General features: G+C 40.2%; 2 protein-coding genes across 3 annotated transcripts in view; both read right to left on the reverse strand.

Moving 5' to 3' along the window:
* Positions 1-10716: 10716 nt before the first annotated feature.
* Positions 10717-57600, reverse strand: trak1b (trafficking protein, kinesin binding 1b). Of its 2 annotated transcripts, XM_084423331.1 has the most exons (16): positions 57435-57600; positions 57156-57350; positions 29148-29224; positions 28662-28778; positions 28315-28412; positions 27931-28039; positions 24541-24619; positions 24324-24454; positions 24138-24212; positions 23900-24037; positions 22113-22189; positions 21781-21990; positions 20919-21172; positions 19728-20015; positions 12899-13001; positions 10717-12824 (listed from the first exon to the last, which is right to left on the reverse strand). In XM_084423331.1, the coding sequence occupies exons 3-16, from the start codon at positions 29196-29198 to the stop codon at positions 12047-12049; spliced, it is 2508 nt and encodes an 835-aa protein (XP_084279457.1). In that variant the 5' UTR covers positions 29199-29224; positions 57156-57350; positions 57435-57600; the 3' UTR covers positions 10717-12046. The 2 variants fall into 2 exon arrangements, with proteins under 2 accessions (XP_084279457.1, XP_084279456.1); XM_084423330.1 differs by lacking the exons at positions 57156-57350; positions 57435-57600 and adding an exon at positions 30422-30619.
* A 2541-nt stretch (positions 57601-60141) lies between these two features.
* The window catches only part of cfap44 (cilia and flagella associated protein 44), a 26943-nt gene continuing 14995 nt past the window's right edge, over positions 60142-72089 (reverse strand). The window contains exons 18-33 of the mRNA XM_084422715.1: positions 71978-72033; positions 71177-71339; positions 70952-71082; positions 70115-70320; positions 69864-70026; positions 69614-69791; positions 66022-66489; positions 65738-65941; positions 65453-65648; positions 64794-64922; positions 62494-62624; positions 62081-62197; positions 61744-61945; positions 61398-61558; positions 60736-60870; positions 60142-60519 (exon numbers count right to left, since the gene is read on the reverse strand). Of these exons, the coding sequence (XP_084278841.1) occupies positions 60271-60519; positions 60736-60870; positions 61398-61558; positions 61744-61945; positions 62081-62197; positions 62494-62624; positions 64794-64922; positions 65453-65648; positions 65738-65941; positions 66022-66489; positions 69614-69791; positions 69864-70026; positions 70115-70320; positions 70952-71082; positions 71177-71339; positions 71978-72033 (2889 nt within the window). The 3' untranslated portion in view covers positions 60142-60270. The remainder of the gene's footprint in view (positions 60520-60735; positions 60871-61397; positions 61559-61743; positions 61946-62080; positions 62198-62493; positions 62625-64793; positions 64923-65452; positions 65649-65737; positions 65942-66021; positions 66490-69613; positions 69792-69863; positions 70027-70114; positions 70321-70951; positions 71083-71176; positions 71340-71977; positions 72034-72089) is intronic.

A 72089-nucleotide genomic window follows, 5' to 3' on the forward strand; every position in this document is an offset into this window, starting at 1 on the left:
GTGTACACTTAGAAGAGTAAAAATGACAGAAGGTTACGTTAATTCAACTTTATTAAAACTGCATATGGCAATCAATTTGCACTTCCAAAAGTCATACATTTGTGGGGAAAAAAACGAAATAAAATGAACGAATATACAAATTTATTTTAAGAATAATAAAATAAAACATAAAAAGCAAAGGCAGATCAGAACATTTAATGAACAAAACCGGGTTCTGTACATGGCAGACAGGGGAGCGTAGCCGGGCGATAAAGGTCGGTAAACGGAATCAGTCAGGATACATCCACAAATCCAGAGGAGCAAAGACACTAAATAGCAGACAAATCAAAGGAAAAACTAAACAGGTGTGCAAGCGGTTACCAAACATTTTTTTCTCTGTGAGTTTCCAAAAAAGGAAAAAAACATTAACATGCAACAAGTCTATGCGCTTAAGTCGTTGTCTGTTTGGTTTCCATGGTGACGCGTCATTGCTTGTTACGTGACACACCGCAGCCACAACAGCGCTGAATGAATGATGATCTGCTTTTATGTCATTTTTCCTTTTTTACATTTGTTAGCTATGGCATGAAATATCTGATATTCCGATTGTCAAATATATGCAGCGCAATATATATATATATAAAACGCAAAGTATTGCAAGAAAAAGGCAAAATGAAATCGATCTTAAGACAATTTTTGAAATACTCGACGGCCAGATTAAACAGCCTAACATACCCTAACATACCGCGGGTATGTGGCCCGCGGGCCGTAGTTTACCCACCCCTGGTGTAATTGCTCGTTACAAATGTAAGTAAAGTGTACTTATTCAAATAGTCAAGAAAGTAAAAGTTGCTAATATTTTTGATACTCATTAAAACTACAAAGAAGCCAAAAACATAAGTAGCCTAGGCCTACAGTAACAAATTACATTTACTCAAATACTTTTCACCTCTGCGATTGCATTAAGTTCAGTTCATTTTTTACGTGTTTTGTTCATAACTGTATTTTGCAGGCACAAAGTTCACGTTTGAGTGGCCTCAAACATTAATCTGCTTTAAGTGGTGCTGAACATGAAAAGTGATGCACAGTCTCTGTTCATCTGTTCTCTTCATAATAAATATATTTATTATGCATAAATGCATAATCTTTAATCTAGCCTATGCTCCTCCTCCTGCAAGTTCATGATTACAAAAAATAAATGTGAATGAAAACAAAAGCTATTAATAATTAAATGTCATATCATTAAAATGTGAACATTTAAATAATAATAATTATAATAATAATAGATAATAGATAATGACGTAATTGTTACTAGCCTAAGAACACAACCACTGCTGGGGACATTAAGGTATAAACTGGACCCATCGGTCACATTCTTCTTATTGTGTTAGCTCAACTTTAAAAGATGTGTTAGGCTACCTCATTTTAAAAGATGAGCAATTGCTTGTTATTTCTTGCCTGACTGGATGACGCAAATGGATGAACCAAAACATGGCTACTTATTTGTGACCAGAGATTAACATTCTCTGATGGATAACTTATAGTTGAGTGTTTTTAGATTTCTAAAACATCTTAGTGATATGTCAGACATTAATGGATTTGCCTCCAAGACAACAGAAAAGTCATTGTAATGAATGAAATAGTCATATGTTTGTAGGTCTGCCCTATGAAACATCTTCAAATGATGTCCCACCTGCATCAGGGTCACATTAAATGCTGTTTGTGCTCATTGCTGGACATCTTTGTGACTCATAAGAAATACTTGAGTGCAGATAGTTCCCGTCCTGTTCCCATGGCAATTACTATACCACTGCCTTTTCTTTTTTCAATCTGAATAAGGTAGTTTGAGCATGGAGGCTTAATTTGGTGAGCATGTCTGAAGTAGGCAAGAACTGAAATTAGGTTAGTCACCATCCTGTCTGGGATAACAAATTGCTTCCTATCACTTCTGTCTTTTACTCCTTCAAACACATAATAGGCTACATAAAAAAGCTGTGTTATAGGAGAAATGCAAACCATGCACAGTCGAAATGACGAGTAAAACATTCTGACTGACCAAAACGGTTTGTATACCTTTAGATCATTTTTCTCATTTTTGTCTTCAAAATGGGTAAATGAAGAAACCGGTCATTTACCACAAATTGGACCCTTCTTCATATTTTTATTTTCGTTTTCATCACACTTTGTTCTAATTCACCAAATGAAAACAAAAACCAATATGGATAAACAGCTTGAATATTCGATCTCTACATGGGCGGCAATTAAATGCCCCTTTCCACTGATTGGTCAACCAAACATCAAACTGTGCTGTCATCAGCTGTTACAATTGTACTGATTCTTAAATCGTTTATTGCAACTACATTTTATCTCTTTATCATTAAGCAACCAGACTAACTAATGACTTGACACAAACTATAACAGGGCAGAGCCTAGACAGGGCTTTCTACTCTGTAGACATAACTTCACCTATACGGGTGTCGTGAATTATTAGTTTATCTCATAATTATTCATTTACTTCGCATCTGCCCACAACTACCCCTAGCCTACATATTTGGTACACTGACTGTTTTATTTAACTGACCAACTATAACAATCTGTGTGATGCACTACGAAAATTAACCATATGGTTTTACTACAAATAATTAAAAAAACATGGTTAATATTTAAACCATGGTAACCACAAATTAATCATGGTTTTTCTACATTAAACATAGTTTAATTATGGTATTTGTAGTAAAACTGTGGTTGTACAGATGGTAATCAATCCGCCAAAAAAAAACATCATTACACTTTTACTATAAGAAAGCTACATGGTTAATTTTCATATGGGCTTGACAGCACGGAGTGAATGCATTTAGGCTATATTGATGTGTAGGCTACATTGACTGCTGCTTTGGTTCGTCGGGAGGTCTGGGCCAGGACCTTCTCAGCCCTCTTTCAGGTGCAACGACAGCACTGAACGAAAGCTAAGGAAGACAGGACCGCAGCATCGGGTTCCTGTGAAGGAAACAGGAGGTTGGTAACCAACAGAACATTGAAATGGTGTCAAACCTATAGATGCTACTGGCAGGGAATTTTGGGCATATTCCACCGAGGTCAACTGTTGACACCAAGAACTAGGATTCTGTGAGGCCAAGCAGCGGAGGGCTCTTTCGAGATCCTGGTTGTTTCACTCACACTGCCCATTGGTCTGGAGATGGAACCCTGAGGACAGACTCATAAAGGCTCCGATCTGTCAACAGAACTCCTTCCAAAACTGTGAAACAAACCGGGGTCCCTTGTCGGAGACCACATCAACCGGAAGGTCATGAACGCGGAAGACGTAGTAGACCACCACCTGAGCTGTTTCCTTGGCTGAGGGAAGCTTTGGCAAAAGAATGAAATGGGCCGCCTTAGAAAAACCTTGGGAGAACCCAGGCTCAGTCAGGGGCCAGTTTTCCTCTGGCCAACGAGCGAACAGTGTATGATTATGATTCAGGCAGCATTACAGGTCAGAAGTCAGATTGGATCAGAACATTCAGAATATTTATCCAGTTCCATCAGGTTGGAAGTCAGAGTCATCACGCCGGTATGGAGACGAGTTTGTTGAGGATCAGTGCTGATGGCTGTCGTGTCGATGAGGCTGGCACTTCGGGGATGCGTCATGGATGGGTCCAGGCGCAGGTCCACCATTTGATCTGGATACGGCCCGGATCTGGCTGACTTCAGTAAACCTCGGAATAAACAGAAAGACTAACATTAGCGTAGATGCCATTCTTCTTATGATGTAACGAGTACATCAGGTGTTATAGGAAGTGTCCCCGGTTCCGGATGATCTGGGGAGGATAGTCTCGGTCTGTGTTTCCCCTCCGGGGGCCCCGAACAGCAGAGAGGGCGTCAGGTTTGACATTCTTAGATCCTGGCCGGTACGAAAGTGTGAAGCTAAACCAGCCAAAAAAGAGTGCCCAGTGGGCCTGACGAGAATTTAACTTCTTGGCCGAGCAAATATATTCAAGGTTTTCATGGTCAGTCCAAACCAAAAAGGGTTGTGCCGACCCCTCCAACCAGTGGTGCCTCTCCTCCAAAGCTAACCTGACTGCCAACAGCTCCCTGTTACCAATGTCGTAGTTGCGCTTTGCTGGGCTCAGTCGATGGGAGTAGTAATAATTTGTTACACTTATATAGATCCTTATATATACACATTTTCTCTGCACTCAAAGCGCTTTACATAGAAGGGAGAATCTCCTCAACTACCACCAGTAGTAGGCACAGGGATGTACCCTCCCATCCTTAGGAGACTGCTGAGACAGGACCGCACATACCCCGACAGCAGAAGCATCCACCTTGACAATAAACTGCTGTTCAGGGTCTGAAATAGAGAGAACAGGAACAGAGATGAAACAGGACTTTAATTCATCAAAGGCCCTCTGAGCCTGATGATCCCAGCTGAACGGTACCTTGGTGGAGGTGAGAGCTGATAAAGTAGCAGAAATCTGATTAAAGTTCCTGATAAATCTCATCAGCTGTGACGACATCCCCAGGAACGTGACCGACTTGGAGTGGAACTCCACTTCTCAACCTTAACAAAGAGCTGATTCTCCAGCTGTTGTAGGACCTGGCGGACATGCTGAGTGTGTACCTGTAATGATGGAGAGAACATAAGTATATCATCCAGGTACACAAAGACAAACCTATTATTCATGTCTCTCAACACACCGTTAGCCAGAGCCTGGAAGACAGCTGGTGCATTGGTCAGAACGAAAGGTAGGACCAAGTACTCATAGTGTCCTGTAGGTGTGTTGAACGTTGTCTTCCACTCATCCCCCTCACAAATCCGTACCAAGTGATACGCGTTGCGGAGGTCTAGCTTAGTGAAGCCATCCTTATTCTTGACAAAGAAGAACCCCGCACCAGCAGGCGATGAAGAGGGACGGATGAGACCAGGCATTGAGAAACTCAAACTCCCTGGAGGTGGTAGCCAGTTAAGTGGCATGCTGACCCAAGAGGGCCCCCTGCTGGGCGATTGCTGTTCTTACTTGCTCTGTGCCTGCTGAATTCATCCTCGCCAGATCGTTCTATAAGGCATCAAGACGGGATTCAGTTGCAGGCTCAAACAACAGTTTATTGACTGAATAACAGCCCCAAAATGTGCAGTGAAGATAAAGCAAACAGACGAACAGATCCAGCAGAAAGCAACAGGCAAACTGATCTAAAAAACGGTGGAAGCCCGTTTCCTTATATGGCTAAGTGGAGCACAAAGCTCAGGCAGAGGGAGAACAGCAGGGTGCCAGGCAGAGGTGGAGGGGCGGTGGTGAGATTGCACGCTAATGAGAGGCGAGAGACTGGTGCGGAAATACGGGACCAGTGAGTCAAATACCAGCCGTCAGAAGAGAGAAAGCCTGGCTAGATCGACAAAGAAGATGCACAAAAGAAAACAAACAGGGAAAACAAATGGCACTGGAGCCTCAAAACAGGACTGAACAAGACACAACTAGAGTTAAATATTAACTGGCTGGGTTGAAGCATAGTGGGTAGCAACCACAACGATCTGGCAAAAGACAGAAGACACAAGGAGAATAAATAGGGAAATGGAAGGTAAGGTAATTGATAACAGGTGCAGGGAATGAGCAGTAATGATGAACGCGAGGGTGGGGAAAATCATGCCACAATGACAGCGGCTCACATGGCTAACTGTCAAAACACAGCCATGTGCTCCAAGACAACAAACCACGCAGACAACGAACACAAGGACAAGAAAACAGGCAAATCAGACTGGAGACATGACACTGTGAGAGCGGTACGCCAAATGAATTTCTGCGTCTCGGCAGAAGATGGTGGACGCAGCTGAATCGCTGATCCAGTAGCTACAGTGTAATATCATACAGGTATATAATATAATGGTATAAATTCCTTTTTAATTTATTATTCGATTGTTTAATTAAGGGTTATACATGATAGCTTCCATGACAGAGATCAAGTTAAATATTTTCATTTCTACTGGAGCTGGTAGTTTGCTAAGTTCCAAATGATTATTAAACAGCAAGCACAAACTACAGTATAAGGCAGCGGCAGCCCTTCTGGCACACTCAGTGTCCGAATTCACTCACTCGTTTTCATTCACTCACTCAAGTGGACTATATTAGTGGAGAAATGTAGGGAATAATGAATGAGGGTACGAACGTGCTAATCCACAAGAAACTGTGTGTAACATAAACTGTAACCGACTGTCATAAAACTATGAATGCTGGCCACTGACGTCACTGCCATTATATGATAGGATGATGTGCCTCAATTTGTTCCAAGTTAGCTGTTATGCTTTTTCCAATGGTAAGAGCCACAAACTATCTCATCTCCCAATTATTTTGACCAATCACGAATGGGGTGGAGGAGGAGCTAGATGTAAGCTCCACCCATTTGCTCTGCAGTGAGCAGCCTCTCAAAAATGAATGAGAGGCTGCTGAAATGAGGAGTATTTCAAGTTCTTTAAGTACTTTCCACTGTTGTCAGGTGTAGCAAATTAACTTGTGATTAATTATTAATATTTGGATCAGTCAATCTGATTAACTTGATGTAGCTAGATTGATATTAAAATCAATTAATCAGTTCGTCCAGCAAACACTTTTGATTATTCATTAATTCTAAGAAAATTCAATTTTTCAGGGCCACTGAAAAATAATTATTTCTTAGCATTTACTGTGATTAGAGCGTGTAACAAGACCAGAAATCACTAAATTGACTTTGCTGCAAGCAGAGAATCAGAACCAAATGTGTATTGTGCACAAGTTTTATTAACTAAATCACGAAAACAAACACATACACACAATCACACATACATGGGTAAAATAGTAAGTGACAGAATGAAACCGGTAACGGAAACAGGGAATGAAGCAATGGAAAAGATTCATTTAACTATGAAAAGAACCATCTGGTTATTATTTTCAAAGCCTTGTAGAAGGGTTCACAGCTTATTACTAAACCTCCTGTATGGTCAGTTAATGGTAAGATACTTGCATTGCCGTTGCAGTTGAAGCAGTTTCGTAAAATTCCTGATTTGATGGTTCCGTGAGTCGATGGCGTTGAAGTTGAAAGTTATTTCTTCTGCGTTGAATGAATATATGATGAATTTTCACAGTTAGTTTGACTCTGTCATGGTCGAGGAAGTTGCACATGGCTTGATGTGTTGGGACTGCCGGCCCGTGATCACGTAGTCGGACCGGGTTTCCAGTCCCACACACCCACAGCAACCAGCAGAAACGAGGGTGGAACGAAGAGAGGGAGGAACTTGTGTGGATGCACTAGAATGCCTGGGAAAATCACACCTCTCAGAGTTGACTTGACCAATGAGAAAGGTGAAATTTCCAAGTGGGAAAATTCCTCTGTTGGGAGGTTTTATGGCCATTATGGAGCATGGTTAGAATGGGTCTAGCAGTTTGTGTCCATTTATACTTAATATAACAAACACACACTGCATTCTATGGGGTTATGTCCACTAAAGTGTGAGTCGCTAAATAAGCATTAATTGAATAGCAGACACGATATGAGTGGGGTTACATTAACTGTTGGTTCTATCATAAAACATGCATAAAACAAGATACCATACAAGAGACACTACACAAGACAGTAATAATCATACACACAATGTCCTGGGATGCATGTTAATTTATAGATCAGTTCGTCTATAAATCAATGCAGGAAAGTCTGTTTTAGGGGCTAAGGGTCTTCCCTATGGCCTGATTTAAACAACTTTACTCTGCATTCTTTTATGTCATAAAACCATGGCAACCAGAGGCCTGTTCTATTACATTGGGGGTTGTCATGGACACCCTGTTTTGTGGTTGGTGAGGGTTTTTAAAGACTATTTGTTAAACACAAATACTTGTATCTGATTTGTCTCAGTCGTTACACAGAAAACAATGTAAGGGATCGCGCAAGGGATGCAGGGGATGTTCTTCCGCCGACCCGTCGTTGTCCTCTAAACAAAATGTATATTGACTGCAGAGCAAATGGGTGGAGCTTACATCTAGATCCCCCTCACTAGACGTCCAGCGAGGAGGAGCGAATGTAATCTGGGCCTAATGGCTGAAGCTAGAATATCCAACCACACCCTACACACAACTCTATCCCTCCACCCCATTAGAAGTCCAGAGAGGTGGAGCTGGACATCATTTGACTCTGCAGTAAACACCACATATTGACAGGAAATATATGCAACGGCCAAACAGTATGAAGAAACATTATTGTAACTAATTTGCAGAGCATCAGATGAGCTTTTATTCTGCTTGATGGGACAGACAGTATACAGAAGACAGGATGAGTTAAAAAGGGGCATTGCAGGGCTACCCACGCATGTGAAACAAATATTAAGGCATAATCTCCTTTTTTACCCCTGAACAACAAATACGAAAAATTCTAGCTTAATTCAAATTTTTCCGTTTCTTAAACAAAACGAAAAACACAAAGGTCAACCCGTTTCTCATTTCTCTTTAAGTAGAAAATCTAATTACCAGAAGGTACATGGACCCACAACCATGAAACCAAGTCCAAATCATCCAAAATATGAAATGACACAAATTGGATAATAAACAAAAGCTCGGGGAGGCGTGTTAGTTTTTTTAATTTAATATCGAAAGTAGAAAAAGAAAAAAATTGCTCCTTTTTCATTTTGTTTAAAAATAAAAAATAAAAACAAGAATTTAGCTAGATTTTTCGCTTTTCGTTCAGGGGTATAAAAATGAATAAACTGTTTGAATATTCGATCTCTGCATGTGGGTGGGAATGAAATGCCCCTGTCCTCTGATTGGTCAGCCGAAGATCAAATCTAGTCATCATCAGTTGTTCCTCAGTTCCGCACAGCAGAATAGCTTCTTAACACGGTTATTGCAACTACAATTCATCTTTTTCTCAGGGGAATAACGCAGTTACCAAAATGTTAAACAAATCAAAACTATTTTAAAGTGCCCCTCTAATGGATTTTTGAAAATTACCTTTCATGTAGTGTGTAACATAGCTCTAAGTGAAGGAAAACATCCTGCAAAGCTTTACATCTGAAAGTGCACCGTATATAAAGTTTTATAAAATTGTCTTTTAAAATTAAGAGTCGACTCTGAGTCAATGAAATGAATCGGTTTTCAAACGAGTCATATGCTGTTTCGTTGTGACGTCAAGACGAAACATTAGCATATTGCCCGCCCTCTTATTGCGTGCGCAGACACCAGGGAAAACTTGAACCTCAAACACTGCAGCAGGTTCCTGTGGATACTGGATAGCATCATGTCGAGAAGACGCTGTGCTCTACAATGTGAAGGTAAAGCCAGTTTTGTTTTTTTTACTGCCCAAGGACGAGCATGTGAATAATCAGTGGCTAATATTCATCTTTACCACGATACCACAGCAGTATAATCCTAAACTTTTGCTGTGTTCCCTTTATTTTACTGACGACTGCTTCTTAAATATCGGAGTTCAATCACAAACCGCTTGCTTTTGAAAGATGGTGTTCAAAATACTTCGTTTTGATTTTATTTTGTGTAGGTATCCAGCTTCTGGCTAACTCACATTTTTACTGTCTTACTGAAATACTTCTGCTAATCAGTTGTGGGCCACTATTAGATACAACTGTGTCTATTAATGCAGATTGTCTGTCGTTCTCACTTCTTTGAGGAAAGATTAAGGATGGAGCAATATTTGTTTTACCAACATTTGTTACATGAGTCATTCACGCTAGAGCTCGGCTAATGCACTGTGATTGATACAGTTTCCACATGTTCACCGCAATAAATTAGAAAAATACTCGTTAAATAAATAAGTAAAATAATTGGTTTGTTGATGGACATGCACTTGTTAATGCTGATGTTGAGGAATTACAGTTGCAACATCTCATAATGTACCTCAAACTGAGTAGTGTATCACTGAGAAACGTCCTGCTTGAGTCGTCCTTGCGATGGAGGTTCGGGTTGACTAGTTCTTCCAATGTTTCATTATTGGCTCGCGCAAGGATTGATATGGTGAAATCGACGTCATCGTTCGTTACTGTTTTTAGTTTATGGTGTAGAAAACCTCAGGACAGCTGACGTTGTTATGGCAATGGCCGTTTTTGTTTTCGACACATGCTGTACGCGGTAGACCAATCACAACAGACTGAGCTGTCTGGCCAATCAGAGCAGAGCAGCTCGCGGAAAGGAGGGATTTAGAGAGATTAATTCATCTGATGAGTTGTTTGAGAATCACTGAAAAATGTGGTGATGTGCAAATGTATGTTATGAGAAAATGAAACCGTTTTTGATGCATTTGATGCATGTAAACCTGTTGTAGGAGACTCCAAAACAACATTAGGAAACTATAAATAGCATAATAGGGGCACTTTAATGTAAGCTTTTTCAAAGTAATACATTTATATGTAGTCATAATTTATATTTGTACTGAATAATAAAAACTCATTTCAAACAATTATGTATGAGCTTTTAGATTTTTTTATCATGAGAAAAACATACAACTGGTAGGCTACGTCACTTGTAATGGCTTTCAGTTGGAGGACAAGGAAAGGAATACAAATGTGTGAGGACACAGTGCCCTCTAGGTGACAGTTATGGACATCGACGACCAGAAGCGTAATTTTTTCCCCTCTGCATTTATTTTAATTAGAAAATAAAATAATAGTAAAAAAACATTAAAGCTTATTCACTAATCTAAAAGCTTTTGCCCTTGTAAGACCATAAGCTAAGAGCAACTAAATCTCAAAAACTTTAGGAAACAGGTGGTGTTAAACAGCACATTAGAACGTCAAAGTGCACATTTTAATAACATGAAAAAACAAGGTAAATGAATAAAGACAATAAAATTGCAATTAAACACAAGTGCTCAGTGCTCATTCTAGTTTACAGTGCTCTCCAGCTTTTCAAATGTTTCCTAATCGTTCAGTAAAGACATGACAGATGACTAAAATACAGGCACTCGCTTTTTTATCATAGAAACCGTCTCGGTTACTCGGTTAAGGGAGCGGGAGACGTAACATTGACGTAATTGGGATCACTAATTACGCCGTCACGTCGAATGTGAGCGACTGAAAGGGAACCATATGTAGAATTTCATATGTATACAGCAGCACTTCCTGAAATCAGTCTATCCAAGTAGACAACCCTCAATTTATTCTTCCACTTATCGAATCAAAAGCTACAATGTTCACTACTTTATTAAATATTTATCTTCTAAAAAATATATAAACTGAGAAATGGAAGAAAAGAGAGTTGGTCAGGTGAGTAGTTAAACCTGTCCTACACATTCTCTCTGCCAGCATCAATACATCAGCCTCAAATGCCACCTTTCAAAACCAGCAGGCATCCAGGGAGAACACATCTCTATAGTTGCCCAAAGCAGGGGCAGAACACCATTGATCCCGAATCAATACATTTTATTATATCCTGGAAATACCCTCAGCTCCAAAAACTACACGTCAAATGTGATAACTTAGTTCTAATTCATAGTGATCGAATCATACATGTGACTGTAGATTTTCTGGTTCAATTGCTTTTTTGATGGTTTATTCCTTCCTGCATGTGCACTGGGAAGTGAAAGTGAGGTCAAAGGTTATGTACAATCAGCACCATCGGTACAGGAACATATCGCATTCGATTTTACAGAGCAATTCAGGGAGTTAAGTGTGGAGAAACTTCAAACTTATGTGTGTATGCCTGTTTTTAAAGGGATAGTTCACCTAAAAATGAAAATTATGTCTTTATTTTTTCACCCTCATGTCCTTCCAAATGTTGGAAATGATGTGACTGTGACAGAGCAAATGACTGTGTAATGATGTTTATGAAAAATGTCTTGGCTTTTGTCCATACAATAAAAGTCAATGAAGTCCAATAGTTTTGGATCCCACTGACTTTCAGTGTATGAACAGCTAAAATATTCTTCAAAATAATATATCTTGTGAAGTTATACATGTTTGGAATGAGGGTGAGCAAATGAAGACAGATTAAAAAATAAATTGGATGAATTATTTAAGTTAGTGTGTCTTTGTACAAGTTATGACTTCTGTGTTAGTAATTTAGTGTCCTGTCTATTGATTGTGTGATTCATTATTATGCATAACTTATTTGAGACTTGTTTGCTTAGGTAGTTTAGGAGTCAGTAACATTTCATCCCCTTGAGGGCCGGGCCCCTTCATTGCCATACTGGCCCCAACCATAGCAGGATAGCTCCGATTCCTCCTCATCCCTTCGTTTAGTGGACTAAAGGGGGACCCTGCCCTTCGTAGCGCACCAAGATGACTTATAAGTGGCCCTGGCCTTGGAATCCCACCCCCTGTTGCCCCAGAAGCCCCGGGGCTTGCCAAACCCAACCTTTTCAGCTTATCAACCAAATTGAGATTATACATACTGACATCAGTTTGGCTCTCACAGTCTTTAGCCTGAGCTCCGGACACCCCTGCTACCTCTTTCAAAATGGACCGTGCCGGTTTGGAAGCCAAAAAGTTTTCATAGGATGGGCTTTTGAAAGAGAAAGGCATAGAGGTGTCTGAATCAGAAACCACCGATCCCGGGCTAGGAGTGAGGCGGGTGGGGGAATTGGGTGGGGTATTGGGGCGGTGGGGGTCGTGAGGTGGCGGAGGAAGAACTGAGGTGGAAAAGAGGACTCCTCCACTTCCTCTGTCCCAGCTCTGAGGCTGGTACACGGCGGCAGAGATGCCCCTCTCCTGCAGGAGGCGCACCAGCCCCAAAGACGTGCTGAAGGTTTTTGTGGGGTCCCGCAAGTTGGTGAAGGATTGTGACTGGGACAGGCTCATTCGGCGAGGAGTACAGGGCGTGACAGCAGGCGTCGACCGCAGACTGCTTGAAATCACGCAGGACGAGGTTGGGACGGGGTTTAAACTGGACAGAGAAGCAGAACATTATGTGCTGATTGGCTTGACAATTATTTTCTCAGTTACAGGACAGTACATTACCTGGGGGTCACCCTTGTGAGCTCATCAGAAGGATGGAGGATTTTGCAGGTGGTGAAGGTGTAGGTCGAACTTGTATGAGCCATGCATTTGCCTGGGAAATACACTGAAAAAGGTACAAAAGCTGAGAACAAAGCAAAGTTTTCATTTATTTTTATCTAAATAAATAAGTTTTTTTAAATATTTTTTTATTTATTTACATGTCTACTTACCAAATACACAGATTTGAAATATTGATTTGAGAAATTTGTAATTTTGTTACCTGAAATGTGTTGGCTTAATTTATAGGAAATTGTTTGCCTGGGACAATGGGCAAATCGGAAATGAGGGAACGAGTATTGCGTAAGGCTAGCTTACGCTATGGGAAAGCTCCTTTTCTCGAGAATATTGAAGCCAAATTTTTTAAAATGCAGTGCAGCTGCACAAACCTATGGCGAGGCGGCTCACGCCAATCAGGCCGCTTCACGCCCTGGCACGTCAGAGCCCGCCAGAATGGGCGTGGCTTATGTCTTTATAAGCATCCATTCTTAGCCAAGGAATTCAGGTTTAATCGACTGAAGCAATCCCCTGATCAAACCACAGTAGCACAGCGGGTTACGCAATATTTGTTAGGTATTCCACTTGAACAAGCCCATGACGAGGCCATACCTCTCATGGAATGAGCTCTGACGCCTAAGGGCAATGAAGGCCCTTAGACTCATAAGCCAGCGCGATAGCGTCCACTATCCAGCGCGATAATCTCTGCTTTGTGACGGCGAGCCCCTTGGTGTGGCCGCTAAAGCATACAAAGAGCTGTTCCGACTGTCTGAATGAGGCAGAATGCTCCAGATAAACTCTGAGAGCCCTGACGAGACAGAGAAAATTTGCATCTCTTTCGTCCTCTGGCGAGGGAAGAGCTGCTAGCGAAATAACCTGTGCTCTGAACGGAGTCGAGAGCACTTTAGGAACATAACCATGCCTTGGCTTAAGGACGACTCTGGAGTCGTTAGGCCCAAACTCAAGGCAGGAAGCGCCTACTGATAGCGCTTGCAAATCGCCCACTCTCTTGACTGAAGCAAGCGCCAGTAAGAGAGCGGTTTTGAGCGAAAGATGCTTCAGGTCCGCAGACCGAAGCGACTCGAATGGGGCACCCTTCATTGCTTCCAGGACCGTGGAGAGGTCCCAGATAGGCACAGAGGGCTGTCGTAGAGGGTTTAGCCTCCTTGCCCCTTTAACCCTCTGAGGTCGGCAATCACGCCGGTGTGATTTGCTCGGTTTTTTTCTTATCAGTTCAAACGAGACTCCAAATAATCTGTTGACTTTGATCTTACAAACCAGTTTCATACATCAATCGATCCTGTTAAGTGTGTATTATTTTTGTGTATACTCACAATAAAAACAAAGTGTTGTGCTTTTTGCCAAATAAAGAAAAATAAACATGATGTGAGTTCTGCTTTCTCTCTGTCAGTGAAGTCAATTCTGAAACTCGTCCGAAAATGAACAATAACTCAGCGAATACTCAGTCAAACAGGCATACAGACACACAGGCATGAAGCTTGAATTCTCTTCTTTTAAATGAAGTAATTTTTATAAAAAAAACAAATATTCTCAGTTTATGTAATCTGTATGAAAAGAGCGAGATGTCAGTCGTTCTCATCTCAGCTAATTATTTTTAATGTGACCCCGCCCACGGAGAGCGCGCGCTATTCAAACGCAAATGACTGAGGCATCCATGCAAACTGTGAACGCCCCCATATCTGCTCGAGAAAACACATCAAGCTTATTCAGATCATTGTACTTGTTTACACCGTCTCGCGTCGCTGTGAGGAATAATACTATCGTAATAATAATAATGGAAAATGTACCTCAGAAGTGCTGGTATTTCGAGGAGCAGATGCAGCTGAGCTGAGGAATACTGTAGTAAGTTTTTTTCATTCTCAAGTGAATCGCGTTCCTGTGTGTGAATGAATGAACGACAGAGATGCGCGCTGTTTACCACAACTCGCAAAAAGACAGTTTAAATTTGAATCGCGTTTCTGTGTGTGAATGAATGATCCGCTTTTAGCAAACTATATTGCTATACTGAGATGAGTAAAAATCGACTGAAATATGTTGAAATAAAATGTATTTGTATAAGCAACTGCATAATTAAACTGCAAATTAACATTTATATTTCTTATATAAACGAAAGACCTATGTTACAGACATATGAAAGACAACATTTCGTTGACTAGTTTTGGATAGATTATACATTTTTACTGTAAAATATTTGACACCTCAAATAAGCTTTTGTTTGCCAATTTTTGCTCATATGTTAAATATAGTATGTTTTGTCAAAAATAAAGTAATCAAATAATATGTTATGTGTTTGTTCCAATGTAGCCTAGGCTATATTCAAAGTAATGAATCCTTAACTTTGAAATATGTATGATAAAATGTATACTTTAGTTTTTACAAAGAAAGACTGCACTTGAATTGTTGTTGTAATTGTAACCTTTTTAATAAAAAAAAATATATTTACAAGGTAGATGTAAACAAACTATTAAAAGGTAAATATAAGCCTTTTCTTTAAATAATTTTCATTGTGTTTTATTAGTGACAAATTTGGGGAGAGGATACATATTCCAAAACTGAAAATACAGTATGAGAATTAACTGCACAATTAGGCTACTAGACATGGAAAAATAAAATAAAAATGAGATGCTTCCAACTGTGAACCAATTTGGTAGAATATATATATATATATATATATATATATATATATATATATATATATATATACAGTGAGGAAAATAAGTATTTGAACACCCTGCTATTTTGCAAGTTCTCCCACTTGGAAATCATGGAGGGGTCTGAAATTGTCATCGTAGGTGCATGTCCACTGTGAGAGACATAATCAAAAAAAAATAATCCAGAAATCACAATATATGATTTTTAAACTATTTATTTGTATGATACAGCTGCAAATAAGTATTTGAACACCTGTCTATCAGCTAGAATTCTGACCCTCAAAGACCTGTTAGTCTGCCTTTAAAATGTCCACCTCCACTCCATTTATTATCCTAAATTAGATGCACCTGTTTGAGGTCGTTAGCTGCATAAAGACACCTGTCCACCCCATACAATCAGTAAGAATCCAACTACTAACATGGCCAAGACCAAAGAGCTGTCCAAAGACACTAGAGACAAAATTGTACACCTCCACAAGGCTGGAAAGGGCTACGGGGAAATTGCCAAGCAGCTTGGTGAAAAAAGGTCCACTGTTGGAGCAATCATTAGAAAATGGAAGAAGCTAAACATGACTGTCAATCTCCCTCGGACTGGGGCTCCATGCAAGATCTCACCTCGTGGGGTCTCAAAGATCCTAAGAAAGGTGAGAAATCAGCCCAGAACTACACGGGAGGAGCTGGTCAATGACCTGAAAAGAGCTGGGACCACCGTTTCCAAGGTTACTGTTGGTAATACACTAAGACGTCATGGTTTGAAATCATGCATGGCACGGAAGGTCCCCCTGCTTAAACCAGCACATGTCAAGGCCCGTCTTAAGTTTGCCAATGACCATTTGGATGATCCAGAGGAGTCATGGGAGAAAGTCATGTGGTCAGATGAGACCAAAATAGAACTTTTTGGTCATAATTCCACTAAACGTGTTTGGAGGAAGAAGAATGATGAGTACCATCCCAAGAACACCATCCCTACTGTGAAGCATGGGGGTGGTAGCATCATGCTTTGGGGGTGTTTTTCTGCACATGGGACAGGGCGACTGCACTGTATTAAGGAGAGGATTACCGGGGCCATGTATTGCGAGATTTTGGGGAACAACCTCCTTTCCTCAGTTAGAGCATTGAAGATGGGTCGAGGCTGGGTCTTCCAACATGACAATGACCCGAAGCACACAGCCAGGATAACCAAGGAGTGGCTCTGTAAGAAGCATATCAAGGTTCTGGCGTGGCCTAGCCAGTCTCCAGACCTAAACCCAATAGAGAATCTTTGGAGGGAGCTCAAACTCCGTGTTTCTCAGCGACAGCCCAGAAACCTGACTGATCTAGAGAAGATCTGTGTGGAGGAGTGGGCCAAAATCCCTCCTGCAGTGTGTGCAAACCTGGTGAAAAACTACAGGAAACGTTTGACCTCTGTAATTGCAAACAAAGGCTACTGTACCAAATATTAACATTGTTTTTCTCAGGTGTTCAAATACTTATTTGCAGCTGTATCATACAAATAAATAGTTAAAAAATCATACATTGTGATTTCTGGATTTTTTTTTTTAGATTATGTCTCTCACAGTGGACATGCACCTACGATGACAATTTCAGACCCCTCCATGATTTCTAAGTGGGAGAACTTGCAAAATAGCAGGGTGTTCAAATACTTATTTTCCTCACTGTATATATATATATATATATATATACACATATTGCTCTTGCATTCTTTCTTGTGGCTCAGTGACACACCTGGATGAATGGCTCATTAAGTATGCGGGCCCCATTGTCTCCTCAGGTATGAACCACTAAATATGCATGATGGTGTTGGATTGTTGACGCCCACTCGCATATTGCCTTTCCAAACAGAAAGTGTCTTGCAAAATTTAAATCAATGTATTGTTTTATGTTAATTATAAGGCAGGATGATTTTCAGATCATTTTGAAGAAAAAACTCTAGGCGACAAAATGCATTATTCAGAAGTCTTATTGACACATATTTAGTATGTGTTTTGTGGCCTTATTTCAGAAACTTTAGTTTTTAGTCTTTTCAATAACCATGCATAAACATTATTCTCTCAAAAATACAAACATGTACATACATGTTGCTCACATATTATGGTAGCCCTGTTTGTGCTAAATAGAGTGTAATTACACCTTTGCCATTAATATGTTTATAAGCAACTGAAAAAAGCACAAATGTCAGGGCATGTCAAAACATCTCAAGGACCCCAAAAACCCCTTAGACCCCAGAGGGTTAAGGAAACGCACGACAAGGTCGTTTCTTCCTAGTGATTGTCCGGCCACAAGAGCGTGAGATGCTGTTATGGCCGTCACATACACTTTGAGCGTGGAGGGGGTGCGACCCGCGTCCAAGAGCTCTTGCAAGAAGGCGAGTACACTTGACACTTCGCACGAGTAGGGGTCCAGGCTCCGTGCTGCGCACCAGCCAGACAGTACCACCCCTTTTTGAGCGTAGAGGCACCTTGTCGAAGGTGCTCTTGCTTCAGTGGTGGTTTTAGTTTTTAGCGTGAGTTGATACACAGGGTTTTAGCCAGCGCTGGAGAGGACGCATGTGCAGTAGTCCAAGCTGGAGTACTGATGATGCTGAGGCCATAAGACCCAACATCTTCTGAAATCTCTCTGAAAGATGTCGCTAGGCGTTGAATGGTGAGGGCGAACTCTGACGTAAGGTGCGCTTTCATTTGTATAGAGTCTATTTCTGTTCCCAGGAAAGAAATACTCTGGCTGGGAGACAGTGTGCTCTTGGAAGCATTGATCCTGAGACCCAGGCATTCTAGATGGCAGAGGAGCCAGGATCTGTGAGTTATCAATTGTGTCTCTGATTGGGCGCGAGGGGACAGGCGGCAACTCTCATTCGCAGGCCGCTCGTTCCGCTGAAAAGCTATGTCGTCATCCCGTCGCAGTCAGGGCAGCCGCCCTTGGCGAGTGCAGCTTCCGCGTCCAGACAGGAAGCGCAGAGGATGTGACGATCTCAGCCGAAGAGAGGGCCTCTGAACGAGGCGCACGTGACTCGAGGCATTTGCAACAACGCCTCGGAAATTCACTCTTTTAGAAGTGCGTCGTAGCGGCGAACACACTATATTAGCTTTTGAAAAGGATATAGCTCGCTGGATGGCACAGAAGGAGATCGGGCTGAAGGCGGCGTCGAGGAAAACGGATGCAGGCGTCCTCAGAACTGCAAGGCAGGTGGCTTGTCCTGCTGAAGGCTTATAGATTTTATTCGAGATAAAATCTGAATTCCTTGGCTAAGAATGGATGCTTATAAAGACATAAGCCACGTCCATTCTAGCGGGCTCTGACGTCCCATGGCGCGAAGCGGCCTGATTGGTTTGCGCGTCTGAGCCGCCTCGCCATAAGTTCGTGCAGTTGCCGCAGCACAGCCAATGACCGTGCTAGTCGCTCATCTGTGTCTGCTGTGCCAGTCATTTGTAATTTTTTTATTTATTAGCTTAATATATTTAAGCAATAAGCCCCGCGAAGCTGTGTTTTAGAACAGTTGTTAGGCACGACGTGGAGCGGAGTCAAGCAATCAGAATTAAGGACTGGAAATATCCGTTTTATAAAGGAAATCATTTGCCTGGGATAATGGGCAAATATACAGTTTTAAGCGATCGACAATCAATCGATCATTCAATCAATCAATAAATATTTTATAATAAAATGTCATTTATTTAGGTCAAATAGTTTTGTGTAAGGACTAATTACAGATATAGCAAATATTAATTTATCTAAATGAATCAATAATTTATTTAAAATAAAATAAAATGTTTTTTATTTTATTTACACAGCTATTGACCAAATACATAGATTTAAAATACTGATTTGAGAAGTCTGTAATTCTGATATTCGAAATGAATGGGACAATGGGCAAAGATATAGCCTTGATTTCTTTTTAAATAAATAAATACAAATATTTTGCATTCATTGTTTTTAGTTCAGGTTTGATAAGGACTCTAAATATTTAGTTAATATTTATCAAACATTATGTAGCAAATGACCATTTCTGACTTCATACGTACAAGAAAAAGTGTTCTTAGAAACACAAGTATTATATATTTTTATTATTACATAAATATCTTTGCATCGGATGCAAGCTGTCTGAAGCACACAAAAACATGTTGACTTACTTGAGAACTCTATGGACGCGTGGCCTGTGCTGAGACATGGTGACGGGGAGGCTGAGGGAACAATGCTATGGGCAGGAGGGACACTGGGATTAGATGTGGTTGTGGTGGGAAGGTTCTGGAAGTACTGATCTCCAGGCTCATCCTCCTCGTAGTCGGCATAGTGGTAAACTTCCTCCAGATCCAGCTCCAGAGGACGGTAGCCTTTCGGGACCACACCAGGTCGAGCATCCAGGATACCGCCCAGATTAGGCTGAGCTAACTGCTGCCAGTGCTGAAGGGTAGCTGAGCCTAGGAAAAAAAGACACGAGGGATATTGAGATGGAGGACTGTGTGATTTCATAACCTAATTTACACAGTGGCTACATCAACTTAGTGTGAAAACAAACACATATTAACAATGCTGCAATGAAGTGAAAATGAAAAAAAAAAAATGAAGGAAAGAAAGAAAGAGTGAGAATAAGATGTCTTTATTGAAGATATACTAAATAAAAGTGCAGAACACAGAATAAGAGATGAGGGAAAAAATACAAGTACAAGAAATACAGAAATAGAATAAAAATGGATGAAGAATAACACAAACAAAAGTTCTATTTTTCACTTATTGTCCATTAGGTGGCGGTAATAAAATAGAAAATAGAAAACAGAAATCCCCCCCAAGAACTTTCACAACAAACTTGACAAATCAATATTTAAATCACTACTTCATACACTATATTAGACACTAGAATATATAGAAATGACTAATGGGACTCTTTTACATCTCACATACATAGAATAGCATAGATAAAACACAAATAAAGTCCTGCCTCTATGATTGCCTCATAGTAGAGCTTTTATAGAATATATGAATATGTATAACAGTAATTGCAAATGCAAAATAAATTGCATCCGCCAAGTGATACAGTGGAGGGTGTGTTTCATTCAAAATTAGCTTTTTTTTAAGTAAAAGGCTAGATGACAGAATTTTTTTTTTTTGGTGAACTATTCCTTTACATTTATCCATTTTCAAAACTTCGTCAAAACCGGATCGCTAGTGTAAATTTACCCAGGAGCGGGACTCTCTAAAGTAGGAGTGTTTGCGGGGATGCATTAGCGCCCACAGTGAATTGAAAAGCATCACAGTGGGTGGGCGTGGTCTTGAACGGTAATGCAGGAATGTCTTAGGATAGACATTTTGGGTATTTCGGTCACCTTCCAGAGGTTTGACAATCTGGAGCTTGTCGGGAAGATAAGGCCGACTGGACCAAGCGCCCAGGGACATGATGCTCTCACTGTGGACAAGCCTGTTTGAATAGTCTCCACTGTCCGCCGGCTCCCGATTACGCCTCCCCCGCTCCCCCTCAAAGAAGAGACGCTCGCTCAGACAGTTCTGTCGACGTAGAGACAGTCGCCGCAGAGCGAGCTTGAGCTCCTCGGAGCCAGATCGCTTCTCAGAGGCGTCCACTCTGCAGTCAGAGAACAAGGAAAGTCGTATGATTGAAAACAAGGGTCATACTCATTTTACACTGTAAAAAGTAATCAGTTGACTTAACTTAAAAAAATTGAGGAAACCCGTTGCTGTAAAAATAAGTAGGCCTAAATAAACTTCATGTGTAATTGAAAAAATTAAGTTATGTGAAGTTGACAATTCCACATAACTTAATTTTTTCAATTACGCATGAAGTATATTTACTTCAATTTACTCAATTTTTTTTTTAAAGTTAAGTCAACTGATCACTTGTTACAGTGTAGTTAAAAGGATGCTGAACTAGTCACAGTATTTGATAGCTTCAACTTTTACATCAGGAATATCAATCCATTTGCATGTCCCCCTTCATGAGTTACATTTTAAATGTGTTATTTTGATGTAAAACTCAAATGTTTGATTTTCCTGAGAATGACCCACAAACTCATTCAAGTGGGCCAGAACCAGTGACCTTTCAGACCCATGAATATTTTAACATGCATTCATTGTTTCCCCAGTAAAGCAGTGACTACATTATGATTTGGCTAAAGGTCAATTGAAAGTTATTTGCTTACAGCCTCTGTAAGTATAGCCTCATAATATACTCACGCAGCATCTGAGGAGCCGGTCTCCTGGAGCATGCTCTGTGTACGGTTATCAGGTGCTGCATTGTTGCTATCGCTGTCGGATAGGGTGGAGCTAAGGGAGGACAGCGTCTGATTGGACCCAGGGATGTTAGTAGCAGAATTAGCAGAAGATTGCTGTCTGACAGACTGGTTGATGTTCTTCACAGTCTCAAACACACGCTTATGGCGGACCCTTGAGACAAAAGCATATTTTGCGATTGAATGCAAAGATTCATTGAGAGTAAAAGAAAAATCAGATAATGACCAATGAAAGAAAATGTGCTGTGTAATGGGAAGGGGAAAAAAGGTTCAAACCTCTGTTCTTCATTGTCAGGATTCTCGAGACTCAATTCCTTCCTCATGGTTCCCTCAATTTCAGCAGCCAAAGAGTCCTAACACACACACACACACACACACTTTTACAAATGAGGACATCCCCAAAAGAATGTTCTTTTAGATTTAGCTCACTTTTGGATACAATTTAGTCCTCAAAATATGTTTAAATAAACACAAAGAAAAAGAAAAAGAATTATTTATAATAAACAAAATTATAATAATATTATAACAGTAATAAGTTATAATAAACAATACAATTATTTTTCTGTTTGGGGCTTGTTCTCCACTCAAGACTTTTTAAATTCCCATTTCAATGCATAAAATGTACTATTAGATTTTCAATTCATTTGGTATTTTTGTACAATTTGTAATAATAAAAAAAAAAAAAAAAAAAAAAAAATCCCGCATCCTGCATGGCATAACATTTTAGCATTTTACAGAACAAAGTCTTCCAAAAAGGTTTCATTGATTGTGATAGAAACGAGAATTTACAGAGAAACACATCTCTAGCAGAACAGAAATGTCATTAATTAAAAAATTAATACATTTTTAATATTAATTTCATAAATGTCATTACCAAATCAGTCAGAAATTGAGAATAACTTAAGTAAAATATAATGTTTTTTAACATGACTTTTAACATGACATTCTCTAATGAATAGAAAATTCAAGTTTCAAATAGATTTTTTTGAAACAACGTAAGTCTTTTCAAATCTTTTCACTGTAATTTGTAATCAATTGAATGCGTCCTTTCTGATTTTTTTTTTTTTAATCTTACTGACCCAAACATTTGAACAGTAGTGTAAATTGACTGCTAGCTAGGGGTGTGCAATATCATACCGTCCACGATAACACCATAGACAGTAAAATAAATGGACACAGCGACCCCATTGGATTCAATGGAAGCACTGACTTCCTGATGGCCGAGCGTACTGCGCAGACTCAAACTGAGCTTGACGACGTAGATGTGACGTGAGCAACCCGTTTGTCTTCTAGTAGTGTCCATGAGCTTACGTTATGGCCCCGTAGAAGTCGTTTTTGTTTGCAACGATTGCGTCATAACCACGCGACTCTCTGTCGCACAGTAGAGAAATGACCGTATGGACAGGAGGAGAAGCTCGCGGGCAATCGGGGAGACGTGGAGGCAAAATGACAAAATAATTAATCAGAATACTTAGCAAAAGTTGCTCCTACTCCTAGCTCATGGACACCTCCTACTCACACTCTCCATCTCTGCAAGTTTCGGAAGGGAATGATTCAGATTTCTCATTGGCACAGCTACTAGAAGACAGACGTGTTGCTCACGTCACATCTACGTCGTCAAGCTCAGTTTGAGTCTGCGCAGTACAGTCAGCCATCAGGAAGAGAGAGCTTCTAATTGACTTCACTTTTCTCCGTTGAATCCAATTTATTTTACTGTCTATGGAAAAGAATGGAAAATGCCCTTCATTTTGTTTGCACTAATAAATGCTGCTGCCTGCCAGCTGAAATCACCAATAAAACATTGTTCTATTTATTTTCTTCTATATCGTCATAAATATCATCGCAAATATTCTTGAAATATCGTGATATAATTTTGAGGCTATATCGCCCACCCCTACTGCTAGCTAACTTGCAGTATCAGCAAGTCCAAGTCTTATCCAGCTTTTGTCATTCCCACCAGAAAATCCACACCAGCAGACATTAAACCAAAAGATACACATGTTTGTGATCTCCTAGAGCACTGGCCTTGCATGAGTTATATAACTGCGTGTTTGTTTGTGTACCATGGGAAAAAGTCCCAGAGGGTGATAACGTCGAGGAGTTCCTGCAGACACACTGCGGTTCCGTAGGTTCTTGAGCTCCTCTTGAGCCTCATGGAGCATTTCAATGCACTCAGAGTATTTCTCCTCCAGCTCCTGCAGCTGTGTGTGTGAGGAACCAACAATAGTCAATAACATTCACATTTGCTTTTGTAAGATTAAATACGTGGAATACTGATTTATTATGTTTAAAATAAAGTGCCTCGGTTGTGAGCTGTCTCTGAGCGTCTTTAGCTGCCGAAAGGTGCTGAGAAAGTTCTTCGTTTTCAATGGCAAACTGTCAAAAACATACACAAACACACATACACATGTAAATCTCAGCACAAATTTATCTCATGTATTTTTAAATTAGTTCTCCGATAGAGTGAAAGATGCAAACGACTCTCACAGTTTTGGCTTTTTTCTGCAGGTCCACTATCTGAGAGAGTAAGTGTGTGATTTCCTCCTGTTGGCGAGAGGCATCTTCTGTCTTTTTGGCCAGCTCTTCTGCTATACTGGAGATCTGGATGCTGGACTGCCCTGTATGAGGAGAAAGGGTGGACTTATTTTAGTTTTGTTTAAATATAGAGCTCTACATCTCTACTTCATGCCAACATTTCACTCACTTAGCTCTCTGACGCAGTCATTCACCAGCTGCTGTTCTTTCTCCTCATATGACTCTGTCTCAGACTTCAGATGACTCGCCTAAGGACAAGAAAGAGAGACAAGTACTCAGTCAAGTTAAAATATAAATAAGTATTATTTATAAACTGTTTCATAATGTTCTTTGTAATTTTGTAAAGTACCTTTAACCAAATATTTTTTAAATACATCAAATTAAGATTTAACAAAAGCAAAGTGATTTGCAATCTTTGTAGGGAGGAATCATTAACCCCCCAGAAACATGAAATATCACCCTATAAGTGAAACATAATTATTGATCATTTGCTAGTAGTTCACTGAAAAGTTCAGAACAACTCTGACTAACAGGGGTTAAAGATATCGGTAGGATTCACAATCTACTGTGATTGCAGCATGCACGTACAACAGAGAAATAACGTTTTTTTTTTCTATTCACAAATAGAAATTGGAAAGAGACACACACGGCTTTAGAAAATGTCTATATACTCTATACAAACACACACATACACTCACCTAAAGGATTATTAGGAACACCTGTTCAATTTCTCATTAATGCAATTATCTAATCAACCAATCACATGGCAGTTGCTTCAATGCATTTAGGGGTGTGGTCCTGGTCAAGACAATCTCCTGAACTCCAAAATGAATGGCAGAATGGGAAAGAAAGGTGATTTAAGCAATTTTGAGCGTGGCATGGTTGTTGGTGCCAGACGGGCCGGTCTGAGTATTTCACAATCTGCTCAGTTACTGGGATTTTCACGCACAACCATTTCTAGGGTTTACAAAGACTGGTGTGAAAAGGGAAAAACATCCAGTATGCGGCAGTCCTGTGGGCGAAAATGCCTTGTTGATGCTAGAGGTCAGAGGAGAATGGGCCGACTGATTCAAGCTGATAGAAGAGCAACTTTGACTGAAATAACCACTCGTTACAACCGAGGTATGCAGCAAAGCATTTGTGAAGCCACAACACGCACAACCTTGAGGCGGATGGGCTACAACAGCAGAAGACCCCACCGGGTACCACTCATCTCCACTACAAATAGGAAAAAGAGGCTACAATTTGCACGAGCTCACCAAAATTGGACAGTTGAAGACTGGAAAAATGTTGCCTGGTCTGATGAGTCTCGATTTCTGTTGAGACATTCAGATGGTAGAGTCAGAATTTGGCGTAAACAGAATGAGAACATGGATCCATCATGCCTTGTTACCACTGTGCAGGCTGGTGGTGGTGGTGTAATGGTGTGGGGGATGTTTTCTTGGCACACTTTAGGCCCCTTAGTGCCAATTGGGCATCGTTTAAATGCCACGGCCTACCTGAGAATTGTTTCTGACCATGTCCATCCCTTTATGACCACCATGTACCCATCCTCTGATGGCTACTTCCAGCAGGATAATGCACCATGTCACAAAGCTCGAATCATTTCAAATTGGTTTCTTGAACATTACAATGAGTTCACTGTACTAAAATGGCCCCCACAGTCACCAGATCTCAACCCAATAGAGCATCTTTGGGATGTGGTGGAACGGGAGCTTCGTGCCCTGGATGTGCATCCCACAAATCTCCATCAACTACAAGATGCTAACCTATCAATATGGGCCAACATTTCTAAAGAATGCTTTCAGCACCTTGTTGAATCAATGCCACATAGAATTAAGGCAGTTCTGAAGGCGAAAGGGGGTCAAACACAGTATTAGTATGGTGTTCCTAATAATCCTTTAGGTGAGTGTATATATATACACACATATATATATATATATATATATATATATACACACACACATATGTATATATATACAGTGAGGAAAATAAGTATTTGAACACCCTGCTATTTTGCAAGTTCTCCCACTTAGAAATCATGGAGGGGTCTGAAATTGTCATCGTAGGTGCATGTCCACTGTGAGAGACATAATCTTTAAAAAAAAATCCAGAAATCACAATGTATGATTTTTTTACTATTTATTTGTATGATACAGCTGCAAATAAGTATTTGAACACCTGAGAAAATCAATGTTAATATTTGGTACAGTAGCCTTTGTTTGCAATTACAGAGGTCAAACGTTTCCTGTAGTTTTTCACCAGGTTTGCACACACTGCAGGAGGGATTTTGGCCCACTCCTTCACACAGATCTTCTCTAGATCAGTCAGGTTTCTGGGCTGTCACTGAGAAACACAGAGTTTGAGCTCCCTCCAAAGATTCTCTATTGGGTTTAGGTCTGGAGACTGGCTAGGCCACGCCAGAACCTCGATATGCTTCTTACAGAGCCACCACCCCCATGCTTCACAGTAGGGATGGTGTTCTTGGGATGGTACTCATCATTCTTCTTCTTCCAAACACGTTTAGTGGAATTATGACCAAAAACTTCTATTTTGGTCTCATCTGACCACATGACTTTCTCCCATGACTCCTCTGGATCATCCAAATGGTCATTGGCAAACTTAAGACGGGCCTTGACATGTGCTGGTTTAAGCAGGGGAACCTTCCGTGCCATGCATGATTTCAAACCATGACGTCTTAGTGTATTACCAACAGTAACCTTGGAAACGGTGGTCCCAGCTCTTTTCAGGTCATTGACCAGCTCCTCCCGTGTAGTTCTGGGCTGATTTCTCACCTTTCTTAGGATCATTGAGACCCCACGAGGTGAGATCTTGCATGGAGCCCCAGTCCGAGGGAGATTGACAGTCATGTTTAGCTTCTTCCATTTTCTAATGATTGCTCCAACAGTGGACCTTTTTTCACTAAGCTGCTTGGCAATTTCCCCGTAGCCCTTTCCAGCCTTGTGGAGGTGTACAATTTTGTCTCTAGTGTCTTTGGACAGCTCTTTGGTCTTGGCCATGTTAGAGTAGTTGGATTCTTACTGATTGTATGGGGTGGACAGGTGTCTTTATGCAGCTAACGACCTCAAACAGGTGCATCTAATTTAGGATAATAAATGGAGTGGAGGTGGACATTTTAAAGGCAGACTAACAGGTCTTTGAGGGTCAGAATTCTAGCTGATAGACAGGTGTTCAAATACTTATTTGCAGCTGTATCATACAAATAAATTGTTAAAAAATCATATATTGTGATTTCTGGATTTTTTTTTTAGATTATGTCTCTCACAGTGGACATGCACCTACGATGACAATTTCAGACCCCTCCATGATTTCCAAGTGGGAGAACTTGCAAAATAGCAGGGTGTTCAAATACTTATTTTCCTCACTATATATATATATATATATATATATATATATATATATATATATATATATATATATAATATTATATTTTATATATATATATATATATATAATATTATATTTTATATATACATATATATATATATATATATATATGATATATATATATATATAATTTCTCTGCATGTGCATGTACCTCTGCTCTGAGAGAAAGGTTTTCCTCCTCAAGGTCTCGAAGTTTGTGCTGCAGAATATCCAGAGATGAACCGCAAGGGGCAGAAACTCTAGCCCTTCCCTGTTGACCCCTGAACCCAAAACAAAAAACTATAAACATAAAAATATTACAATTCTGATTTCTTTACTTTTATTGAATATCTTTGGGCTGTCTCATTCAGCAGAAATAACAAGTGTTATAACAAAATAATTGTTTAGTTACACATTCTAAATTAAAATATAGCTAAAAAGCCCTGAAGAAAAACACCTGAGCTAAAAATATCCTAACTGAAGCCAACAGAACTTGCTACACTGGCCTTGAGCGAGAGACAAATGAGAACAGTGTTATAAAGCACGGTGGACTTACGTGGGTGATCCAGACCCCTCTTCACTCTCCTCCACTGCATTAGTGTAGAACTGCAGGAGCTCGTCTTTTAGATTCAACTCATGGTGCAGCTGAGCCACCTGCGGTACAATCAAATCAACAAAATTGATTATCATTAATGATGTCATTACTCATGACTTCATCTTTACTAACTGGTTGAACCTAGCCTACGTAGGCTAATTGTCATTACTCATTTCATAACTAATATTTTAACAAACTTTTAATAAACTAAGTTGCAGTACTTCTGTGCACAGTATATCAGCAGGGGCAACTCATTTTTAGCACCAGAGACACTTTTCCTACACATTGTAATGAATCTGTTCATGTACCTCTTCCCTGATGGTGCCCACTTGTTCCTCCAGGTATTCATTCTGCTCCGAAAGTATGCGATTCTTCTTCAGGAGGGACTGACCGATGCGGGCAGAGAGCTCCAGATCCCGCTCTTTCTGTAGAGAGTTGAAGAAAAGATTCTCAGATACACTACCATTCAAAAGTCTGGAGTCTGTAAGATTTTTTGTTGTTGTTTAAAGTGCTCTTGAAAGGCTGCATTTATTTGATCAAAAATAAAGTATAACAGTAATACTGTTCATTATTATTAAAATTCAATTTGAAATAATTGTTTTCTATTTTAATGTATTTTAACAGCATTTAATTGAAATATAACATTTTTGTAACATTATAAATCTTTACTGTCACTTTTGATAAATTTTATGCATCCTTGCTGAATAAAAGTATTAATTTCTTTTTGTAAAAGTCTTACTGACCCCAAACTCTAGCATCATAATAAATGCACAAAATTTATTTTTCATTTTCACCTCCTCCAGAAGTCTTGTGACAGCGTCAATGTCATTGTAGGTCTTAGTCATCTGGCCCACTCGCTCAGCACATAGTACTGAAACAGACCGAAAGAGTGTAGAAAAACTTGTTAGCAAAGCACCTGAGCACATCAGACCTGAGTTCAATACAGTGAGAATCTTACATTGACTTAACCAAAAAAAATATCCTGACATAATAACTCTTAAGCGTACAGACATCTAATGTGAATTTAAGTAGATAAAGAGGAAGGAAAACAGCTCTGGCTTGCTGACCTCGCACCATCACGCTCTTACAATAACATCAGACAAATCATGCATGATTGTCCCGGCGACTGTTTCCATGGTGCTGTTACCCAGCAACCCCATCCACAGTCAGCCAGAATCAGATCATCCATAATTACTGTTACATCACACTCTTACAGTAACACAGACACACATGCACAAATGTATGCACACAAAAATAAAAATGTAATAAGAGATTATATACACACATACATATATATATATATATATATATATATATATATATATATATATATATATATATACACACACATACTTTAAAACATCTTGTTAATTAAACATTTTATACTAAATTCAATGTACAGGATATGGGCATGCAGAAGGAACTTTTTTGTCACAAGAAATACTACATCTTGGAGCTGTATATTATAAAATATACAATAGAAGCTTAATTGCAATATGCAAAACTGAATATGGATTAATGTTTTCAATGATAAAGACTGAACTTTATACTGCTTTAATGAATTTTAATAACAAATCACATATTTTTGTGTTAAGTTCCTAATGGCTTAAATGAGGATTATATATCTAAATTCAGAGCTCAGCCTCAGGACATTGACTGTAAAAACATTAAACGCTTCCAGAGATGAGAAAGATAAGTTTTATAAGGACATCCTGCCAGAAAATGAAATGACTCTTGACAGAGCAAACACTAAAACAACTATGCCATCTTTCTCACACACACACACACACACACACACAACGACAGAAATCCAGAGGCCTCAGGCTATACTCAAAAAGGAAAGAGAGTAAAAAGGAGAACCCAATTAGCTTTAAAGCACTTCCGAACCTCCCAAAACCTTTATAGATAAAAGTAGCCCACAACAAACAATCTAAACCTCAAAATCAACAAAAACACACATGATAAATTAGAAATGAAAATAGAAACTAATCAAAGAGATTATAAAGTACATAAAACAGAAAACCCACACATACACACACTCACACAGTGGCTTTACCAGATGCTTTACCATTGGCATTCTGCTCACAGCACCTCTCCAGCTCAAAGTCTTCTGCTCCCATGATTTTGTGCATCCTTCCACTCCCTCTCAACTCAGCAGAGAGGAGAGGACCAGACCAAACCAAACATGAGCGCTACACTTCCTTACTACCGTAATGGTAATGAGTGATGCTCAGAGTCTGGTCAGTTACAGCAACAAGAGTAGAGTAACTATATTTAAACACTATGGTGAGAGAGATACAGTGGGAGGGAGGGAATGAAATAGAGAGAGAGAGAGAGAGAGAGAGAGGTTGTGATGGTGTGGGATGAGGGACATGACAGTGGGGTTGATATCACAAGGTCAAATGTAAAGGTTACACACTAGACTATAATCTATTGTGTAAACTAGTGCGCCATTAACACTATGTAGTATATTTTCATGCCCAAATATTATCCACGATTATCTTATCATATTATCATCCAAAAAAATATTATGCTGATCATTCACTCTCTCGTCCTTTACTATTGAAGGATTACAAATTAAGAATCTATTTCAGATATGCTTCCTTACATAACATCATGGTGAATAATATTGTATTTAGCTTTTAAGGTTAAGATGATGATATCACACGAATGATTCTGCTCAGCAAAGTTGCAATTCCTGTTTTCTCCATTGTCACCTTTTGTTCTGCAAATGGCTTTCGGAGCCCAAATGGCTTTCGGAGCCCCTGGCCCAGACGTTGAATCGTTAGGTTGATTGGATTAGCTGTAGGGGAGACTTTCACCTTTTGTTTTTAACCCTCTGGGGACCAAGCTGTTTTTGGGGCCCTTGAGATGTTCTGACATGCTCTGACATTTGTGCTTTTTTCAGTTATTTATAAACATGTTAATGGCAAAGGTGTAAATTCACTCTATATAGCACAAACAGGCCTACCATAATATGCGAGCAACATGTATGTAGATGTTTGTATTTTTAAGAGAATAATGTTTATGCGTGGTTATTTAAAAAAATAAAAATGAAAGTTGCTGAAATAAGACCACAAAACTCATACAAAATATGTGCCCACAAGACTTTTGACTAATGGATGTTTTCTCTTCGAGTTCTAGCTTCAAAATTATGTGAAAATAGTCTTGCTTTATCGTTCACAAAAAAAAATACATTGATTTAAATGGTGTAAAACAGGTTTTGCTTGGAAAGCCAATATGCGAGGGGGAGGAGTAGTTTACACCTTAGATTACCCAGTCCCACCCACTCTGCATAATGACTCTGCATAATTAGCCATTCATTCAGGTGTGACACTGACTGAGCCACAATGCAAGGACAAAATATATATTTAGAAGAAGACTTATATTGACCATTTAAGATTTTGCTTACATCTATCTTGTAAATATGTTTTGCTATTTTATTAAAAAGGTTACAATTACAACAATAATTACAATTTCAGCAATATTTCTGCAAAAAAGTACTCTTTCTTTGTAAAAAAAAAAAAAAGATTATAGGCCTACATTTTATCATATGTATTCATTAGTTTGAATATAGCCAACATTGGAACATCTTAGTCTATGACTTTATTTTTGACAAAATAGTATTTTATATATATGAGCAGAAAAGCTTATTTGATGTGACAGTATATTCTACAGTAAAAACTGTACCCAAATCTAGTCAACAAAATGTTGTCTTTCATACTTCGCCTGACTGTAACGTTGTTCTTATGAAATATTAGGGCATAGCCTATAAATGTTAATTTGCAGTTTAATACGTTGCTTATACAAATACATTTTATTTCAACATATTTCAGTCGATTTTTACTCATCTCAGTAGGCTCTAGCAAAGCAGTTTATTCTTTCACACACAGACGCGCGATTCATATTTAGGCTAAACAGTCTTTACAAATATGTACCCTTCATTCATCTCACAGAAACGCGATTCATATTTAGGCTAAACAGTCTTTACAAATATGTACCCTTCATTCATCTCACAGAAACGCGATTCATATTTAGGCTAAACAGTCTTTACAAATATGTACCCTTCATTCATCTCACAGAAACGCGATTCATATTTAGGCTAAACAGTCTTTACAAATATGTACCCTTCATTCATCTCACAGAAACACGATTCATATTTAGGCTAAACAGTCTTTACAAATATGTACCCTTCATTCATCTCACAGAAACGCGATTCATATTATAGAAACGCGATTCATCTTTTTGTTTACATAGGCCTACACTAACGTTATTCCATAACGTTATTCCACATTAACACTTGAGAAAGGATAACTTAGCCTACCTCACTCCTCAGCGGGATCTGCTCCTCATATCAGCACGGAAACTTTTCTCCATAAGGTAGGCTATATTATGCCTCTTTGTTTACAGCTGATGTGTGGGCGTTTCACAGACTGAAATGATTCTCAGAATTTGCGTTTGAATAGCACGCGCTCTCCGGGGCGTGGTCAAATTACTGTGAATCATCTCGTAATGAGCTCGACTGGAGTCGCTCTCTTTTTATACAGATTAGAGAAGCTGATAATATTTGTTTTTTATATAAATTACTTCATTTAAAAGCTGCGATCTCAAGCTTTATGCCCGTGGGTCTGTTTCCCTGTTTGACTGAATTTTCGCGGAGTTATAGATCATTTTCGAACGCGTTTCAAATGGGAGTTTACTGACAGAGAGAAGGCAGAAATAGCATCATGTTAGTTTTTCTTTATTTGTCAAAAAGCAAAACACTTTATTTTTATTGTGAGTATACAGAAAAAAAATAGAAACTGAACAGGATCGATTGATGTATTACACGAAAATGAAAGATCAAAATTAACAGAGCATTTTGTGTTTATTTTTCATTGCTAAAAAAAAAACCGAGCAAAACGCGCGGGCGCGTTTTTGGTCCCCAGAGGGTTAATGGCTCTGGGATGGCTCTTGGAACCGGAGTTCCTGGCCAGTATCAGCATTTGAATAGTTACGCTGATTCAATTGGACTGGTAGCGCTCTCAGAGTAGGGTGTGTTCCTACTTCATTTGCATGCTTTGTTCAGAGTCTCCGCCTCTATGTAATCCCTCCCCCTTGGAATGTATATAACTACAATGCATACTGTATTAGATTTTTAGATTGTTGGATGACTGCAGCAACGCACAGCGAAGTCCTCAATAAAGAATAACTCGATGAAGGAATAAAGTTTCCAACACTATCGTCGCTCCTACTTTTATGCTTCCGCTTCTCTGTGAGAGATACGAGACCGGTGCGTCATGCAGGTGGCACTCATCAGCAATCACGCTACCGGCCTCATGGCGTTCTCCCAAGGCCCTCGTCCTGCTCGCCACAATGATGTACTTCAGTTCAATCAAATTAAAGGGAAAAAATAATTCTCCCATTTCCAGCATGTCCTGTTATATTATTAGAATCTAAAGTAACAATATATAAACTTCTATAGATCAAGACTGATACATACAGAAAAAATAAAGTACACTTATTTTGTTATTCTATGGTTTTACATGTCAGGACACTTTTTTTTTTTTTTTTAAATCATCTGGTCTTTAGCAGGTCTTAAAAGTAGGTAAATACAACCTCTGATGAACAACAACACATGACATATTACACTGAGTAATTATTTATTTAACAAAATAAAGCCAAAATGTTGAAGCCATGTGTGACAAACTACATGGCACCTACACCCTATGATTTAATTGCTTGTAGAACCACCTTTAGCAGCAATAACTTGAAGTTATAATTTTCTATATGACTTTATAAGTCTCTCACATCGTCGTGGAGGAATTTTGGCACACTGTTCTTTACAACATTGCTTCATTTCTTGGATGTTTGTGGGCATCTATTTAATGCACAGCTCTCTTAAGGTCCTGCCACAGCATTTCAATCGGGTTGAGGCCTGGACTTTGACTGGGCCAATGCAACACATTGATTATTTTCTTTTTTCAGCCATTCTGTTGTAGATTTGCTAGTGTGCTTGGAATCATTGCCCTGTTGCATGACCCAATTTCGGCCAAGCTTTAGCTGTCGGACAGATGGCCTCACATTTGACTCTAGAATACTTCAGTATGCAAAGAGTTCATGGTTGACTCAATGACTGCAAGGTAGAGGTCTTCATGGTTCCAAAAACCCAAACCCGAAGATACCCATAAATGTACTACCCTGAACCGACGCGGAGGTGAAAGTTGAACCCAACCTGACAGGACACGATTGGAACATATTCTACAGCAAATTGCTATGAACAAGTCAATAAACAAGTTGTCTTACTTAAAGGAGCATTTCACCCGTGGGAACATTAATCTTTATTGAAAGTGTGTCATATATGTAGTCGAAATGTAACATAAATTTCGAATTTGGTGCCTTCTTGACCAAGGAAAGACAGAAAGTAACTTTAGGGCGCATTTGTATGGAAGACAACAACTCCCACAATGCACCACATTGCACAGCTCCGCAAGCCACTCCCACTAATCTAGGATGGTTCACAACACAAACGTCGGTGTCCGCGTCTGATTCAGAGATTTCGTCCAGGAGAAATTGGATTGAAATTCTTTGCAGCAGACGGACTCTATCTCTGTGTCTGTAGGCGCACAGTGAGAGCACAGGCACCACCAGTCCGCCCCAGCTCAAGCCAGTCCGGGCTCCTCGTCCGCGACAGGCAGGTCTTCTGCCTCGGCTGCAGAAGCCGCGACAGGTAGGTATTCTACCTCGGCTGCAGAAGCTGCAGCAGCCGCCTTCTGTTCCTCCATCAGCCTCAGCTGCTCTTCACTATATTTCGGCTCGTAAAGGTAGCGAAGAACATCTGATTCGAGCATCAGATTTTCGAAATCCTCTTCTTCCATATCATATTGAGTACTTTCCGCCATTGTCGTAACTTCACATCTGGCTCCACAGCGCCTGTTAGCTTAGCTTCCAAACAAGATGGCGGACATTGCTTTTAGTTTCTGCAAGTGAAGTCCCACCCACTGATCTGTAACAGGTCTGTAGCGTGAGTGAGTCCCACCCCCTGGAAAAATGAGGAACGAGTGTTTGTAGTCTCAACCCTAGTCTCAATACAAAGATATGGGACTTCCTGCTTAGAATGACGCAAAATGACGATTTTTACATCATTATAAGCACGAACTGCAACACTGAAATCCGTATTTCTCCCGTCTCAGGGGAAAATGAGGGAATAATGCACGTCCATTTAAAAATATGACTGGGTTTCTAACGATACAAAGCTTAATGCAAATGGATGAAGTGTCCCTTTAATGTTAGTAGCCTTCTCCCTTGTACCTGTACCTGTGATAAGAAACAGTCCTGACAGAAAATTCCATCCATGTTATTCCTCTCTTGCCTATAAGAGCATGATTAATCCACTCATTATTCCAGCTTCAAAAGTACATTTGCTGTCACGGTGACGGATGACAAATGCGACTTCAGTTTTGCATCTTTTTATATCTTTTTTTATTTCTCGATTCAACTCACATAATAAGATAACTTCAACTGTTTACCCTTTTGAACTATAATAAAGATTTTTCGTTCAGAGACATGGCCGCTGACGTTAGATTTACTTTTCCATCATCTCTGTGCTCTCTGAGAAGAGTCTGACCAAACATTTTATAAGATGGTTCATTCATAAAAGAGACAATTGTCAATTGGTAAAGTAATTGGGTCAAAACACACGCACAGCGATGACAGACTCTGATCCTGGCAGGTTGTTCTCAGAGTGACTCGGGTATTACACATAATGTTAAACAGACCTGGGACATAAAGTAATAGATTGGGACCCGACCCAGCTGACCATTTAAAATATAGATCTAAACCAGTACGGGTCCCAGGTCCTCGGTCCTCCGTGAAGACCTCTACTGCAAGGTGCCCAGGTCCTATGGCTTCAAAACAAGCCCAAATCATCACCCCTTCACCACCGCACTTGACAGTTGGTATGAGGTGTTTGTGTTAATATGCTGCTGTGTTTGGTTTGTGGTGCTGTGCATTATAGCCAAACATCTCTGCTTTGGTCTCGTCTATCCAAAGGACATTGTTCCAGAAGTCTTGTGGTTCGTTCAGATGCAACTTTGTAAACCTAAGCCGTGCTGCCATGTTCTAGAGAAGAGACTTTCTCCTGGCAACCCTTCCAAACAAGCCATACTTGTTCAGTCTTTTTCTAATTGTACTGTCATGAACTTAAACATTTAATATGCAAACTGAGGCCTGTATAGTCTGAGATGTAGCTCTTAGTTTATTTGCAGTTTCTCTGAGCAGTGCACGGTCTGAACCGTGTCTTGAATGTTTTCCACTTGTGAATAATAGAGTGTAGAATGATAGACTTCAAATTGTGTGGAAATGGCCTTGTAACCCTTTCTAGATTGAAGGGTAGCAACAGTTGCTTCTCTAAGATCATTGCTGATGTCTTTCCTCCTTGGCATTGTATTAACACACACCTGAATGCTCTAGACCAGCAAGCTGCCAAAACTTCTGCTTTTATAGAGTCGGTCACACTTGCTGATGACCAATTAAACAAAGGCACTTGATTAGCAGCGCCTAACTGCTACTTACTCTCTTAATTCCTATGGAAGCAGTAAGGGTGTACTTAGTTAGTCACACATGGTTTCTCCATTTTGGCCTAGTTTTTGTTTAATAAACCATGACACAGTGTAATATGTCATGTGTTGTTGTCTGATCTGAAATTGTATTTACCTAATTTTAAGACCTGCCAAGGACCAATGATTTAAAAAAATTAAAATAATGTTCTGATATGTAAAACCATATAATTCAAAAGGGTGTACTTTCTTTTTCACACAACTTTTTCTGAACAGAATTTTCGCAAATGTAACTAAGGATGATCCTCAATACCAAAAATGTACAAAGGGGGAACAAATTTTCAAATAGACTCTTATGCTCTTTCTAGCTATTGCAGCTATTTTTTCCATTGTCGTGTGTTCTAATAGTAAATTTAACCAATGACTGATGTTTAATAATGGTCTTGTTTTTAAATTTTGAAGAATAGCTTTCTTGGCTAGTATTTGAGCAATATTAACTTATGTGTCTTGGCTATTAAGTTTGCACTGGACTGAATTAGAAAAATGTCTCAGTTACGACTGTAACCATGGTTCCCTGAGAAAGAGAACGAGACACAGCGACTTAAGCCATGTCCACACTAATATGTTTTCGTTTGAAAATGCATCCTTTTCTCTCCATGGCCTTCTGTCCACACCGAGACGGCGTTTTTATTAATGAAAAAACTCTCCAAAGTGTAAAAATTTGAAAACGCAGTTTTCGCATTGTAGTGTGAACTGTCAAAACGGAGGTATTTAAAAACTATGACATAAGTTTAGTCATGTGACGCATATTGTACCAATAGATATTCATGTTTATACCGGTAATGTGCCTGTTATGTGATATTCACTTTCACACTGTTGCTAAAATATGTTACTTTGCACACTCTTCATATCACAGTCCTGCAAAGATTACAGAAAATGTACTCACATTTGCTGTCCTGCGGCAATACATGAGAGCAGTTGTGTTTTAGACCAAACATATGGTGACTGAGTGCAACCTGGACACATTAGTGAATGGTGAGATATTTTGTCCTGTCATGAGAATTGCGCGATAACTTTATTATTTATTTTTCCATCTGTATCATCTCAGTGAACTTTTGTGAGGTTTTACACATGCGCAGTAAGGTGAATTTAGCATTTTCAGGCATTTTCCAAAAGTTTCTCATCCACACTGAAACGTCTGAAAGTGTGGACGGAGATTCTATTTTAATGAAAACGCCGTTTATCTGGATTAATGTAGACGTAGCCTTAGATTGACATGGGGAACAGCATCAGTGTGACCGGTGTCTGAAGCATGTGTGAAAACATGCTAAATTTTATTGGCTGATGACAGTCCATGGTGCCATTTGCGGAGTGCGTGTGAGTATAAGAGGGTGCCTGTAATACACTGTAATGTCACTGACCCACTGCCGCATACGCCCTTCCATTTAGTGAAGTGGTTTGTAGCGGCTTAGATGGCAGGGCCGGAGCCTTCAGAGAGGATGATTCACCCTGTGAGAGATAGCTCGCAAGCGTCTCTTCGACTGGGGGCATTCTCACATATCCTCACTCGAGCAACCCCTCCACATTCGCATAATTCGAATGTTGGAATGGATAAATGTGAGCTGAATATGGTTTCTTCCACGACTTCTTCACCTCTGCATGGTGTTCAGGAAAAAAGAGAAGGCTCATGGGGGAGGGACGATTATGGTCTGACAGGAATCGCTCGTCAAGTCTGCCACGAACATCTTCCTGTTTCTCACGCCACCATAACAGATCCAATCTGGTTGTGGTGCGGGCCATAACATCTAACAGCTCCCCATATGCAGGGCTGGCAGGATGAGAGGGTTCAGTACATACACAATCTTCCATACTTCTATGCCATTCAGAAACCTTGAGTATACTGAAAGCATGTGCTCCTCACCCAAGCACAAAACGCATAGATTGTGTGTCCTCAGATTTCAGAAACCTGAGACACAGAGGCATACACTTCATGAAACGCTCCTGAAATGGATTTTCCATTTCTAGTTCGCCTTCACCACGTGCTATTTAACTCCTGAAGACAAAAAAAAAGCTGATGATGTGTATTACAGGCTTCCTCTTATACTCACGGGCGCTCTGCTAATGACGTCATGCAGTTCTGTTTATTAACCGCTAGAGCACCAAAAGTTACAGACTGCAGCTTTAAAATTTTTATTTGTCATTGAATCATTCATTCAAAAAACTCGAGAGGGTATATATATATATATATATATATATATATATACCACATGGAGAAGACTATTTCTTTAAAGTATACTCAAATATGTACTCATTCATATGTGATTATTTTTCTTCCTTTATTTAGAACTTCTGGGCAAATGTTTGATTAAGAATGTAGAAATATAAAATATGAATGAAATATAAAACACTTTTTAAAAACAAATGATTACAGGCCCAACATAAAATATTGCTCTATAAAATGCTAATGTAAACATTGTACTTTCAAGTTTAAAATGTAGCAGCAATCGGGGCTCCGAACCTGTTCAATGAATGAAAACAAACTAACGAAATTTTGACAGGAACATAACCAGAAATGGAAACTAAATAAAATTGAATCGTTCTGAACAGAAACACTTATTTGAAATGGCCATTAACCGGTTAATAATGTTATTTTATCGTCCTGTTAAATAGTTTAATTTGCAAGTCAACCAATCACGAAATCAAATAGTACAAACTGTTCAAATGTGATATTGACAGATATCCAACGTGAGTGAAATGCCTGCGCTCAGCTGTCAAGTCATCAAAGGTAAGTCGCAATGGCAATGTGCTGGCATTAGTTTTTCAGAGGATAAATAATTATGTCACCAACTGTCAAACAATTAGGCCCACATTTCAGTGAAAATTAATAGCTGGTAATATTCAACTTCTTGAGTTCTCTTACGAGAGGTTCTCTCGTACTGCGTAAATCTTACGCTAGGGGGAAAATCTCTTTTCCGCGAGATACTGAAGCCAAAAAATTATCCTTAATTTTGAAATAATGTAAAACGCGTTGCGGCAGCATGCAGATATAGGCGAGACAGCTCGCGCGCCTATTGGCTGCTCTGCGGCAACTGCAGCAGCCTATCGATGAGGCCCTAGCGTGACGTCAGCTCCAATGAGGGCGCTTCGCGCCCACTACGTCACGTCCCGCCGAGACAGGCGTGGCCTAGGGCTATAAATACAGCTTGAGAGGCTAGCTTCACTGATTTTTCATCTCTTCAGCGGAGCTCACGCATCGCTGGATCCTGAGAGAAGAAGCCGCGCCGTTGAAGAAGCCTTTCAGCAGGACGAGCCTTTGCATCTGGAGTCGCTGGCCGCGCCGCCTTCAGTCGCCGTTCCCTGCTGTGCTATCCGGCGTTATATCCTTTCTCTGCTACTGTGTTTTGTGTGTGTGTGTGTGTGTTCCGCCGCGACACACACTCTCATTGCACTAAAAGAGCCGAGCGTCTTTTTCAAGACGCCCCTTTTCCTGGTAAGGATCACGCAGCTCTCGCGCTCGCTGACGGCGGCTGCCCTCAGCGAGCTAATGCCTATGGTGACTCTGAGGACTCGCCTGGTATCCTTCTCCGAGACTGCACCTCCGCCCGCCGCGGTACCGCGCCGTAAAAAGCGCCGTGCTCAACGGGTCCCGGAACCTCCCCCAACCCGCAAAGCTCGCCAGCTCGCCCGCCTGCTTCACCTGCTTCGCTAGAGTCTCTTCCTGATGGACAGTGGCCGCCGTCTGCCGCCGCTTCCGTCGTGGATATCAACCAAGAAGCCACGTCTGTGGGGGATGATACCTTCTCTCCCTCTGTTCGAGCCGCGCAAACTGCGCCGTTCACAGGGGATGTCAGGAGCGGACGGTCACGGGGTTAGTTTTTTCTTTACGTTACAAGAAAGCTACCCCCGCCCATTCACGCGTCACTCACCGGCGAAAGGGAAAAGAGGGTTTTAGTCCCGTCGAGACCGGACTAATCTCCATTTCTCACACATTTCTCAGTTCCCTCTTAAGTTCAGGCGACTGGAAATGTCAATATTGCAGTAAACGAGCCTGTTGTAAATACATGCACGCCTGCAAACAGACGCCGTCACAAGACACGTTGACGCTCTCTTATATGCTCGCGCTAACTGAAAGCTTATGTATTCCCCCCTGTGGCTCAGTGGCGGAATCTTAGGCTCTTGCGCCAGAGACCCGTGTTCGAATCCCGTGTCTGCCAGCAGATAAAATTATGCCGTCTATGCTTTCGTTCTGTCAGTTCCCTTAAAAGGCGACTGCAGATGTATTTTGCAGCTAACGAGCGTGTTGTACAACCCCCTCGTCTGCACCCAGACACTGTTTCTATGGCAACTCAAGCTCTTCCTAGCCAGTCTAGGGAAACGACGGTGTTCAAGTCCCGCTGCGGCCGGACTTCCACCAAAACTTCTCGCTCGTTCAGTTCCAGATAATGTGACTGTTCCAGTGTATTCAGCAGAAAACAAGCCGGTTTCACAGCCCGTTTGGCCTGCACACAAACCCAGATAAATCCCATAAGAGTGTATTTTCTGGTATTCCGGCCACGGCCGATGGTGTTATGAGTGTAGTAAAATGCCCACAGCCCAGTGCTCATTCCTACACACAAGCACAGCCCGCCACACGTGGCTCGCACAAATAAAATCGACTCATGTCGACTGTGCATTAGATGTAGTGAATGTGTAGACTGCATGTCCCACGTTTTCTGTAAAAACGAAACCAACACACATACAGCTCACGCCGACGGTGTTTTTCAGTGCAGTAAATGTGCCCGCTGTCCCGCGCCCACATTCACTCACGGACATGACAAACCCCACGGGGTTCCCCCCGCTCGCTCTCCCTCTGCAACCCGCCGTAGGAGAGTCGAGCGCGGGCAGGCTGCCCGCTGTGATCAGCGCACCCCCCGCCTCGAACGTTACAAGCGCGATGTTTGTGTTTCAGCACACCGGAGCGCTCCGGCTGCCACCATGTCGCGGCCAGAGCCCAGATCTCATTCAACCCCTAGCTATCCATGCAAATGCGTGGGCAAAGCTTCCCGGGGTATCAGAATGGGTGCTGAATATTATAAAAAGAGGCTATTTGCTACAGTTCGCTCGACGTCCCCGCTGATGCGCGGCGCGAATCGAAACCACGGTAGAAAAGGAAGTAGCACATCTACTTCGTGCCGAAATTGCGAAACTGTTGAGCAAAGGGGCCATAGAGCCTTTATCTCAAGCTCAGAGCGAAGGGGGATACAGCAGATATTTTCTGGTACCGAAAAAAGACGGGGATCTCAGACCCATTCTAGATCTAAGACAGCTGAACAAAGCGTTTTCAAAACGCCGGTTCAGAATGCTCACGACCAAGAAAATCCTCTCGCAAATTCGCCAGGGGGACTGGTTTGTGTCAATAGATCTGAAGGACACGTATTTCCAAATACAAATAGCGTCGCGTCATGTCACAGGCGATTTTTGAGATTCGCCTTCGAGGGCCAGGCATATCAATACACAGTCCTACCGTTTGGCCTGTCCCTAGCACCCCGTACATTCACGATGTGCATGGACGCAGGCCTCGCCCCCCTGAAACTTCGGGGAATGCGAGTTTTGAACTACTTGGACGATTGGCTGGTTCTAGCTCAGTCACACTCAGAGCTCATAGAACACAGGACCATGTTACTCGAGCATCTCGAGAATCTGGGTCTCAAAGTCAATTGGGCGAAGAGTTCACTGTCTCCCAGTCAGAGAATATTTTTTCTGGGCTTGGAACTGGACTCGCTGTCCATGACAGCGCAGCTGTCGCCACAGCGCAGACTGGTTATTCAGCGCATGACGGAAACCTTCCGCCGCGGCGCTATAGTCCCGCTCAAAAAGTTTCAAAGGATGCTGGGTCTTATGGCCGCAGCATCAGCAGTTCTTCAGCTGGGTCTGATTCGCATGCGCCCGCTGCAGTACTGGCTAAAAGCGCGAGTTCCGCGCCGAGCGTGGGCTTCCGGTCTTTTTCGCCTCAAGGTCGATCGAAAATGCATCTCAGCATTGATACCTTGGAAAGCGACCGACTGGTACCAGTCAGGTGTAAGCCTGGGGACTTCCTCGAGGGTGAAGGTGGTGTCTACGGATGCCTCCACCTCGGGATGGGGAGCACTGCTCGACGGCAGACTGTTCTGCGGCCAGTGGTCAGAACGAGAGAAGCTCCTGCACATAAACTGCCTGGAAATGATGGCAGTCGACAAAGCGCTAAGGCGCTTTCATCCCCGAATAGCAGGACACCAAGTTTTGGTCCGCTCGGACAACATGTCGGTGGTAGCCTACATAAATCGCCAGGGAGGCATCACATCCCGAAACCTTTACAGGTTAACGGAACGCCTCCTGGTATGGGCCCAGCACAATCTGAGCTCGCTCAGAGCAGCGCATGTGCCTGGCCGCCTGAATGTGGGACCAGACATACTGTCCAGGAACAATGTTCCAGCAGGGGAATGGTCTCTACATCCACAGACAGTTCGGCTGCTGTGGGAGACATTTGGCAAAGCGAAAGTAGACCTGTTTGCGTCTCAAGAAAATGCTCACTGTCCGGAGTTTTTCTCCAAGAGCAGGGATGCGCTGGCCCACGTCTGGCCCCGCTGCCCGCTCTATGCTTTTCCCCCCGTCGCGCTCCTACCCCAGGTGTTAGAGCGGATCAGGGAAAGCGGATGCTCAATGCTATTAGTCGCTCCGCTCTGGAAGAACCAGGCTTGGTTCCCAGTTCTGATGCAGCTGACGAGCGCTGCCCCATGGCCAATACCAGTGAGGAGGGACCTCCTCTCTCAGGCCAAGGGCTCGATCTGGCATCCTCGCCCAGAGCTTTGGTCCCTACATGCGTGGGCCATCAACGTGTACCCACTGATCTCCCAGAGGGAGTGTTAAACACGATTGTGCAGGCTAGAGCCCCCTCTACGAGGCGGCTCTATTCCTCGAAATGGTCTGTGTTCTCTAGCTGGTGCACAGCACGCGGCTTTTCACCCCAAGACTGTGGAGTTTCGGAGGTTCTCTCCTTCCTACAAGAGCTACTGGATAAGGGCAGAGCCCCATCCACGCTCAAAGTCTACGTGGCTACGTTTTCTAAACCAACGCTTGGTCAGTCACTCGGAATGAACGATCTGGTCATTCGCTTCCTTAGAGGAGCTAGGAGGTTACATCCTCCCAGACCTCCCTCAGTTCCCATTTGGGACCTTTCCACGGTCTTGGAGGCCATGAAAAGTGCCCCATTTGAGCCTGTCCAATCAATAGATATCAAACACTTGTCTTTCAAAACAGTGTTTCTTCTGGCTCTCGCTTCAGTGAAGCGCATAGGGGACTTACAAGCGCTCTCAGTGAGCGCAACATGTATGGAGTTTGGGCCGAATGACTCGAAAGTCATACTCAAACCAAAGCACGGGTACGTTCCTAAATCCCTCAACACACCGTTTAGGGCTCAGGTGATTTCCCTTTCTGCCCTGCCGGTCTCTAACGAGGAAAAGGACGCCAGCTTCCTTTGCCCGGTTAGGGCATTAAGAGCTTACGTGTCTCGCACGTCTGTTTTCAGACAGACGGAGCAGCTCTTTGTTTCACTCTACGGACGTTCCAAGGGACTTGCCGTATCGAAACAGAGTCTATCCAGATGGATAGTCGATGCTATTGCGCTGGCTTACGCCTCTAAGGGCTTGCAGTGCCCATTAGGTGTCAGAGCGCACTCCACGAGAGGTGTGGCCTCGTCGTGGGCTTGGTCTAGTGGGATTGCCTTGCAAGATATCTGTATGGAGGCAGGCTGGGCCTCCCCGTCTACATTTATAAGGTTTTATAACCTAGAGGTTCCCGCCTTGCAGGCTAAGCTGCTTTCGGTCTAAATTGGTACTATCTGCCCCGATGTGTTCGGCCCAGAATGCTGAAACTGCTCGAGCGAGTGCTCGCTGTCTGATCGCGCAGCTCTGTGGGCAGTGTGTAAGACCCACTATATTCGTCAGCTCAGGCCGTGGCCGCCCTGGCTGTACAATTCATCATCACTATAAATGCTCCTTATAGGATGTTATCATTACAGAAATGATGCTATTCTAGCCTCTCTTTTCTGGACTCTCTGTGAGTCCCTTATGATCATGTGCTATATGAACCCGGGCACATGCCCTTGGGTCTTTGGTGCTGGATCTTAGCATGCACGGAGTTTTACACTGTGTTCCCCTAGCGTAAGATTTACGCAGTACGAGAGAACCTCTCGTAAGAGAACGTACTCGGTTACTAACGTAACCTCGGTTCTCTCTAGAGAGGGAACGAGTACTGCGTATCTTGCCGTGCCTGCACTCGCTCTGGTTCGCTTCGGTGATGAAAAACCAGTGAAGCTGCTAGCCTCTCGAGCTGTATTTATAGCCCTAGGCCACGCCTGTCTCGGCGGGACGTGACGTAGTGGGCGCGAAGCGCCCTCATTGGAGCTGACGTCACGCTAGGGCCTCATCGATAGGCTGCTGCAGTTGCCGCAGAGCAGCCAATAGGCGCGCGAGCTGTCTCGCCTATGTCTGCATGCTGCCGCAACGCGTTTTACATTATTTCAAAATTAAGGATAATTTTTTGGCTTCAGTATCTCGCGGAAAAGAGATTTTCCCCCTAGCGTAAGATTTACGCAGTACTCGTTCCCGCTCTCTCTCGTTCCGAGAATCGAGGTTACGTTAGTAACCGAGTACGTTTTGAAACCAGCAAACATTGCAGGATAAGAACATGGATTCACACAACGTTAGCCTACATCACACACTTAAAGCGCTTCTGTGAACGAAGAAAACAGAATAAAACTAAATATATAAAACTAATATAGGCCTATATGCGAAATATAGGCTATTTTACTTAAATATTATAGTTTAACAAAACGAAAGGAAAAATTTAGCTGAGCTTTGGTTCATTGTGATGGGGTACAAAGCTCACGGAAAGGAAACCGAGACGGCAGAAAACGGCATTGTGCTTGTTTTCTGTATTTTACAAAAGCTTTACCATTTTTAATCATTTCTTGCTTCTATCCATATGACCATAAATTACGGAGTAACAGGTTCCTCAGAACTTCAGGAGGACAAAAATTCCTGTGATCGCATCGGCGCCTCACACGCACACGTTCTAGCATTGCAGCATGTTCATTATCAAAATAAAATAGTCAACCAAACATATAGAAAGTTAACCAAACCATGTCCATGCTACAAAGATAGCCACTCGTTTAGGAACGAGCTCCTCGATTTGTCCTGGCCACCTGGTTCCATCTCCCCTTCCCTCATGATGTTATTCACGTTTCTGCCTGCATCCCCATGGTGGCGTGTAAGATTGCAGTCAGCCAAATGATGAAAAAGTTTTGCCGTAAACAATTTTGCCGTAAACAGTATTTTGCGACACCACGATATAAACGATAGAGCATAATATGAAATGATAAACTTTTTATTTCGTCCATCCGATATATATCGTCATATCGCACAGCCCTAGTAATGAGATTATACATAAATAAACTTCTCATCTGGCAAAACACCGGTGTATCATATTTTGCACAGCTGATTGTTTTACTGTGAGATTTTCCCATGTGGATTGTACTGTGTCTGTGGTGTTCTTTCGACGCGCCCAAAAAATCTATCGGACGTCTCCAATAGACCCGATTTTTCCCTAAAATCGGACAGGTGGAGCTCTAGGACTGACTCACAGGGTAACCTCGAGTTCACTGCCTCATCAGTCTGCACCCCAAAAACCCATTTGTTTGGAAGCTCTAGGAATGGAATTAGTCCAGTCCGCACCCCACAGAACCTCGAGTTTAATCACGTCAAACTCACTACTCCAACACAGACCCAGACCATCAGCATGGTTTCATCTCTCTTACCCAATTCTCAGTGCCATTTCAGTTCAGTTTAGAATAAAAAGGAGGATGCAAAATAAAATACAGTGTAATCAGTCGGACGTACAGTGGCACAGTACTCATTCAGTAAATGCACAGCTAAACAGATGTGTTTTGAGTCTGGATTTGAATGTGACTACTGTAGGAGCACATCTGACCTCTTCTGGAAGGTGGTTCCAGCTGGCATAGTAGCTAAAAGCGAACTCACCTTGCTTAGAGTGAACCCATTAGTGATCCTAATGATCTGAGCGATCTGTTAGGTTTATATTTAGTGAGCATATCTGCAATGTATTGAGGTCCTAGGCCATTGAGTGATTTATATACCAGTAATAATACTTTAAAGGACTGGTGTGATATGGTCATATTTTCTGGTTCTGCTCAGAATCCTGGCAGCAGTGTTCTGTATGAGCCGCAACTGTCTTATGGTCTTTTTTGGAAGGCCAGTGAGGAGTCCATTACAATAATCCACCCTGCTGGTGATGAAAGCATGAACAAGACTTACAAGTCTTGTCTGGAAACAAAGCATCTAATTCTTGCAATATTTTTGAGATGATACAGTAGTATGCTGATTTAAGGTGATGATACACAGGGCAACTTTTAGAGCAACGCTGCTGGGCAATGTTGCCATCAACGAGCAACCAGATGAGACACAGTGCCCACAACCAATCTAAATGATCCAGATAGACACGTATTGCCCATTTTCAATGGGAAAGTGCCCAAGCAACAATCGGCTCGGCAAGATTGCCCAGCAACATTGCTCAAAAAGTTGCCCTGTGTATCATCACCTTTAGTTATTGCTTTGACATGACTATAGAAACTAAGGTCTGACTCCAGAATCACACAGAGATTCCTGACTTGATTTGTAGTTGTTTGACCCCCTAGCATCAAGGTCACCTTGAGAACTTCAGCTTTGTTTCCAAATGCAATGACTTCAGTTTTGTCTTTGTTTAACTGAAGAATGTTTTGCCACATCCAACTGTTGACTTCATCAATGCATTGGCACAGGGAGTCAATGGGGCTGTCGTCAGGCAACAGGGCTAAGTAGATATGTGTGTCATCTGCATAGCTGTGGTAAGCAATTTGGTTCTTTTTCATTATTTGGCTCAGTGGGAGCATGAACAGGTTGAACAGGAGTGGCGCAAGAATTGAGCCTTGAGGGACTCTGCATGTCATGGATGTCCATTCAGACTTATGGTCAACTATACTCACATAATAACCTCTCCCTCCTAAGTATGACCTGGACCATTTTAGGACTATCCCAGAAAGTCAGAACCAGTGTTCCACCCTGTCAAGAAGTATGTTATGATCGACAGTGTCAAATGCAGCACTGAGGTTGAGTAGTACCAGAATTGATGTTTTGCCTGTAACCAAATATCGTTTATTATCTTTATGAGCTGTGCTGTGCTGTGCTCTCTGTGCTGTGATGTGGCCGGAAACCAGATTGAAAATTGTCAAAGTATCCATTTGAGATTAGGAAGTTGTTCAGCTGATTGAAGACAACTTTTTCAATGATCTTGCCTATGAAAGGAAGATTTGAGATTGGCCTGTAATTTCTCAATATGTTGCTATCCAGATTGTTCTTTTTCAGGAGGGGCTTGACAATTGCAGTTTTAAGGGACTTTGGAAAAGTCCCAGAGAGATCTAAGCAGTTTAACACACTTTTGAAAAAGAAGGTGGGGAGTGTGTCAAGGGCGCAGGTTGATGTTTTAAGGTGCTGTACTGTTTCCTCCAAAATTTTACCATTAATTTCTTTGAAATCAGACATAGTAACTTTCTGAGGATGTGGTCTGATCTGTCTTACCTCAGTGCCACATGAGGATATGCTGATCGCCTTTCTGATATTATTGATTTTTTAAAAGAAAGAAGCAAACTCACTGCATTTGCTGTCTGAGAGCATTTCACTGGGAATCTAGCTTGGTGGTTTTTTGGTGTTATTTATGTTTCTGTTTATAATATTTGAGAAGAAAGTCTGTCTAGCTTTACCTAGTTCCACATTGAAAGCATGAAGGCTGTCTTTATAGATGTTATAATGGACTACAAATTTTGTCTTCCGCCACATGCGTTCAGCTTTTCTGCATTGTCTTTTCATATTTTGCACTGCTGTTGACTTTCTCCAAGGTGCTTTTTGTCTGCCACTCTTCTTCCTGACTTTCACAGGAGCAATATCCTCAATTACACTCTGTACTTTTGAGTTAAAGGACTCAAGGAGATAATCAACAGAGTACGCAGACATGCTTGGTGTTAAAGATATGACCTGTAATAAGTAATAATTAAATAAGTAAAATGCGTGGAGCACCTTTTAACACAATGCCCAGATATTCGAAAGACAGGTAATTCCCAAATGATACTTGCTTACATTGATAGACATCTTTAAATAGAGCAGCTACACCCCCACCTCTCTTACCCGCTCTGCAGACACTCATAAAAGTAAAGTTAGGAGGGGCTGTTTCATTGAGGACTGTTGCACTGCAGCTGTCTTCTAGCCAAGTTTCATTTAGAAGCATAAAATCTAGGTTGTTTGTGGTTATTAAGTCATTTACTAGAAGTGATTTATTTTTAAGTGATCGGATGTTTAAAAGGGCTACCTTCACAGTATTATTATTATTTTTTTCACAGCAATCTTAGTTTGACATGTAACAGGCAGCAGATTAGATAGGTTTGCCGTATGGCTTGAGAAGACCTTAGACTTTTTATCATATAACAGAAATAGAGAAAGATACAGGAAAACTGGGTTCCTGCTTGTTCTGTAAACATTTGAGAAAGTTACTGCTGGAGAGAGGAATAACATGTCTGTTGCTCTAGAAAAAATTGTCTTCAATCAGCTGAACAAATTCTTATGCACGAATGGATACTTTGACAATTTTCAATCTGGTTTCCGACCGCACCACAGCACAGAAACAGCGCTCATAAAGATAATAAACGATATTCGCTTAAATACTGATTCAGGCAAATTATCAGTGCTGGTACTACTCGACCTCAGTGCTGCATTTGACACTGTCGATCACAACATACTTCTGGACAGGCTAGAAAACTGGGTGGGGCTTTCTGGGATAGTCCTAAAATGGTTCAGGTCATACTTAGATGGGAGAGGTTATTATATGAGTATAGGAGACCATAAGTCTGAGTGGAGATCCATGACATGCGGAGTCCCTCAAGGCTCAATTCTTGCGCCACTCCTGTTCAACCTGTATATGCTCCCAATGAGCCAAATAATGAGAAAGAACCAAATTGCTTACCACAGCTATGCAGACGACACACAGCTCTACTTAGCCCTATCGCCTAACGATTACAGCCCCATTGACTCCCTGTGCCAATGCATTGATGAAGTCAACAGTTGGATGTGTCAAAATTTTCTTCAGTTAAACAAAGACAAAATTGAAGTCATTGCGTTTGGAAACAAAGATGAAGTTCTCAAGGTGAACGCATACCTTCACTCTAGGGGTCAAACAACTAAACATCAAGTCAGGAATCTTGGTGTGACACTAGAGTCAGACCTTAGTTTCAGTAGTCATGTCAAAGCAATAACTAAATCAGTATACTATCATCTGAAAAATATTGCAAGAATTAGATGCTTTGTTTCCAGACAAGACTTAGAGAAACTTGTGCATGCTTTCATCACCAGCAGGGTGGATTATTGTAATGGACTCCTCACTGGCCTTCCCAAAAAGACCATAAGACAGTTGCAGCTCATACAGAACGCTGCCGCCAGGATTCTGAGCAGAACCAGAAAATATGAACATATCACACCAGTCCTCAGGTCTTTACACTGGCTCCCAGTTAAATTTAGGATTGATTTTAAAGTATTATTACTGGTATATAAATCATTCAATGGCCTAGGACCTCAATACATTGCAGATATGCTCACTGAATATAAACCCAACAGATCACTCAGATCATTAGGATCATATCAGCTAGAAATACCAAGGGTTCACTCTAAGCATGGCGAGTCCGCTTTTAGCTATTATGCCAGCCGCAGCTGGAACCAGCTTCCAGAGGAGATCAGATGTGCTCCTATAGTCACATTCAAATCCAGACTCAAAACACATCTGTTTAGCTATGCATTTACTGAATGAGCACTGTGCCGCTGTTCGTCCGACTGTTTGTAATGTATTTTATTTGATTTTTCTAAACTGTTTTAATTATTCTTATTTCTTATTATTTTAATTTCTTCTATGTAAAGCACTTTGAATTGCCATTGTGTATGAAATGTGCTATATAAATAAACTTGCCTTGCCTTGCCTTGCCTAGTGTTACCAGAGGCTGTGATATGTTGTCCTGGTTTTCCTGGCTGTTTTCCAAAAAGCCATCCTTGGGTGCTGAAACTTCGAGCAGTTTTAATCCATCACAGTTTGTCTGTGGTGAGCTCTGTGGGCAGGGTTCAGCTGAGATTGTGTCCGTTAGCAGAGGTAGTTTTGGCTGCATGGTGTTATCATTGTCCTTGCGTGATATGTCAACCACATGTCCATTCAGGTGCTGAAGTTAAGTCCTGTGTTCACACACACTCTGTCCAGGTGTGTGTGTGTGACATTCAGGTTGAGTGGATTGGCACACACTGCTGAAGGGTGATGGAGGGAGAAGTTAATGTTGTCCTTTAGCACTCTTGCACCAAGTTTGTTTGGGTGGAGGCCATCCTGTTTGAACAGTTGTCTCTGACTCCAGAAAAGATTGAAGTTGTCAATGAAGTTTACTCATTTTATATTGCAGGTTTTTTGCAGCCATGTATTAAGCCCAAGCAACCGTGAAAACTGATTTGTTTCTCTCGCTGGAAGTGGTCCACTGATGAACTTTCAGTCTTCTAATTGTTTCAAAAAGTTCATTGAAATCCCTCTTGAGAAGTTCTGGCTGCTCTTTCTGAGAATCATTCTTCCCCACATGAATGATAAGTCGATTTGCAGTCTTATGTTTCATCAGAATGTTCTGAAGGTCCCTGTTTACATCAGAAGTTGTTGCTTGTGGAAGGCAGCACGTAGTTGCCTGCTGCTAATGTTTCTGATTATGGAGTCATCCACTGTGCTTGGCTGCACTCTGAGCCGAGTGCAGCTGTCTGCTCGGTCTTGAGCGCCAGTTAGCATCAGTGTTAGCTACTGGCTGATTCGGTCTGTGTTCGATCACATTCATCTCGTTTGGGGATGCCTCATCTACATTCATTAAAGGTGCCATTGCATGGACTATTTTATTATTTTAGAATGTTTCCTGGGGTGCCCTTATAATGTTAGTATGTTTTTTAGATAAAAAATTGTTATAATTTAGAAATAAAAGGCATTTTTCCTAGCCTGATTTTAGCCTCTGATTTGAATGCTCTGTTTGAAGGGGCGTGTCTGCTGTGAGACTTCAGTGTAAACGCCCACTGCTGTGATTGGCTGCTGTGAGACTTCAGTGTAAGCCTGTTGATCACGTGAATGAAGATCTTATCATTGCAACGCAGTTTCTGCACTCTCACTAATGATTTCACCAATGCAAACATGATGTACGTACAAGTAAGAGCTTCGTTGTGCAGTGTTACAGCGTCATTGATTTCATAACGAGTTTTGGCAAGTGTCCAGATAAACTCGCACTGTGTGATTGACAGCTTGGGGCGACTGGAAAGGGATTGTTCTTTGATCGCTATCTGTATATTAATCACAGTTTAAGTAAGATTATTTTCATTCTACTAAGAGAAACGACGTGAAGTTGATCGTTTAGTCACTGGCTTGATTTACTGATGCATAAACAGTATTGAACGACTTTGAGAGAAAGATTATCTGTCTGAACTTGAACAATTACACATCAGACATTCACATAACCCAATGGTTCTTCAGAGGCTCGGATGAAGGAACTAAAAAAATACCTTTGTGTTCATTTGTACATCCAAACACTGAGCAACTGCCATGCTTCGCTCGTTTGCAAGCCATGATGTCTCTCGAAGAAAAATGATTCGGACGATGATTCGGCTCCGCAGTTCCACCTGACCTTGAACATGGGCTGGCATATGCAAGTTTTTGGAGGCGTACATATTAATGATCCCGACTGTTGCGTCACAGTCGGTGTTATGTGGAGATTCGCCTATTTTTCAGGGGTGTTTTTCAAAAACGAGATTTAAGAAGGAGAAAACAATGGTGTTTGAGACTGTATGTCATGTCCATGTACTGAACTCTTGTTATTTAACTATGCCAAGATAAATTCAATTTCAAATTCTATGGCACCTTTAATACTTCAAATCTGTTCTCAAGATGTATAGGCGGTGGTAGGAAACCAGTGTTTGCAATCCTTGTCATAGCCATATCTGAGGTAGAGGATGCTACTGCAGCAATATGTGATGCTTGTGACAATCTGATGTCTCAAGTGCCTTTGAGTCTCGCTACCTGTTTGTGCCATCGATTAGTGTGTTGATCGGCTTGTTTCTCTACACTCAGCATGGCCTGTCGTGGAGCACTAGATTCATGAGACTCACCGGCTGTATGCTGAGGGCGTCCATGACAAAGCTCTGTTGTGTGTTCCGTCTGGTTTGGAGAGATTTCTCTTCTCCAGAATGTAAGCTGATGGCAGTGGGAGGCTGGTCGGAAAGGAAAACCGCTTTTTTGTAGTAATCTTCCAGTCACAAAAGTTTCTAGTTTTAACGTTGATGCCAAGCTATGTTGATTTAGCACTGTGCTGATTTAGTTAAAATTAGGAGATAAAATATAAAAGCGATAGAGCAAAGTGCGGAGCAGTAAGCAAAAGCGTCCGAACAGTAGCTAAGCAGGAAGCAGGAAGCTTTTAGTATGCCGCTGATGCACCCAGGGGGACTCCCTGCACTTTTTTGTGCAAAATTTGGAGAGAGACCGCTGATGTGTGCTCTGTATCCAGCAGCAATTGCGAGGTGAATGGAAATTCGCTTCTCTTATCATGAAGAGATGCTGTGCTAAGGCAAAATTTAAGTGTGTGATGCACGCCGGCCACATGAATGTTCAGGGGTATGGCCAGGCATGCAAATTACACCTAGTGTCAGTATTTCAACACAACGTCGCAAGTGACCGACAGAAAGAGAACTAAAGATTAACATGACTGGAATAATTCCTTAACCATCCAACAAATGAAATATAATATGGTTGCAGAGTCTGTCAGAAAAAGAAAATGAACTACTTATTACATTATCATTCTTTATGGCCCAGGCACAGTTAATTTCTCTTTCTTTGTCAGTATATTCTGCCAGCACAGAAAGCTGATATGAGGCATAAATCAGATGGTAAACATGTAAAGCGCTGTAGTCAAATATCCAACTGAAGGTATGGGCAACATGTTTAAAAATTTTAACATTAAATAAAACATTTCCAAAATGTTGCAAGAAGTGTTTCGAAATTTACTACACAAATTACACAATGCAATTAGTGTGCCCTTCTTATTGTGTACATATGACTTTATTTATAAACATTCTATTGTAAGTCTATTTACTCTAAAGAGTAAACTGTAAAAAAAAAAAAAAAAAATTCAAAGTTGTAAAGAAAACAAGAAATTACTATCTAGGTCTTTCTAAATCAAAATGTCATGTTCAATTCAATGTGTTACTTGCTGTTTCTTTGTAATTATTTGTGAAATATGCTAGCATACTATTTCTATATATACACAGTAGTAAAATTATTATTCAACCCCCATTTTAAATCAGGCTTATTGGCAAAATGTACAGACTTTCAGCTGTTTGCAATGAACAAATCAAGGGCTTCATTAGTTGCACCAGGTGTGCTTGAGCTAGAAAACAAGAAATACCTGAACTGGCTAGGTTCGTTGAGTGTCACATTTGACTGCATGTTAGAAATATGGCTAAGTCAAAAGAATGGTCCAAAAAGTTAAGAGAAGATATCATCGCCCTTCACAAACAAGGAACAGGATACAAAAAGATAGCGAAGGTACCAAATGTTCCTAGACACACCGTTGGAAGTATAGTTCACAAGTTCAAAGTTAAAGGAACAGTGGTTACACTACCTGGACTGGGCAGAAAAAGGAAGCTATCAACAGCTGCAACCAGATTTCTGAGAAGGCAGGTTCAGAAAAAGCCTTGAGAGACAGAAAAAGACCTGCCGCAAGACTTGGTGGCAACAGGCACTGAGGTTTCAGCTTGCAGAGTAAGGCACGTACTAAATGCATGCCAGAACTCCAAGACGTACACCACTACTGACCCAAAAGAACAAGAAAAGTTGGCTCCAATTTGCTCAAAATCAGTGATCAGCAGTATGTCTGGAGGAAGAAGAATGCAGCAAATGCTGAACAGAAAACTGTCTACAGTTAAGCATGATGGTGGCTCGGTGATGCTCTGGGGCTGCTTTGCATCCTCTGGCACTGGAAACCAGCAGCGTGTGGAAGGCAAGATGGATTCACTGAAGTATCAGGAAATCATATGAGAAAAAGTCATGCCGTCAGTGAGGAAGCTTAAGCTTGGGCATCATTGGACCTTCCAACAGGACAATCATTCCTCAAATTCCACCAAGGCTTGGTTGCAGAAGTAGCCCTGGAAGATCCTACAGTGGCCAGCTGGCCATCACAGTCACCTGACTTGAATCCCATAGAAAATCTCTGGTGGGATTTAAGAAGCTGGTTGCAGCACGTAAACACAAGAATATTACTGAACTAGAGGCCATTGCTCATGATGGGATCAGATTTCTCAGGAACGCTGCCAGAAGCTGGTGTCTCGTTTGCAGCAGGTCATAACAGCAAAAGGGTGTTCTACTAAGTACTAAAGATGCTTGACATGAAGGGGTTGAAGAATTTTGAGACTGCAGAAGACTGTAGACTGTCATTAAAAGTTGAATTTTCAGTTGAATTTAGGGAAACCACTTGAAACATTTGTTGTGTTGAGCTATTTCAATTACTTTTGTTTGATTTGTTCATTGCAAACAGCAGAAAGTCTGTAAATTTTGCCAATAAGCCTGATTTGCAATGGGGGTTGAATAATTCCAGTTACAACACACATTATATACCTACACCATTTTTTTTTGGTGAACTGAATTAGTGTTAATTAAATGGCTTATTATTGCAGTGACATACTTGTGCGTTAAAAGTCCTTTTTTCACTGATGCATGTGCGTCAAACTCTCTTATCGACATGTCTGACACCCCAGGGGGGGAGATCTATAACAATTATGTAACCAGACTCACTGGGGGGAAAAAAGGCTACAGAAAGGTTAATTAGACAAATTCTCAGAATGCTAATGAAAATGTGTCATTGTTTACAAGTCAGAGAAGTTCACTGAAAAAAGAAGATATATGTGTTGGTATTCAAAAACAATTTGGGAAAACAGCAAAATGTATAGCTATTTCAAGTGGAAAAAACTTAGACTACAATTCAAAAGTTTGAGGTCAGTAAGATAAAAAATAATAATTCATTGATAAGAGTAAGAAATGTTTCTTTATTAATCATTAATTAATTAAATAATTAATATTAAAAATATTCAAATGATTTCTGAAGAGCTTTGCTTTGCCCTCACAGCAATAAATGACATTTTAAAATATATTCAAATAAATATTCAAATAAAACAATTACTTTAAATTATACAAAAATATTTCACAATATTACTGTTTTGATTGTATTTTTGGTCAAATAAACATAGGCTGAACATAAGAAACTTCTTTCAAAAACATTAGCTAAACAATTTAACAATCCCAAACTTTTGAACAGTAATTTATATTTTACTATAAACATGTTTCCATTAATATGTAACATTTATATACTAGACGTTATATATAACTTTCAACAAAACAGCTCACAAGTAACAATGGCACATGCCAGTTCAGGCACCTGAGAAAACAGTAAGGCCTGTGAAAGAGCAATAACTCTATTTTTTTTTAGATGTGCCAGATATAAAAATTTTCATTAAATGTTTCATTTTCTTAACCAAAGAATAAGAAAGATTTTTAACATTTTCAATTCTAATTCTGGCTTTTAAAAAAAAGCACAAGTCATTCTTACATTTTCATTTATGTCAGCCAGCTAGGTTAAAAGTTTTAAAAAAGCACAATTTGCATCAACAACGCACAATGCAATGCAAAAAAACAAACAAATGTTTTGGTTTGCAAGGCATAAAAACACATGCACAAGATTAATGAATGTAAGATCAACTGTCCGAAACCCTCTTAAACTGGCCCTAGGCCAGCGGGCTTTGCTTACTAATGAGCTGACTGTTATTATTAATTAAAATATATATATTTTAGTATGATGAACTGTACAATATTGTTGCCATTTTTTGGTTCTAACCGGTGAGGTTTGTTGATTGTTCTAGATTGTTTTCCACATCACTGTTACTATATGTAACAGTAGTAACTAAGGCCAAACAGAGTTAGTCATCAAAAGTATAGAATTTCAAACATTTATATCAAACATATAAACAAAATATTAAAGAAGATAAGACTCAATTCAAATCAATTAGTGGTCATAACTCTTTACGATGATAGGAAGTATCTTTGACTCACAAAAATAGTTGAGGGTCTCCTCAATCTGCTCAGAGGTGAGGTCTATGCGTGTGTCGGGCGAGATGAGAGGCGTGTGGATCCAGTCGTCGTGCTCATAGCCATACACACTGTCTGCCCTCAGCCTGTAGACCGGCAACTGCTCCTCCAATAGACTGATAATCTCCACCTCAGGGAGCTCTGTGCTGTTACAAACATCTACAACAGAGACCCAGAGAAAGATGAGAAAATCAACACTAGTGCATCTTATGCATGTTGTAATGAAACGATGCACGTTCTGACCTGTGATTGTTTCTGCGTCCCTGTAGCGGGCATGTGGTGCTAAACGCACTGGTTCCTCGGTTCCTTCACCTACATACTGCTCTTCTGGGATGGGTCCGAGGTGCACAGGTTCTGTAGGGTCTGTTCTCGAGAACTCAGAACTGGACTCGTCCAGCTTGGCAACTTCTTAATGAGATACTAGAACATGTCCAGCTTTGGCCCTCTATAAATAAACAAAGACCAGTGAGATTGAAGATTATAACACACACCACGATTCAGTATTAGAGTGATCTAAGGATCTTGTGGACGAATGGTTCATCAACAACCACAAATAAGTAAGCCTGTTTGTAATTGTTACAGGTATCAAGGCTTAGTGTTGAGAAATTGTAGCATCAGTTTTCATCCTTCTTGATAGTTTTGCTGTTAACTAATGATACGTTAGGCATTACTCTAAAGTAGGACCACCAGGTGTAAGGGGATTCCTTTTACGTTTATTCATTAATCCAATAGTGGGTAGAAAAAATATACAGTCCATGATGTAAATATACATTAAAATACAACATTTTTTATATTTTCCTTTGCCTTTGGTACAATCAGTGACAATATATAAAAAAAGTTATTTCATTTTGAATTTTGCAAACGCATAATTCATGCATACTATATTCCTCACACAACAAACACACACATTGGTTTTTCATTTTTCATGTTTTATTTTTATACTGTGCAAATTGTATTCTATCCCCTAATTCTCACAGAAAACTTTCTGCATTTTTACATAAAAAAAAAAATCATTCTGGATGATTTATAAGCCGTTTTCCTCATGGGGACCAAAAAATGTCCCCACAAATACAATTATTGAGCCGTGTGTGTGTGTGTGTGTGTGTGTGTGTGTACAGGTTTTGCTATATTTGTGAGGGCCAAATGTTCTCACTTATATAATGAAATATTATGACAACCGACAACACAACCCTCACAGAAACATTTGCAAAACACTAGATAATATAATAATAATAATAATAATAATAATCTGGTTTAGCCGATTTGACCATCTAGTGTTTTGCAAATATTTCTGTGAGGGCTGCTGAGTTTAGGGGTAAATCGATTTAGGCGATAGAAAACATTAACGTGAAATAAAATCAATGGAAGTCTATGCAAATTCCTCACTAACATAGTGAAACAAACACGTGTGCATGTGTGTGAGAGAAAATATAAGCTACATTTATAATTAAGAAAGTGCCTTGCAAAGGAATTGTCATATATGGGATTCCTTGGCATCAAAACGTTTGAAAATCCCATACCTACATCAACATTTAAAATTACAGCCATGACATTTGCCTACCTGCACAGATCACACAAATCCTGTGGAATAAAAACTCATCTTACATAATGAATTACAAAAATATTGGATAGGTATTAGATCTGTGTACATATTGAGATTATAAAACAGAGGACAGCCCTCACACACATACTAGTTCATATGAGATCATGTGGTTTCTGGTTTGTTTTTGTAATGGGCGTGTCTACGCATGTGTCGTCATGACGTTCCTCCGCATCTTCTGCGGTACCTAAGCCTTGCGTAAACAAACAAACTGATATTAAGTAATTAAGATTGAACATCTATATTTCATTACAGCCCACCTTGTAGCTAATAATCTATATTATCAAACAAGATAATGTAATGACTTTAATACCCTCTAGATAAATGACTCTGGATACTTACAAGTGAGGAATCCCCAGTCAATTTGGAAATCATTTAAAACATTTAAAACATTATCGTCGTCCGGATGATGCGCGCACCACAGATTATCTGTCCTCTTCAAGTGAACGACGTGGCAACGATAAAGCAAAGACTAGAAATGTGCATTTGTACCTAGGGAACCCAAAACCTAGATTGTCGGATTGTTTTACTACCGGTATTTAGATAACGTCTTCAACAGCAGTCCTCGAATCTCCAAAACCAATATGAGATAGTGGCTTCAATAGCAGTCCTCCAAAACCAATCAGATTTAATTCTTAGTTCCTCTGAGTGCTCATATTTTGCACATCCTGTACAGCATCCTCTCCTGTATCACCTCCTTTAATTCTCAATCTGTGAGCGCCGCAAAGTTCGTGACGTCACGCGTCAAACGTTCCTACATGAGCTGACAGCACCAGAATGTCACACAAAGGACGTGACATCATTTCTCTGTATTTGTTTATAGGGCTAAATATTATATATTTCCTTATTTGATTTAATTTATGTGTTCATTTATTGTCAGTAGAAACGGGAACAAGAGGTATGCGTCATAATATTTAATGACAGACATTTTTAATGGCAAACATCTAGTAAACTAGATTTCTTAAATTGAATATCAATATTTTTTAAGAAAAGAAATTATATAAAATGTAGGTGCTGTAACTGTTTACTGTTTATTTTAATGTTATTCTTAATATTAACACACAATATTTTATGTCTCGAATTTAATATGATTTCATAAAAAGTGCATAAAGACAGAATGTAAATGTTTAATTAATTGTTTTAGATAAAGCATGTCACGCTACAGGACAATGTCACACATCAACTGGTCATGTACAGTTTCATTTTCTATTTAATATGGTAGTGCTTTGACATTGTGATTTGGATGTGAAACTTGCCTGATTATTATGATAAAATATTGGGGGAAATTTCAGAGGTTATACAGCAATTTCTAAGAAGGTAAATCTAGAGGAAGAAGACACATTAAACATATTAAAATCCCCAAGGTAAGAATTTATTGCATTTAGCCTGTCGTATATGTCTACAAGAACAGATTGATAGTTTGAGGTCTGTGTGCTAACATGCTGATTTTGTACTTAAGGTAAAAGTGTGTCTGTGGATCTATTTCACAGCTTTGCTGCTGAGGTTGAGTTTCCTGTGCACACCAGAATTGCTTGCTGTGTGGCTGTGGGGCGGGGCGGGAATGGGAGGCGGGACAGGATCGAGCGGAGGGAGAATGTGTCCGTCTTTGCGTGAGAGAGCACGGATCTCATCACTGAGAGCCTCAATATCTTGAGCTTGAGCCTCTACCAGCCGCTGCAGCCTCTGCAGTTCCTGTTTCTCTACCAGACGGCCTTGGAACTGACCCACCTTAAACAAACACACACATTTTGAATGTCTGTGTCCTGCATATGAATTCACAGCTGCAGGTGCAGCTGCTGCTTAACTTGTGAATAAACAGCAGTAAATTTGTAGAAATTCAAACGGAAATGTAGTAAACCAAATCATGTCAGATATCTGTCTTTATTAATGTGAAGAACTAAAGAAAGAAAGTGATGAAATACGAATAATGAAAGAAAAGAATACCGTCTTCCTCTGTTGGGAGTTGAGTTGGTCGTCCAATGCTTTTTTCTGGCTAAGCAGGCTGTTCATGTTACGTAGTCTCTCTGTGTTCTGTTTAGTGACTTCGGTCAGTGCCTCTCTTGCTTCAGTAACTTTTGCCTTGCACACACACAAATAATAATGAACAATTGCTCTAGATTGGCACATTTAACCACAATAATTGACTCATAACATGCACTACTGTGTAAGTTTGGAGTCAGAAAGTTTTTTTTTTTTTAAAGAATACTTTAAGCAAGGATGCATCAAAATGATCAAAAGTGACTATAAATACATTTATAGAAGATTTATATTTCAAAAAAATGCTTAAATACTTAAATTCATCAAAGAACTCTGACAATAATAAAAAATATTTATTGAGCACCAAATCAACTTTAGAATGATTTGACACTGAAGACTGGAGTAATGGCTGTTGAAAACTCAGCTTTGCTATCACAAGAATAAATGTCATTTTAAAATATATTTATGAAATTAAAATGTATTAATATTTCACAATACTACTGTTTTTATTGAATTTTTGATCAGAGACTTCTTTCAAAAAGTATTTAAAAATACGTACAGACCCCAAACTTCTGACTGATAGTGTAAAGCAACCCCCAAACAGTCACAGGTTCTTTATGTCAGTGTACCTCCCAGTGTTTGAGCTCCTGTGTGTTTTTGGCGTCCCGTTCTCTGACCTCTTGTCTCATCTCCTCTACCTTCCTGTTGCCTGAGAGAGTCTGCAGAACTTCAAGTTCAACCAGCTTTCCAAACTTCATGAGCATCAGCTGCTCGCAACGTACTTCTGACTCTGCAAAGAAATGTATGTAATGTATTACTTGATACACTCATACCTCAAGTTTAAAGAAATATAACTTTGTCTTTTCCCTCAGTTTGTAAAAAAGACTGGAAATTCATTGTAAAATTGCCTAGATAATCCTATCAGGCAAGTAAGTGTGTGGTTTGAAATAGTCATCATGTATGCACATCTCTGACCCTTTGTTCTGGCCTCCATGTCTTTAAGGTCATGTCTGAGCTGTACGTGTTGTTGTTTGGCTTGTTTATAGAGTTCTCGCTGTTCAGTCTTCTCCTCCTTTAACTCTTTAAGGCGCTTCTGCAAACGCTGTAGATCAGCTGTGTTCAGGACCAGTGCTGAGTCAAGCTTACCCAGCAAGAGAACATTGTTCACATATTCAATCTGCTCAGACAAGGAGAAAGAGAGAGACTTGATATTGGTTGTGAGTTACACTTTAGCAGAGGCTGAGATGGTAAATATATGTACAATATAACATAAGATAATCAGCAAGTACAGTATGTGTAATTATGTTCACACCTGATGCAGTCTGAGTGGCACCACCACATCCACTTCATTCAGCCTTTGCTGCTTTTCTCGATTAATGAGCTCCAGATCGCCCTCTGCTGCCTTGCGATTGATTTGCACAATCTTCTCCTGCACAAACAAACATACTGTCTCTTTAGGGCAGGGTTTCTCAAACTCGGTCCTGGAGGGCCACTGTCCTGCACAGTTTAGCTCCAACCCTGATCAAACACACCTAGCTGTGAGTTTCTAGTGATCCTGAAAACATTGATTAGCTTGCTCAGGTGTGTTTGATCAGGGTTGGAGCTAAACTGTGCAGGACAGTGGCCCTCCAGGACCGAGTTTGAGAAACCCTGCTTTAGGGTGTTCTTTTGAAAAACAAGAAAAAGAAAGAAAGAAAGGTGGGAGTGGAAAGAAATATCTCTCACTTTCTTGGTCAGTGTGTCACACTCCTTCTTTAAACTGTCAACCATTTGTATCTCCTCTAGCAGCTGCTCCTCCACATCCAGACGATGTTCACGCAACCTCAGTGTGTTATCAAAGAGCTCGGGATCACAGTCTGAAACACAGAGACAGGACCTATATTTTATATATATATATATATATATACTACTGTTCAAAGGTTTGGGGTATTTATGTGTAAACTACATTTTATTTATATGAAATAGAAATATTTTGTAACATTAGAAAAGTTTTTACTGTAACTTTTGATCAGTTGAATGAATTCTGTTATCTTTTACTCACCCTCAAGTTCTTTCAAACCTGTATAATGGTATCTGCTGTACACAAAATAAGCTATTTTGAAGAATGTCGGTAACCAAACAGTGCATGTACCCTATTGACTTCCATAGTAGGCTATATATTTTTTTCCTACTATGGAAGTCAATGGGATACATCAACTTTCTGGTTACCGACATTCTTCAAAATATCTTCCTTTGCGTTCAGCAGAAGATTCATACAGGTTTGAAAGAACTTCAGGGTGAGTAAATGATAACAGAATTTTCATTTTTAAGTGAACTATTCTTTTAAGGGGATCTCCCATGACAGCGCTAGTTAATGCAATGTAAGTTGCTTCTTAAAAGGTGTTGTTCGAAGTAAAAATAGTATCCTTTTTTACAACTAGTGGTGGAATTGATAACAAAATTCACAGTTCGGATCTTTTCATTTATTACTTAAAGCTCACTTGAAGTTCTTCGATAGCTACTATATCAAAAACTGCTAGCCTAACTGATAAAGTTCACACATTATTTAAAACAAGTTAACAGTCAGTAATAAAATAAGAACAAATACACAAATTAGCAGAGATGAATAAATAACAGTTACAAAGTCTAACAGTAGTATTCAGGTACAGAAATAGATTATTAAGCTTAAATGTAAAATAACACTATTTGTTCACTGTAGAAATTAAATATATAGATTCATCTTTATTAAAGCTGTATTTTGTTGTTTTATTAATGACACAGACAACAGCAGGAATATTAGGTGTGTGCTGTCACTTTAAGACCGACTGCACGTACCGAAAAAACTGACAAACATCCGATTTCTTCTTTCTCAATTGTTCACCTATGACATAAACAAGAGAATACTTGCCGAGACGGGCATTTATACGGGTATTTTGACATAATTTTGTGTTTATGTGTCCGTTCAAGGGCAAGGAAAAGCGAAAGAGGAATCAATTCGGTGTTCGAGTGCTATCTGAACGTGCCTCTCTCTCGCTTCAGGTGCGTGCGGCTGTGCGTACAGATAAAGCGCAAGTCCCGATTTTTGCCTCTTCTTCTGCATTTAAAATAGTTTGAATGCGTAAATTGGCAAGACAAAACACGTCCAAATTATAAACTTTCACTCTTTGTTAGTTAAATTTAGAAACCATACGCATCACAGATCAACTGCGATCCGTTCCACGCCTAATTACAACCTTGTTTCAGTCCCTTTCAATATAGAAATCTTTGCTACTGACTCACTCAAAAAGACTTTACTGCCATCTAATGGCACAATAATGTAACTTTCACTGAAGTCGAAATCACAATCACTAACGGACCCTTTCTTAAAGCTACACTGTGTAATTCTTTTACGTTGATTCTTAGCAAAAAACACTTTGTTCTTTCAAAATGATATGTGCTCATTAATGTGTAATTACTTCTACCAACTAATCAAGTATTCTCGTAAGCGAAGAATCTGCCATTTAGCGAGTCGCTCGTATGGCGGCAGCCATGTTGCGCCTCTATCTTGAAAATACACTAGCTAAAGAGGGACATAACTGGAAATTAAAGCTTCGCCTTTCGCGTTTACCAAATACGGCATGATATTTAACTAAAATACCAAATACGGCATGATATTTAACTAAAATATTATTTAAAAATAATATTTAAATAAACAATATTGGCCATTATAAAAGTATAATAAGTTTGTAAGATAGGAAATAAACAAGCAAACAGTTCAGTTAAAAGTACAAAAGCAGCACTAGTTATAGAACAGGATTTGAAACTTTGCCCTTGGCCAAATCGACTTGCTCTGGAACAAGTAGATTAATAAGAGCAAAGATAGCCTGTTATATATATATTCAAAATGAATTATACCTCCTGTTTAAACTATCTACATAAGAGCCAGTGGCAAATTCCAGAAGGACTAACCGAGATAAAGCGGTTTTCGGTGGGTACATGAACATTGAACGGCTGCTGGCGGTCTGGAACTCACATTTTGGAAAACGTCTGAACAAATTTGATCTTACTTGGTGGGCACACACTGTCATCCAGGGGAGCTCCAGTCTCAGAGTCATCATAATCCTCATCATTATCCCTGTCTGATTCTTCATCAGAGTCTTCATCGCTGTCATCTTCATCATCTGTCACATCACCACCTGATGGAAGGAGTAATAAACAAAACAAATATTACATTTAAATCACGTGTTCTATATTTCAACATGACTCTGATGATGGCAATCTCTGACAATTTTATGTATATCCTAACTGTTCCTGCCATTGCATTACAGTTTACCCCAAAAATCAAGACAAATGATATATTGCAACCTGAAAATAAAGACCATTGAGCTCATTTTACCAATTCTCATTACTGCATTGTGAAATACAGAGTTCTCATTTCAGAGAGACATTAAAAAAATAATAATATATATTTAAAGTACTTGGACATCATGATAGCATGAACTGCCTTTAATTTATTAGAAATGTATTAATTTTAATAAAAAAAAAAAAGCAAAACAGTAAAGAGAATCATCATTACAATATGTATATTTTAGATAATAAGATAAAAAGATTAAAAAAAATCTTAATATATTTCCTTTATGCACTTCTTTTTATTAGTTTTCAGGGTGAAATGGGACATTTTGAGATTCACCAGGTGAAATACACAGAACACACTCTTACAGCTCACCTTCAGCTCCACGTGTTTCTTTCTTCTTCGTACGCTTGATCTTTTTCTTAAACACTCTGGTGAGGAACTCCTCAAACTTGTTGTTCTCCCCCAATGAGGCCTGAAAGGTGGCGGTGAGAGTTTTCTCCTTCCCTTGGAGTCTCAGGATGTCTCTCTTCTTCTGCTCCATCTGCTTCTTACATTCATGCATTTTGGCCTGACACACAAAACAATGAATATGGAAACTGTTCTGTACTGGACACACACACATCATGCAATCCCATGCACAAATAAAAATACACCCACCCTGATCTCTTGCTCTTCCTGTATATAGGTGCTCAGTCGCTCCTGTAGTATGTCCTCTCTCTTCTCGAACTCCTTCAAAAGCAGCAGCTCCTCAAACAGGGTCACATGTCTCAGATCAGCCAGTCTCATGTACACATCCAACTCTTGCTTCTCGTGACGCAACACACGTAACTCAGCGTCGAAACGCCACACTGCCTCTTCCATCTGCATAAAGAGAGAAAGACATTTGAAGGATTGTGATAAATAAAATTCCCCTCGATATTCCTAATGCACACAAAACTCGCCTGTTTAAGAAGTTTGTCCTGCTGGTACAGGTTTTTGGTCTCCTCAACTTCTCTCATCTCTTTCTCTAGCTCTGTGAGCTCCTCTTCCTGCTTTTGAGAGACTGTTTCCACACCTTCGTCCTCCATGTGCGTGCTCTGAGCCTCAGTGTGTGTGTCTTGCATCTCTTGTTCAAGCAGCTCCAGGATGTTCTCCCCATTCTGTTGTTCATCCAAGCCAGTGGAAGCCATCTTGGCCCTAAGAGTGGCGTAACGCTCCAAGGTTGCCCGGGTGTATCTGTGTTTCCTCTCGGGCATCTCTTCTGGCATTAAGACAGGCACAGCTGGCAGTGGATGACGCTTCTCGGGTGGCAGGTGCTGCTGGATCGCCTGTAGCTGCTCCAACTTGGCATGGAGCTGAGACACGATCTCCACCTTACTGTCTCGAAGAGCCATCACACGAGAGTTCATCTCAGACTTCTTCTCAAAGATCTGTAGCATACATGAAAAAACGTACACCACCACAAGCATATATCCGTTAAATTGTCGTACTAAGATTTATTTTAGTTAAAAAGACACCAAATCACCTTACACTGCTAGTAAAGCTTTTTTTTTTCTTTTTCTTTTTTTTTCATAAGCACAATTCCAATTCACAAGCACAAAAAAAAATCCAATTCTGTTTTTCATTTTGATGAATTTCAAACACTCTCAATAAAAAGGTTTTTTTTTTTTTTTATGAAAATAATATTTCCATTGACAATAATATGCAAAATGGAGGAAATGTTTCAAAGGTTTGGGGCTAGTAAGAATTCAGCAAGGACATATTCAATTGTAAAGGACATATTCAAATATTAAAGAGACAGTAAAGATATTTTATAAGATTTTTATTTCAAATAAATGCTGGTCTCATGAACTTTTTATTAATCAAAGATTCCTAAAAATAATTATCACTGTTTCCAACCAATTATTAAGCAGCACAACTGTTTTCAACATAGATAATAATAAGAAATGTTTCTTAAGCAGCAAATCACATATGATTTCTGCAGAGGTGTAAAATACTTGAGTAATTTTACTTGATTACTGTACTTAAGTATTATTTTTGGGGATTTTTACTTTACTTGAGTACAATTAAAAATCAGTACTTTTACTTTTACTTAATTACATTTTTTAAGAAAAAAAAGTACTTTTTACTCCTTACAATTCTATTTATAGTCAAAAAGTACTTATTTTTTGGAGATCACTTCATTCTATTTTCCCTTGCTATTACCAAACCAATTGAATTGTGCTGATGCTGTTTAATTTAAATGTAATTTATTCTGCCAATGAGATTCGGTTTCACATTTCACCAAATTGGTCAGACATGTTCATTGGTCATTTGGAAGTGACATCATGTCGCATCTATTACCACAACGCACAGCACCTTGACCTGGAAATGAGAGAAATTATAACAGTCAATCACAGGGGGTCAATCCAGGGGGGCACTGTTTCATATTTTATTGAAGCCTCCCCGGACGCCACCATTGATTAGCGGACCATCACCTGCTGTTAGCATCCCATTGACTCCCATTCATTTTGGCGTCACTTTGACAGCGAATAACTTTACATCTGAGGCGTTTAAAGACTCCATTTGTCCACTATTTATTTCTAAAGAAACAAGAAAATGTATAAAAGGCTCCATTACCTTGTATCTTATGTTATGGCCCCGTAGAAGCAGTTTTTGTAAAAATAGGCTAACGATTGCGTCATAACCACGCGACTCTCTGTCGCACAGTAGAGAGATTACCGTATGGACAGGAGGAGAAGCTCGCGGGCAATCGGGGGGACGTGGAGGCAAAATGACAAAATAATTAATCAGAATACTTAGCAAAAGTTTCTCCTGCTCCTAGCTCATGGACACCTCCTACTCACACTCTCCGTCTCTGCGAGTTTCGGAAGGGAGTGATTCAGAATTCTCTCGGTACAGCTACTAGAAGACAGACGGGTTGCTCACGTCACATCTACGTCGTCAAGCTCAGTTTGAGTCTGCGCAGTACGCTCGACCCCCAGGAAGTGAGTGCTTCTAATTGACTTTACTTGTCTCCGTTGAATCCAATGGGGTTGCTGTGTCCAGTTTATATACTGTCTATGGGTCAATCCAGCAGCCTAAAAGCGTACCACCCCCGGGGGCCGCCATTGGCTAACGAGCCATCACCTGCTGTTAGCATTCCATTGACTCCCATTCATTTTGGCATCACTTTGACAGCGAATAACTTTACATCTGAGACGTTTAAAGACTCCATTTGTCCATTATTTATTTCTAAAGAAACACGAAAATGTATAAAAGGCTCCATTACCTTGTATCTTACATTATGGCCCCTTAGAAGCAGTTTTTGTAAAAATAGGCTAACAATTGCATCATAACCACGCGACTCTCTGGAAATTACCGTATAGACAGGAGGAGAAGCTCACAGTCAATTGGGGGGACGTGGAGGCATAAAGTCAAGGGAGAAGCCCATAGAGAGTCATAAAGTTGCTCCTGCTCCTAGCTCATGGACAGCTCCTACTCACACTCTGTTTTCTGCAAGTTAGATTTCTCTTGGCACAGCTACTAGAAGACTTACAACGGTCAGACAGGTTGCTCACGTCACATCTACGCCATCAAGCTCAGTTTGAGTCTGCGCAGTACGCTCAGCCATCAGGAAGTGAGTGCTTCTAATTTGCTTCACTTTTCTCTGTTGAAATCTATGGGGTCGCTGTGTCCATTTCTTATACTGTCTATGGTCAATCAGTGGAAGAAAATGGAGGAAGAACGTGATTCAGCTGCGAACACAGTCCAAAATCAGCCACAGGATCAAGAGCACCCGTAGCGAATTCTTTTCTTTTAGTGGTAAAAGCATGTTTAGTGGATTGTTTAAAAAATGTTGCATACTGGCATTAGATAGTAGTCTTATAGTTTGATAAATAAATACAATTAAATACAAACAGTTCTAAAGCAGGATAAAACCTTGTATGTGGTTCATTCACTTCATGATTTTAGAGATTAAAAGCTTAAACAAGAATCTCTAGTTTACATTATTGCTGTTACTTTTACTTCTTTAATACTCAAGTACAATTTTAATGTGGTACTTTTTTACTTTTACTCGAGTACGATTCTGGCCAGATACTTTTACTTTTAATTGAGTAAAATTTTCCCTCAGTACTTGTACTTTCACTTGAGTAACATTTTTGAGTACTTTTTACACCTCTGGATTTCTGAAGGATCGTGTGACACTGCAGATTAGAGTAATAGATGCTGATAATTCAGGTTTGCTATTACGTGAATAAATCAAATCAAATTAAATTTCAATATATTGAAATTTAAAACAGTTATTGTAAATTGTGATAATATTTCACAATATTACTGTTTAACTGTTTTTTAATGAAATAAATAAAGCCTTGATGAACATTAAAGACTTCTTTCAAAGAAGTGTATGTATAATAAAAAAAAAAAAAGTTTATACATTTTCATGTTTTACTTATGCATTCTGACTGAGTATTACACAGTTCAAGTTCACTGTCTTATTATTTTTACATTGTGGACATTTTACATTTCTATTTAGGAAAGTGTGATTTTTGCTGATTCGTTTGTGTCATTCACCTTCTTCTCCAGTTCCACTAACTGCACTCTCTTTTTGTCCACGTTCATCCTCAGGTGTTCAGGAACAGTAAAGTCTTTCGCTGACTTCAGCTTAAAGTCGCCCATTTTCTCTTTAGCCAATCGAATCGCTTCCACATCCTTAGGGTCCTCGTAGTCCTCACTGGGCTTTGAGGCATAGCTGAGGAAGCATTAAAACTGTTACACACATAAACACAGAGACCAAGAGACACACACACTGGCATTCACTCACAGTTCTGCCCACTCTTTTTTCCTCTTCTCTATCATGGCTCGAGCTTTCTCTGCCTTCTCCGCAGCTTTGCGGAGTTTCTCTGCCTCTCTGTTGCCCAGTTTACGAGACCCTGACTGGATCCTTCCTGACTGCATCATTGAATCTGTTACCAGCTCATCCTGCACTGCTTAGAAAGAGAGAAGTAGAACGATGATTGCACGCATACACTCTAAAAGTCTAAGTGTCAAGTTAACACACTCATCCTGTCTCACGTGAAATGTTGCTGGCTTCTTTGCCAGGCTGTGCTTTGTTCCGCCAATGTTCTTGTTCCACGTTTGCGCTCTGAGAGGCCACTGTGCCGTGCTGGTGCAGATGCATTTGTATGGCAGGCAGAGCCAACAGTCTGTAGTTGGAGATCTTATGTCCATTCTTAAACGCATACACCGTGACCGTGTCCTGCACCACTGACTCCCAGAACCTACAGAGACAACAGCAACATGAAAGAATAACAAAAGCCGTGGTACTCAATTGTTTCTTCCTACAAATCAATGAGAATAAATTACATTTACAAATTAAGACGTTTGCTTAAGCGTCTAGCTTCTCAGATTTATATTTTTGTGTATTCATTTTAATAGCCCTATATTGTATTTCAACAGCTGTCTCATTTGTGTCTATTTTTATTTTTCCTTTAAAAGCTTTATTGGAAACATCTAAGACTAAAGGGAGAGCTCATTAAAAAATTTAAGTTCCGTCATCATACTCACCCTCATATCGTTGACTTCTTTCTTCTGTAGAACACAAAATAAGATTTTTAAGACTGTTTCAACTGTTTTTGTCTATTCAGTGAAAGTCATAAGAGTACAATGTTGTTTTGGACCCCATTGACTGTCATTGTATGGTCAGACACATTCAAAATATCTTCTTTTGTGTTGCACAGAAGAAAGTCAGTCATACATATTTGGAACAACAATGAGGGTGAGTAAATGATAACAGAATTTATTTGGTAACATATTTGGAGATTTAGAGAAATTTGAAGAGAAAGTGGTATTGAAAAAAAAAAAAAAAACATGTAAATAGAGAAAAGGTGGATATGCGTGGATGTATAGTACATTGTCTGTAGTTTTTTTAGGCCAATCCGGTGTTTCTCCTCCTCCCAGGCCAGTTCTTTCCTGACCTCCATCACTCTTTCTTGAGTCTGTCTTTCAATCTCCTCGTGGAAGCGCGTGTCCAGTTCAAACTCCTACAAACACCCATCAAATATTATGTTAGATTATTGTTGTAATCATTACACTGCAATAGGTGAGTGAGCAGGGAGGAGTGTGAGAGCTGTGCACCGAGCGATGGAGGCGAATGTGTTCAGGAAGGCTCTGGTTCTGCTCCAGTAAAGCTTGAAATCGACTCTGCAGTTCAGCCAGCTTCTTACGCCGCTCCTGTTTCCTCTCTTCAGCTTCCTTATGCATGCGGTCGAGCTCCAGCTTCTGTTTAGCTGTTTCTATGCTGCACACACACACTTATGCTAACTAAACAAGCACCATGCATGATAATAGAAATGGAAATTCTGTCATTATGACTCTTACAAAATATGATTATATACATTATATATAATGATTATTACAATATATTACAATATATATACAATATATAAATATTACAACTGTTTTCAACATTGATAATAATAATAATAAATGTTTCTTGAGCACCAAATGAGCATATCAGAATAATTTCTGAAGGATCATGTAACACTGAAGACTGAAGAATTGGCTGCTGAAAATTCTGCTTTTCAGCACAGGAATAAATTACATTTCAAAATATATTCAAATAAAAAACAGCTATTTTAAATCGTAATAACATTTTACAATATTACTGTTTTACTGTATTTTTGATCAAATAAATGCAGCCTTGGTGAGCATAAGAGAGTTGAATGGTAGTTTATTTAGTTTTGTGTGAAACATTTTAAAGATTTTTTACAATTGACAGTACCTCTGTGGCACACTTGGGCGCTATGGCACACAGAAAAGCACGGAGATAAGCACTGCTCTTGTGTCTTTGTAAGTAGCAAAAACACAAGCCTTGACCCTATTGCTTGCTTTATTTACATATAATATATACATTATACACAATATACACATTGTCACCTGTAAGCTGATGGATCCTCTATGTCCTGTGCTGCTTTCTCTAACTCCAGCCCAACCTGTTTTCATGACAGAATAAGGTGGTAAATTTGAAACACATAAGTACACACTAACC

The sequence above is a fragment of the Rutilus rutilus genome (assembly GCF_951802725.1).
Source record: "Rutilus rutilus genome assembly, chromosome: 11".
NCBI classification, from domain to species: Eukaryota; Metazoa; Chordata; class Actinopteri; order Cypriniformes; family Leuciscidae; genus Rutilus; species Rutilus rutilus.

Excerpts from the sequence above, each read along its gene's own strand:
- trak1b (XM_084423330.1), bottom strand. The coding sequence starts at position 30,485 with ATGCACAAAATCATGGGAGCAGAAGACTTTGAGCTGGAGAGGTGCTGT. Across the intron at positions 28,413-28,661 it reads TGGGCACCATCAGGGAAGAG|GTGGCTCAGCTGCACCATGA; the intron begins GTACATGAACAG and ends ATTGTACCGCAG. Across the intron at positions 21,173-21,780 it reads ACCGGCTCCTCAGATGCTGC|AGTGGACGCCTCTGAGAAGC; the intron begins GTGAGTATATTA and ends CTCTGACTGCAG.